The sequence below is a fragment of the Microchirus variegatus genome (genome assembly GCF_963457635.1).
Source record: "Microchirus variegatus genome assembly, chromosome: 17".
Lineage (NCBI taxonomy): Eukaryota > Metazoa > Chordata > Actinopteri > Pleuronectiformes > Soleidae > Microchirus > Microchirus variegatus.
In genome coordinates, this window is record NC_139818.1 from 16,626,777 (window position 1) to 16,698,865 (window position 72,089).

At 41.5% G+C, this 72,089-nt stretch overlaps 1 protein-coding gene across 1 annotated transcript; it reads right to left on the minus strand.

The window, feature by feature from the left end:
• Positions 1-8,494: 8,494 nt before the first annotated feature.
• On the minus strand, positions 8,495-36,029 carry LOC310938743 (thyroid hormone receptor alpha-B; the record flags this gene model as incomplete). Its single annotated transcript, XM_083903325.1, has 8 exons — positions 35,901-36,029; positions 26,799-26,860; positions 21,741-21,841; positions 20,004-20,151; positions 19,197-19,402; positions 12,100-12,246; positions 9,799-10,057; positions 8,495-8,745 (listed from the first exon to the last, which is right to left on the minus strand). The coding sequence occupies exons 1-8, from the start codon at positions 35,954-35,956 to the stop codon at positions 8,495-8,497; spliced, it is 1,230 nt and encodes a 409-aa protein (XP_083759451.1). The 5' UTR covers positions 35,957-36,029.
• Between the last annotated feature and the right edge of the window lie 36,060 nt (positions 36,030-72,089).

The window sequence follows — 72,089 nt, forward strand, 5'->3', positions numbered from 1 at the left end:
TTTCACTGAGAAGAGGAAAAAAAAGATGAGCTAACAAAGGTGTTTCATCTAAGGTTCATCATCATTTATTAGAAAATGTTCTTTTACCTGAGAGAATCCTTCAATAGCTTCCTTTACCCAGTCACAAAAAGTGGTCTGTGTGTGTGTGTGTGTGTGTGCGCGCAGTGAGTGTCGCTGGTGCTCTCACGTCGGGGGCGTGTTCTAAAAAGCAATCATGAGATTATTATTATTATTTTCACACAACGTATAAAAAGGTTCAAATGAGACGAGACGTTACATCACCCTCTCACTTATTGCACTTCATTAAAAAAATCATTGTAAACTTTATAATTAGTCGTTAAGCGTCGACGCTAAAAGGCGGCGACTCTTAATTCCCGGCTTTTAAGCTAATTTATTTAAAAACAAAAACATCTAATGGCGTAACAAGGCATCTGGCTTGGGCTTTTCTTTTTTTTTTTAAATCTCGTCAGAATTATTATAATCACAGATTTTTTTTTTTTCACTTATAGTGATTGGGTCTTTCAAAGTGCTTTTTGTTTAAGTGCTCAAGTAACAAGCAGTGGTTTTAGATGTTCATCTCCAGTTTATAATTTCAGATTAGGTCAAATTCTGTCCTCATGTCTCCAAAACAGAGAGGTAACGGGGATCATGTGCTACGAAACTGTACATCCCAAAAGATGAACATCGACCACCACTTTTAGCATTACATTACATTAACTCGGTCGTCGGGTAGAAAAAATTTAAAGCTTTACACATTTATTGCGGAGGGATTGGAATTAGGGGCTTGACTAAATCTTGGAATCCGTGGCCTAAACATTCAACCCACCGAACGGTGAGAGCACAGCAGCGTCGACTCACATGTGAATATTACCCCCAACTTGTCAACACACATATCTACATCCACAGACACACACACATACACACACACACACCACTTTCTGAGCAGTTTACAAAAAACAGCACATCTCATATAATCCTTATTCTCCACAACATCCCGATAGAGCCCCTCCTACGTATCCTCCGGGAGCCGGGACAACCGCAAAGAGATACTGACCGTGAGCACCAGTCAGCCAATCGGCTGCGGGCTCAGGGCCGGCTCGCCCGGGCCGTCCGGACCCCCGCCAACACAAAGTAGCAAAGGTCTTTAGGTCAAGCAAAGAACCTCTGGAATTCCAAGCTGGGCCAAATTCAAATTCACCGGCAAAATGTGGCTCAACTGTTGTTCCACTGAGCTTGTAATTTTTGATTTTTTTTTTTTTTTGGAGGGAGTTGGAGGGAAATTGCATAGACATCTTGCTACTTGCATGTTTTTTTACAAACTACATTTGGCATGGGGGGTGGGTGGGTGGGGTGGGGGACCAAACACAACCATAAAAACCAAAAAAAATAAAAACATCACAGACAATCTCCGACCTTTTTCCCCCCCCCTCAACGTGTCAACATGCGAGAGAAACGAGGATCATAATAACATCTACGGATGGAGGGACGGGAGCTCGACGGCCCCCACGAAGCCAGCCTGGATGACACATCTGTCGCTTTTATTTTGAAGGCAAAACAATGATGTTCTTAGATTAGCACTTTAGTTATTAGGGTTATTTTAGTGTTAGCCTGATCCCTGGTTAGATTTGACAGCACTGAGTCATGTGTATATGTGTTTTAATGAAGCTATTTAGTAGTGCTGGGCGCGTTAACGTGATAGCGGAGGGTTAACGCATGACGACTGAACTGAAAATGACATCATATTTACGTGACTTTGGATTGTTAAAATAAGTCTCTAAAGCAACGCTAAACTTTAAAAACAGAGGCACACAGACGCAGTACACAGGTACACTGGTTATTTGTAGCGATGCTCTTTTCGTTTAAAGCTCCCATAGAGTGGTCCTATCGCACATATATGTAAGTTATGGAGGTCTACTTGCATACATTGACTTGTTTTTAAGGTCAAAAAACCTCCTAATTACTGGAAAATGAGCCGATAAAAATCTCTCCTCACTGAAGCTCTCGTCAGCCGTGCTCTCAATCTCATCCCTAGAAGAAGTGTTGTGATTGGCCAGCCAACGACAGCTTTCCCAACTGTCTTGTGATTGGCCAATACCCGAAAGTGACGTAATCAGCACACAAGCTCTCAGAAGCGCAGCTCCCCCTCTGGAACGGTGGATGCACTGCTACTCATTAGCAAAACATTGTTTTAACGGTGTTTAAAAATGGTTCTGTCACGACTCCCCACCGCAGTACCTTTTACGACTTTAACCCGGAGTCAGAAGACACTTTCGAAAGAAAAACACTTCTTCTTCTGCGGAAAAACGTACGCAACTGGATGTGCCCGGACTAGTGCCCGGACCAGGAGGATCCACTGTTCAGGAGAAATGCCGTTTACATAACCGGACCGGGTTTTTTCAGCGATCTCACTGAGCCCCGAGATTACAATACAAGACAGCGTTCTCAGCAGTGGCTGAACTGTTTGTTTCGAACCTTCAGGGCTTCATAAACGAGGTAATGGCGCAGATACACACCAAAAAAAAAACAGCTTTAATTGGAACTTCCGTTCTAAATCCGCTTTTAATAAACAGACCGCTCCAGTTTGACTGTAGGCGCAGTAACAGTGCTAGTGCAGCTAACGGGTAAGCGGAGCTAAGTGGTAAACGGTGCCTGGACTCCGGTGTCGTGGCACGTAAACATGACGTCACATGCGTCTTTTTCCGGTCAGTCGTCATGGAAACGCGATGTTCGCCAACATGCGTTAAGCTAGTGCCCAGCACTAATATTTAGGCTTTTTGTCTCGTTGTTAGTTATGGACAGGCTTCTAATTTTAGGACCCTTTAACGTCCAAAGTGACATTTAAGGCTGGCTTCAAGGAGACTATGAGCATATGGACATATGGGTGGGTGTGGTGGTGGGTGGGGGAATCCAGATCCAACTATTATGTGTGTGTGTGTGTGTAGCAGCCACGTTAGCTCACATTCACAGCATTGATCTATTTATATCTTAGATATCTTCCACCTACAAAAAAAAACAAAAAAAACCACATTTGCTGTCCTCGTGCTGCCCTTTAGCCACTGTGGCTGCTACTAACACACACACACATAGTTTGGAAAATCTGATCCTATAATGCACACACACACACACGGCTATAGCGTGTCATGTGATGAGAACATGAGGGATACAAATATCTCTTTGCAAACAAGAGGAGGCACAGGGTTTTATGATTAATATCACGGAGCACTTCTGAATATGGATCTGCATGCACGAGAGAGAGAGAGCGCACATACAAATGTAAAATAGTTACACATAATTTTTTTTTCCTTATCTCTTACATGACAATGGGATGGGGGGGGGGGGGGTGTGGTTAAATTCACTTTGCAATAGATTCCCCTGTGTGTTTTTTTTTTGTTGTATTTACACCCTGGTTATGGCCAAAAATTAAACACAAAAAAAACCCAACAAAAAACAGAAAACATACAAAAATACATAACATAGTATTGCACCTTGCAGACGGGCAATATATATTCTCAGTTTCGTTGGTCATTTGTAACCTCGGTGTGACACCACTATCCTTGCTGCTGGTGTGTGGAAGTTAGGTTGTGGGTGCCAGGCTCAGGTCCAGCCCCCTCCTGTCAGCTACATTCAATACCAGAAAACACTCGGCCATTACAAAAGTCTTTGTCCCTCAGTCTCTGGGCTCATTCACATTTTTTTTTTTTTTAAGTTAACCGTCTGTCGACTGCGGAGAAGTGATATTTTTCTTTTTTTTTTGCATCTCCACTCGTTGAACCCGAGCAAACCAATCATTAAGATAGAGAGAGAAAGAGAGAGAGAGAGCGCCAAAGCTCGAGGGACAAGTCCTTTTGTAACTTCTACTGACGCGTACACACAAGCACATTATTATCTTATAACATATACATATTTTTTTTTTTCCTTTTTTTTAAAATCTCTATATATATGCGTCACTGAACTTTCACATGTGCCTGCAGAATATGACTCCTCCCAAGTTCCTTTGAGTTTTTGTGTTGAGTGAGGTATGACGAGATTGTTGACATATTTTTTTTTTTGTATTTTTCTTCCTGTTTGTGGATTTTTTTTTCCTCCAAAGTTGTATTTCATTAAAAAACAAACATGTCAAATAGAAAAAAAAAAAAAAAAAAAAAAAAAAAAAGAAGAAATTCCTGTTTTGTTGTTGGTTGAAAATTCCTCCTGATAAGAGGGGACGGACAACTGGACAGACACACACAGACAAACAGATCAGTTGGCTTATCAACACAAACTATAGATGTGGGGGAAAAAAAAGAAGTGAAATATTCTCTATTACTACACTGCACGCATGGTCAAAAAGTGACGACGGCTCTTTTTTCCCTCTTTTTACACAGAGCAGTTTAAGCGTCCCAAAAAAACCAACAGAGAAAAAAAAAAAACAATAAGAAAATGATAAAAAGAAAAATCTCCAGTAATTTTTATTCAGGAGTCTCTTTTTTAAAAAAGTCATCTCTTTTCATTTTGTTTTATGGATTTATAATCATTTCATATACCTTTTTTTTTTCTTGACTCTAAATCAGACTCATTGTAAAGCAGCATTATAACCCCTACTGTCACACACATACCCAGTCAGCTCACAAGAAGAAAGGATGTCAATGTTTTTTTTTGTCCCGCTATTCAGTTCTTTAACAAAGCTCGGCTTGGAATTCCAAACCTTGAATCTCTGGAATGGATTTCTTCCTGATCCTCACCATATGAACGTTGGAGGTTATCCTTTTTTTTTTTTAGGGGAGCTGCAGGGGGACATTTGGCGTTCCCAGCTGACATAGGAGCGGAGGGAGGGGTTCATGTGGTTATTGGAAGTGAAGGTGGAGACGTGTACGGCCTTCTCCTTCTTCCCAGTGTTTGTTAAAATTGTGTCTACAACCGTCCACATCGCCCTCGCTCACCCCCATGTCAGTGATGGCAGTGAGGGTAGAGACCCTCAGATTTCTTTTTGTGTGTCTCCCTTCCTGTGTTTCCTTCTTCTTCTTCTCTTACATCCTCGCGCTCAAGTCTCTTGTTGAGGTTCGCTGCTGCTTTCTGCCTTTCACATTCATTCGGTGGCGCCACTCTTAAGGGCAATTATGGCCAGCCTTGTCTCACAAGGGAGAGGCCATGGATCCCAATTTGGTTTCAATGATTTCGGGTTCAAACTAGGGACAACCCACCGAGAGGTGAGTGGGGAAGATGGGACAGAAAGAGGGAGGGGAGGGGGAGAGAGTGTTGACATTGAAAAGGGATCTGTCTGAAAGGAGGGCTCCAAATTTGACAAATCACTGGACTGACTCTACCTGAAGGATGATGATAAGAAGATGAGCTCTACAGAGAGAATTAGTAACAGCTAAACAGCTTTCCCCATCTCCTTCCCTGGTCGGGTTAGAGGTGATGGTTGTGTGCTGTTGGTCTAATACTGACAACAAGACAGGTTTGGGACTGAGCCCACTGCAACTGCCGGTCTCTGTTACACAGAGCAGGTCAGCATGCCCGTTTAGGGCGAGGGGGGACATTTAATTAAATCGCGTAATCCAACATTGGTTTAATTTGGATGGGTTAAGAAGGGAGGACGCAGTAGTGCAAATATCCCACCAGCCAGGCTAAGTGGGGGGCTTTCATAATGGTGGGGGTGCAATTCCGTCATGGGCTACAGAGTGAGGAAGGGTAAGGTGATGGATCTCTGGAAGTGGTGAAGTGCTTTTAGGAGGTGGATTCTTCCTAGAGTCAGACCCGACTCTGCCATCTGTGCCCCCCGAGGTGGTCGCTCCGTTTTCTTCTCTCTCTCTCTCTTACCGCTGTTGCTTGAAGCCGTCACGCTTTGCCATCTGTGACAGTTACCCATGATTCCACTGTGTAGGTTCTTCTGACCCGTCCTGTACAAGAGCCCAGTATGAACTACTGCTCGACATTGGATATAAAACAGATTTTCTTAAGTCTCTCTTCTCGTATGAGTGGTAATCCCAGTTAGATTTGGCTTGGCCCTAGAATTGGAATGTACAGATTGGGCTTTTTTTATTTCGTTTCTCTTTAAATCAAATCCATATTGTTGTATGGTTGTGTTTGGCTAATACACTACGATAATCGCCATTGGTTTTTTCCCTCACAAAGATTTAATTGTGAGCATTGGTAAAGTGCATGGAACTACGGTGCTACATTCCATCTTTTTTTTTTTTTTTAACTTGAATTCCTAGTGCACTGTCCATGCATGGAGAAAAAAATTGATATCAAGACCCAATGGCAGACATCATAGGTGAAGTGTGGACGATCACCATGTCGCAGACACAAACTGCCCCGTCTATACATGCTAATTCAACGGACGTAGCCACCACTGGTTTTCATTTACTCTTCATCATCTCTCATCGATCCCTGTTCCTACTCGCATTGATGGGTGTCAGCAGGGCCGGACATCCACGCTGTCCTTCGTTGCTTCGTTTTTTTCTCCCTCGACAGAAATAAGTAAATCCAAATTTCAAAAAGATGACACTTGGTCCCATATAACAAAAAAAATAAAAAAAAAAATAGAAGAAATAACCCGAATGTAATGGGAACCATTCCCTGGAGTTGGTAAAAGCTTCCAGGGCGATGGCAGGCCCTCCTGTCTTCAGTGGTATTTCATTTCTTTTTTTAACCAAGTGATAGCACTGAGGGTGTGTGTGTACGTATGCTTTGAGTGTTTTGTCTTTTTTTCCGTGACTGCAAGTGTGCATCTACACAAGAAAAAAAAAAAAAAAAAAAAAATTCTGCACATTTCTGTGTTCATCATCAACACATGCGTCAACTCGAATGGACTATGTCTGTGTGTAGGCTGTGGGCAGCTGCCCTGTGCCCACAGAGGTGAGGTAGTGCCTGAAACCACAGGGGCAGTATTGCTGCCCCAGCCTAGGGGTGTGTCCACATTGAGGTAAATGGTAGCCTTCTTGGCATTTGCCTGCTCTCAGTGATGCCCATGGTAAAAAAAAAAAAAACAAAGGCAAATGTGTATGGAAGCCTGGAGGGGCCACACTGAGCTGAGTCCATGAGGAGAGGACTCTGTACAAACCCTGCAGGTTAGGGCTGTATATCAACACTGCCGCGCAGTGAATACAGTAAAATGAGGCATTCACGTTACTCTGAGGTGATGTTGTCTTTTTTATGTATATGTGTTAAAGTGTGTGTGTGTGTGTGTGTAAGAGAGAGGGAGAGCAAAAGAGACAGAGAAAATGTGTGTGTGTGTAAGATGAGCTTTGCTGTCCTGCTGGTGGTTGCTGCTATTCAAAACCTTTTTGGAGGCCGGGTTTTTTTGCGAGATTTACTCTCGACCCCTCGGCTCTGAATATACACTCCAGCTATTTAATCTAGTTTCCTCCCTCCTCTCCGCCTCAAAGTGTCTCTCCTCGTCCCTTCTCTTTCTTTTTTTCCTTCTATCGTCGCAGTAACTCCTTGGAGCGAGAGACAGAGAAGGGCTTAATTGTTATTCATAAGATGCCGGGGCTGCTGGCATGAGCAGCATGAGCAGTGACTATGCAAGTCTGCTTATATATGTGTCAGTATGTGTGTGTGTGCGTGTGTGCATAATGTGTAACTACATGTCACAGGAGCCGGTCCAATGACATAAAACGAAGGTAGATACGGAGCCACGGTCTGCACGGTTTTTCAAAGGTTGACAACACAAGTTTTCATTAAAACTGGAGTTAGCCTGATATAAATATAGCACCGGTTTCACAGAGATATCTAAGAAGAAAGTAGCTCCAAAAAACAGCTGTAACGGCTCAGATTGAGTTGGAAAAATTGATAACAAATAGGTCTGGTAGCTTTACTAAAGCCGTGTGAAACACTAGAAGAATTAACATCGACTGAAATTTCAACGTGCAGTGTTTGCTGATTGTATATATATATGTGTGTGTGTGTGTGTGTGCCTGCGGAGTGTTGTTGACCTTACTTTCTCATCTCCTTTACTCATGAATAATACTGAGAGGTCAGCACTGACGCTGAAGAGAATTCATGATGGTGTGACGTTTTGACCGCCACAAAAAACAGAGAGGGAACAGACCCGTGCAAAGAGCTCTGCTCTGAAGAACTGAGGTGGAACAGGCTGTGTGTGTGTTTGTGTGTGTTGTGTGTGTGTTGTGTGTGTGTGTGTCTTGGCAAATGGCTACAACTCTTGCTAGATAAGACATCATGCTCAGACAGAAGGGCCCCCCACACGGATTTAAAACTGGGGTAAGTAAAAGGAGGGGAGAGAGGTGGAGGAGAGGGTGTTCAAAAGACAAACTCCGTTTGTTTGCTCGACTCTCCTGTTGCTGGTGTGTTGTTTTTGCTATTATTGTTTCCAGTTTTTTTTTTTTTTCTTAAATCACATGCGGTAAATGTGACGGTGGAGAAAAGCAGATTCCTGCAGAGAGGGCTCTCTCCCTCCATCCTTCCCCTACCAAAAAAAAACGATGGCCCTTCCCCATCTACCGGTTTTTGCCCCAGCTTCCTCTTCCACGCGCATGGTCGCGGATGCGTTTCACACCTCCTGGTCCTCGAAGACCTCCAGGAAGAGCGGAGGGAAGAGTTCGTTGGGACACTCCACCTTCATGTGAAGGAAGCGGCTGGCATGGCACGCCCCGATCATGCGCAGGTCTGTCACCTTCATCAGGAGCTTGGGCCAGAAGTGGGGAATGTTGTGCTTGCGGTAGTTGATGTAGTGCTCAAACGCCAGCAGGTAGAGCTCCTGGCAATTCTCGATCTTGTCCACACAGGTCAGGCCAGAGCGGTCTGTGGAGAGGGAGAGGATTGGGTGAGTGGAGCTCAGGAACAGGAACAGGAAGTGCAAAAGGTATGAAAACTAGTGCTGGGCACATTAACGATGCTAACAGGGTCAACGTTAAAGCATGGCGCGTTTCAATGACGACTGACCGGAAAAAGACGCGCGTGAAGTCATGTCATTGTTTAAATGAGTCTATAAAGTAACGCTAAACTTTAAAAACAGAGGCACACATATGCAGTACACAGGTATGCTGGTTGTTGTTGATTAATGAGCATTCTCCCTATCAAATAAATACGCAAATAAAATAAATACAATAATGCCGTTTTCAATTAAAACATTAGAAAAATGAAAGTATTGAGTATTGGCTCCAAAACAGCATTTTATCTGGATCTTTACGGTTATTTTCATAAAAGAAGCAATCTCCATCCATGCTTACATGACAAATATTTTATCACGTCCATTGAAATATACTGGTTCAGCGTGGCTTAGAATTAGAGGAATTTCACAGCTCATTTGCACTCCGCTCTGTCCCCTCAAAGTTCAGCAGTCTGCGTGTTTTCGCTCAGAATTATTATTATTATTATTATTATTGTTATTATTATTATTATTATTATTACACTGCTTCTACTGTGAGGACCGGGATTAAACACATCCTCTATTTGCATGGAATTATTCAAAACCACGGGCACACTTTGTAACATGCTGTTATCCTCGATTCTCTGTCTGCTGTGTGAGAATTTTAAGCAAACCTTCTATGAGTTAGGGCTTTTTAATCATGCACAGATTTTTCCTACTGCTGAATACGTATTTGCACTTGTATCCTTGGGCCGTTACTACAGTTTGGCTCACAATAGATTCCACAGTTAATGTGATGTGTATAGCAGTGGAAAATGAGTAGAAATAACGACTGTCAGGGAGCCGCGTCTCCAAGGGCACAGAGAGTGAAATTTACATTTACATTTACATTTACATGAAGCTCACTCTGCTGCACAACCAGTGTCAGAAACAGTCAATGCGGGAGAGTCAACTTTTAGAAAAGAAGCCCGACGGAGTCACCAAACCTGAGCTCATCAGCAGCACGGCCTGCAACAGCGCCACCTCCGTGTCATCTAGGTTGAACTGCGCCAGGCTCTTTCCCAAATCGAAGATGGCGTCCGACACCACGCCCAAGCCGCCGTTCTTCAGCTGCTCGCGCTTCACGGCCATCTCGCCGCTCAGCGTGAGCGTCTCGCTCTCGGGGTCGTAGCGGATGGCAGCTCGCAGTGACATGATCTCCATGCAGCAGCCCTTCAACAGGATGATCTGGTCTTCACAAGGCAGCTGGTGAACAGAGACAGTTTGGGGAAAAGTTATTCAACAACACCGAGAATGATTAATTACGCTGAAATACAAACCTTTAATACAGGAAATAACACTGTAATTACACATTTCTTTGCCTTTTCAAAGCTATGCAAAGAGCTTAGCATAATTAGCAATACTTTTATTGTACCATCAGTTTAAAAAAAAGAGAATTAGCTTTTGCTTTTTGGGAGATGCCTTGATCATCTTAATAACAACAATAATAATACACTTTATTTTTATAGCACACTCCATACAAGGATTGCAGCTCAAAATGCTTCACAATAAAAGGAAAATAACATTTAAAAAGAAAAGAGATGCAAATACAACAATAAACGACAACACAGGGTGGAAAAGGCTAAAGACAAAAGGTAGGAAAGTAAAAACCCTGTTTTAACTTGGAAATAAAACAAAAGATGCAAATAAAACAGTAAAATACAAGCGTCAAGAGGTTACAACTCTGTTTAAACTTTAAATGAGTAGAAAACAAATATTGGACCTATTCTGGCCTGCCATCGTTAAAACTTTACAAATACTCTGTGTTTATTACAGCCTCATGCTTTCACAGCAAAAATTATTTTGCCAAGCAGACAAAACAAGATTAAACCCTTAATTATGAAGAGACAAACTACAAACGCCGTTGTGCTTAGCTATGGACAAAAAAAAAAAAACAAGATAGAAAAGAGAATTCATCTGCGCGTTGAACTTTTGCCACTGTTTCACTTGACTTTACTTGAGGATTTAGTTGATGGATGTCTCACATTAAACACTGAAACATTGCGAGTCCATCTGGGAACATAAAAGTGGTGCATTCAATTCTACAGAAAGTAGTTTTAGATCTTGTCTTGCTTGTTTTGGAGTCCACCAAACAGCACAGTAAACATTTCCAGGAAACTGAAAATGCATCAAACGGAAAAGTGTAAAAACAATTTCCAGCCATTACGGACGAGGATTCATCAGCCTCAGCGGACGCTTGACATCTGACCTCCGGTGATGATTCCAGTTTATTAAAACGCATGTGACTGATGGCCTGACAGTGCACGTCCTATCTTCATTTCCATATCCCCCCAAATCTAAGCCATCTTTTTGGTGAGCGCCCAAGTGGTAATCAAACAGAATTATTGTTTAAAGATGGACTAAGTAAAGAAAAGTGGGATCAGAAAAGGACAGTGCAGATGCAGTAAAGCAGGAGAAGACATGAAAATGGGTTCCTTTTCCACCGACAAAGATTTGAACAAGTGCACCCTGGTGTTAACAAATCTGCTTTGACTTGATTGACTCGGAGTTTAATCTCACTTCAATATGAGCATGTTTCCTTTTTATTCTCGTCGCTATTTACCGCTAATAATTAATTGGCATTCACTGGCTTTATTCAACTTGTAAATGTGTAGCTAGCGGGCATGCTTAAATGCTTTTTAATGCAATTACTGCTACACCAATTTGGAGGAAATAATAGATTCAGTTTTAGTGGCTTTGTGAGTGCTTGCTTTGTTTCTGTGCATTCTTATCAGTAATTCTCCGCGGTGGCATAAACAGAAAGAGAATGCAAGTCGGTTAAGTAAGGATTCTGTCATAATGTAATTTATTAGATTGTGAATAAAAGATAACACATTAGGCGCGAAAGGCTAATTGTCCGTTTGAGCATGCAGAATATTAACTCCAATATCCAGCAGCAGAAGAAGGAATTAATTACATAGTAGTTTACACACTGATTTGAACTGTAGTTGAACTGTTTTTGCAAGAATCTTTTAATTTCACTTTCAAATAAGCATCTGTCGTTCATATTCTCAAACACAACAGTGGATTAGAGCTACAACTTTTTCCTCTCTGTAAATGTATCACACAGCAGACCTCCTCCACACGCCCACAAGCACTGAAAAACACGGCAACTCGGGAACACGGATAATTGTCCAATCAGACAAGGTGTCATTAGAAACAGCAGGGAGGCGAATAACAGAATTACATAGTGACGATAAAGGCAAGGCAAAGGGCCGGCAGGAGTTCCTCGAGCCACCACCACTCACCTCAGAGAACATGGGCAGTTTTTTGGCAAAGTCGACGACACGAGTGATGGCAGGAGTGATGATCTTGGTGAACTCGCTGAAGGCCTCCAGGTCCACCTTGTCTCCATCCGATGTGGGGGTAACCGGGGACTGGCCAATTTTGTCCGGCTGCATAGACACACATGGGTTGGCTGATTAAAGCATAGCTGAAAAAATTACATAGTGATACAGCAAATCCTGGCCCGTTAGCATTTTCAAAATCCTCTTTCCTACAGGAAACAACATCTTTTACTGTTTTGTGTGGCATTTCAAGGACAATTGTCACCAATCCAAGTGCAAACATTCCACCAAAATTCACACTATTTTTGCTGAGGCACCTTTGCTGCATCCAACAACTTTAACTTAAAGTAAAACAAGCCAGCCAGAGCAGAATGATAATGGATGCAGACCATTCTGCACCAGCACTGATGCAACTACATCGCAAACCAGACAGAATTAGTGCAATGTTGTCAGTTTAAGACTGTGCTGCTCTTCCATTATGTGAAACCACTGCTTTGTTCTCGTCTATATCCGTTTACTACTTGCCTCTTTAATGTCGATACACTTCTGCAGTATTGACCCAATAACCCAAAGTTGGTTACATCACTGCTCTCGCGAAAGGCTGCGTTTAAGCGGGTGTGAATAAAGGAAAGATCAAACTTGAGCACTTTAGCACACAAGTAAATATAGCAGGGAATGGGTACGTCCTTAGAAGACAAGAGAGTTTAAAAGAATAAAATAAGATTAGAGAAGAATCGATAAGAGTTGTGTGTGGGGCTCAGAGTAAAATAAAGTAGAGGAAACAGTGTAGATTTTAAACGAGTTTATTTCCTTTCTGCTGCCTTTTGCAGAACGCTCACTTGCCTTGGGAGACAAATTAAAACCAATTTATCCGATAACGCCGGAAGATTGTGTTAGCAGAGGGACATGTCACCAGACAGATAATGCTTACTTAGTGCAGAACTGCATTAGGGAACTAAAAATCAATACATTTATATAAATATATATGTTTGTGTGTTTTGGTTTAAAACTTTCCACATTCATCCAAATAAAGCGCGTGTCAGGGCTGAGACATCTCTTCAGGGTGAGCTTCGACAATCAATGGGATGAGTAAAGGAATAATCAAGTCCACAAGGAATCATAATCTGGGAGGAAAAGAGCTCGCTTTTTTTGCTGCGCAGCCAAGAACTGAGTAATTACGGAAAATGTTAATAATTGTAATAATAACTCCGACGGATTGCAACTCTTGTCATACGAGAGCCAAAACAAAGCATTGGTTTCACTGGTGGAGGTCAGTGGCACGAGACAGAAAGATGCTGAATTCCTCGAATACTCTGAGACAAAGGCCACAAGTTCAGCTCTGCCTCATCGGCCGATACCGACACAGACGACAGCAGCAAACGTGGAGTTGTGAACACATTATTCTCACTTCTCACCTCCAGTGGCCACGCAGCCAAGAAGACCGCTAAACTAGCCAAGATCTCAAGAACCCAAAGCAACAGAGGTACTGACAGAGCTGAAAACGGCTTTAGTTTTAGAGAAACCAGCCTCTCTTTCCAGTAATCCATCGACCTTATTGTCAGCACGTGTTTTCATAAGGACCCGTTTCTTCGGCACTAAGTAGTTTGAAAGAAAACTGTCTGGTGATGTGTCTACATTAGCGGAAACACCGGAGCTGGAAACAGATGTTGCTCTTTGAATTTTTCTTTAAACACAATTTTTGAAATTGCATCACTTCATTGTAGCTGTGGCGGGGCGGCGGTGGCCGGACCGAATCTCAATAACAGACACTGCTGCACCTGGTGAAACAAAAACCATGTGTGTAGCAACATACCACGCACGTTACACATTGTTTAAGAAAATTTTTATATGCGAGACAAAAAAAAACAGTTGGGGCTGCAGCTTTTTCCTTTAACCATGCTTTACCTATATATTTTTTTACAATCAGGAGCTTTGACACCTTCACAGATGACGCACACGTTTATATCATATATAATCTTTTGTATATCATCAGCGTAGAGCTTCATTTTCTCTTTCTAATGGACAAACGTGTCATTGGAAGGGCTCACGTTTATTCACAACACGGTCGAAATCTTGGGAAACATTGGGCTAAATCAGAAGAGCTGGAGAGTTGATGATGTCTTTGTTGATGCACTTGGTGAATTAGGTATCAGCTACACCGAGAAGAGAAATGGAAAACAACATTTAACTGCTCAACAGTTCAAATTATGACTTTTTTCAGCTAGATTGGAGCTGAAGAAGACAAAGAAGGTCCATATATACGTTTCAGATGCACTGACCTGTAACTGGATATGTAGCCTATCATACATTTGAATTAATGAGCTTATTTTTTTTCTATTTTGATTTATGCTGTCCTGTCAGCAAGAAGCTGCTTCGCATTAGCCGTTTCTATGTCTTGTTATATTAAAATGTCATACTTTAGCAATAATTGATGGTCAAAATAAATGCCGATACTCTCCATGCAAGCTGAAGACTCTCATCTAGTACATACGGGAAGACAAAATAAGGTTTACTACACTGTACATTGAAACACATGCTTCGTGAAAGTGGATCTTTTGGTATGTAGGTCACAAATGTTGTTTTGTATACGTGCGACTGATTGCCCGAGTTCTTGTTGTGTTCTCATGATCGCGGTCTGTTTCTAATTGTCGGGATTGAGAATAATTCAATATCTGAAGAGCAGACCTTTGGTCTTTTCAGGTTAGTTTTCAAATGGCTGTAGATTAAGTTTATGACCTGCTGAATATCAGAGACTTGTGTGATTTGAAAAGCTGCCAGTTAGGGGTTTATGCTTCACTTGGCCTGGAAAACTCAATAAAAGACTTGGAGCGCAAAAGCACAGATTGACCTTTACTAAAGAGATAGTGAGGGTGATAAGAAAATGTATTCTTTATAGCATCGGCGAGCCTCTAATTCATCGTCTAAGGCATTTTTTGTTTTTGCCGTGGCTACACAGACCTTCTTGTTTCAAGAACACAAGCCCTTAGCTCTTAATGTCCTCTTCAATTTGTTCACACACATGCAGACACAAGAGCACAATGTTGTTTATGTCATGTTTATGTCCCTTGTTCTGCTTTAATACAAGCGACATCAGCAAACCTGTGTAACATGGTTATAATCCAGACTCTTCTGTCCATTGTGGGTTCTTAGATCAATTAATTGAGCCTTTACTGTATAATCTATGTTTATTATTTTCTGGCAATAGCATGAATTTGAACCAAATCCCCCACAATCTGACCACATTCCCTTCATTGGCTCCCCAATCTATGTTAGATCAAAACTTTAATGTCCTTTAAATGATAAAATATCAGATGAGCTTGCCCCCTCATACCTGTCTGATCTCCTTAAAGCCCCATATCCCATCATGTGCTCTGCGCTCTCCGAAAGCAGGGCTCCAGTCTGTCTCAAAATTAAAAAAAATATTATACAACTATTGACCTCACTTTCTCTTGTTAGAAACTATATCTACTGACATTAGACTGCTGAGGCCTTTGATGCCTTCAAATCTTTAGGTCTTGACTTTTATCAAGCACCTTCTTGGGTTATTATTTCAGACTTTGCAGCTGCTACTACAGTCCGACACGTCTGTACGAAACCAGTTACACCCAAATAATAAATGTTTTTCCATATTATTCTAAACTTTCTTCTGTTTTTGCTCCCGTCTCCTGGTTCTTTCTGCAGGTATTTCTGCTTTCTGAGCCGTGGAGACTGGAAATATGACTGTGAACCTGCTTTACATCTACACTGCTGTGCAATAAGTCTTGTGGCACCCATGTCAGTCAACTCCTGTGATCATTGGCATTTGGATTGGAATTACGTGACTGAGAGTTGGTCTTATATATTAAGAAGCTGTCAATGAGTTTAACTCATAAAACATGTGTGTGTCAAGCACTAAATACCTGACACTTTAATCTGTAGAAGCTTTAAAAAAAATAATATATATATATATTTTTATGTCAGTTGGGATTAGCTCCACCAGCCATCCTCGATCCTCACGGGAGGAAAAAGCGGTAGATAATGAATGAACGAACTGCAAAAACAAGTTTTCCATATGTTTTGTTCAGTTCCAATAAAGTGATTGAGTGTGGTATAGCATTGCTAAAACAACAAATCGAATGTTGGACCAATACTTTTGCATAGTACTGTATATGTAGACCAAATTGGGAACGCTTCAGGCTTCATCCTACATGTTCCTGATGAAGCTCCTGATTAATACACATATGGGGATTTGACAAAATATACTTGCATTATAAAGAAAGAAGAGATTCTACCTCTCCATACACCTCTTTTATAACTCTACCCCCATCCACCCACCCTCCCCTGCCAGGTTAAGGAACCTCTGCTATAATAGGATATGTGTACTATATTATGTTGCTTTTGTAAAGCAACACAATGAAGGATTTCAACCTTCAAATAAAGTCTCCCAAGTTATTTGGATGGCACCGCTGTCAAAGCCTGAGCAGGTCTGCATCACCTGTACTCCTATGATATGGAACTTCATGCATCACATGATCATTTAAAGAGATACACTGTTATCAAAGAGATAATAAAACAGTGTAATCGTATTTGAATAAAATGCTATAACAAAGAAGTATCGTTGCTTGTCATGAATTAATATCGTTCACCAACTGTAGGGGGACCCAGAGAGCAAATCCTACGTTGTGTCACTTCAGGGACTTCTTCCCCGTTATAAAGCTTTACACCTCCTCATCTCCATAATTCCCACATGGCCCACTTCCCCATCACATTGCCACATCCTCCTTGTTGCCTAGCAACTCTCTCTTCAATACTTGCCATCACTACAAACTACAAATGCTTTCAACACCCCCTCCTCTTCACATGAACACCCCTTATTTCTCATAGTTCTTGAATTTGGCCGTGGTCCTCTGGTTCCACTGCTGCTGCGAAAACCCCTTCATATGTGGACCCACATTTTTTTTAAAGTCACAAAATAAATCACGACGAGCAAATGTGTGCACTGACATTTCTGTGACACCTCGTATTGTTTTGAGTAGGTCAGCCTTTTCCAAGAGGTAACTCTAAGAAGAATAAGAACAGCCTTTGTTGTCATTGTATTGCATACAACGAAGTTAGATTGCAACTCCTTAGGGGCATAAAAAACAGTTTAAATAAAAAAAAATTCAATCAAATTAAATTAAAAAAAACTATTTAAAGACAATTAAAAGTACAAGAATAAATAAGCTGTATGCATACAAAAAGATGAGAATGAAGAGGTGTGGATGCATTTCTGTGGTATTAATAATTATGATAAATATAAATATTAATTACTCTATATTGCACATGATAAACGGAAGATATTGCACATAGTAATGCAACAGATTAATGGCATAATGGTGAAGTATCAGGTAATGCGTGGGTCTTATTTTGCGTGTGTAAATGTGGTGATAGCTCTAGGAAAGAAGCTTTCCCTGAGTCTGTTTGTCCGAGTTTTCTTCGACCTGTAATAGATAAATAAATATTCATGTTGATTACAACAGATACACTTCTGCATTTTAGGTATCACTGTATACTGTAAAAGTTAGATTTAAATGAGCTCAGATCTCTCTAACTAAAGTGGTGTTTATATCCCGCGTTGCCCAGCGTCATAACACAGTATGTTAAAAGAAATTAGTCCTAGTATAGTGTGGTGCACACATCCTATTATAGCAGAGGTTCCTTAGCCTGGCAGGGGAGGATGGCGGTAGAGTTATAAAAGAGGTGTGTGTGTGTGTGTGTGTGTGGAGAGGCAGACATAAACACTTGATGCATGCTGCTACTGTTAACAAAGCATGGACAAACTTGTCAAAATGTGTGTCAGCGTTTGTGTGTGTGAGAAAAGAGACTATGCCTGCCAACATCCCTGCCAACTTGCAGATGACGGGAGGATTTGCCTTGGCAGAGATAAAGCAGGAAGCTCAAAGAAAACAGAGGGAGGGGGGGGGGAGTAAAGTAAGGTTAGCCACTGAGGAATAGTGAGAAAGGAAACACAGGAGTATGGACGGGGGAAAGAGATTAAAGGGAAAAAGGAAAAGACTTGGGGTGTGAATGAAAACTATGAAGGGAATTAGGTCTGGTTAAGAGCCCAGAAGGATTAGGATGACTAAAACTCCAAAATGCTTGAGAACACTGCGGGAAAAACAGCAAGGAATTATAGAGTTGTAAAAAAAAAAAAAAAACTACTTTGACAGTGAGTCATGTGAGGAATAAGACTCATAAAACAAAACCCCCATCATGCTTGTGTGAGAGAACACAGTACTTGAGTTTGTAATGAAGTTGTGATATGGAACAAACTGTGCAGCAGCAGTTTGAGGTGTGAAATTACAAATTGGGCAGATCATAGTTGAGTGTTTTATCTAAAAAATGATCATGTCCAAATACAAAAAGTCTTGTTCATAGAGGGTTCATATGTAATGAAGTGAAAATAATGGTTCAAAAAGTCAGTATCTGTATGAAAAACCTGAATGTAATGAAAACATATTAATAATATAATTCACTGCTGTTCTTATGAGACACCTCATGTCACAACATCATGTTGTGTAAGGCAAACAAAATGTTTCCATAGTCGTGGCCATAGTTTGATCACATACTTATTATTGTTCACACTTTCCTTGTAGGAGAGATTAAACGTGACACTCGAGATGCGCTCGCTTTCATGTTGACTTCCATTAAAAGGTTGCTTCAGATACAGAAACAATGGGATAAACCGTTGGCTCGTCTGCTCATCTCTTGTTCTGCCAGACTTCTGTTGTGCCGATGTTTCCAGATCTTACAATTACTCTACTGGGAGCAGTGTTATCATATCCAATAGAAAAATAAAACCTGAGAAGTGATAAATTTAAATTGCCTGTTTATTGAATATTAAATATGTGCTTGTGGAAACAAAAAGAAGTACTTTTTCTCTCTGGACATGGTGCATTTTGGGTGCTCTTTTTCCCACAGAGAAAGAATAGAAAATAACGTGCAATATCAAAAGCAGATGTGCCTTCCATATCTCTGGCTTTAATAGTAACACAGTGCTGTAATTGTTTTTTTTTTTTGTTTTTTTTGCCATGTCTTACCAGGAATTTTCGCTTCTGTTTCCACTGTGCACCCTGAGCGTTGGTGTGTCGATGGGCCTCCGTGACATGACGGATCAGCTCCCACTCGGCCCCCGTGGGCTCTGGACGGTTCTGGAGGGTTTTCACCATTTCCTCCTTTTTGCGTTTCTCCCTGTTCTGCTCAATCAGGCGCCGTTTAGCGACCCGCTTCGATTCGTCGAGCACCACTGGGAGAGGGAAGAGGGGGGGGAAAAAAGGGGGTATGCAATTAGCTTTTCTGTTACCTTAAACCACAGCTTGTATATATGTTTCTGTACAAATGCTCTATATGAAGACTGCACCATCTTTTCCGTCTACTTTCCATTCTAATTTATTCTCCTCACAATTTGCCTAATGCTGGACTCACATGCACGTGTCACGCCAAAGCCTGAAGGTAGCCAGGTCTGATGCTCGGTACTTAAAGCAGCTATTACAGAGCTGTATCTGTCATGACACTATGCATCTGGTATTGTTGGGGTGCACTTTGACGACAACGTCCAAGGTTTGAACTTTTTATTTGATTTCCAAGCGTTCCAAACATATCTCAAATCTTCCGCACATGCAAAGCAGAGCAACAGACCCACGATGCAGTTCAGCAACGCTATATTGCTCCAGTCAGAGAGAATGAAAAGTGTTTCAGTTGACGTACATGTGAGTCCAGGGTAACAAAAACAATATAAGCTGTGTAATTCTTAACATGAACAACAACTTTTCCGAAAACATTAATCTCCAAGGTGTATTATTGTATATTCCCATTGTGAGTAGAGTGATTAAAAGTGTAACACTCACAGTCCATCGCCATGCCCACTGCAATACACTTCTTGAAGCGGCATAGCTGGCACTGGTTGCGGGTGATCTTGTCGATGATGCAGCAGCAGTCATACTTACAGGAGTAGGCGGGGTGGAGGTTCTTTTGTATGGTCCTGCGGAAAAAACCCTGCAGGCAGACAGAGGAAGGGAGACATGGTTGATTGGACGCTACAGGCTGCGAAAGACAGTAAAGGACATTATGCAAAGAATATTTTGCACTTTTAAGGGGTGGAAGGGCACGACGGGGTAAAGCAAGAGAGGGATTATCTCTGTGACTTCTGGAATTGTGGGCGAGTGAAAAACAAGAACATTCGAAATTCATCTGTAGCCATGAAATAAAGCCTGGATATTGTATTTATACAGTTATTTAGTGATAAACGAAGACGTCCGTGTGTCTGCTCAACTGTAATACCGACAAAAATAAACTCCTCAATCAATCACACATGCACACACATACCCTTTGCTCGCTGCGTTTAATCCCAGTCCCATAAGTGGTGCTTTAGATATCGTGTCATTGATGAACAAACAGAGGGAACAGAGGCGGATTGATCCCACACCTGACTGACATGTGATGTACGGTTTAGAGCTGATGGGGACAGACTAACAGGTTCCACAGATCATCTTTCTTCAGCTGTACATACCGTGCCTGTGATATAGGTATGTATATGTGTGTGTGTGTGTTCACTTTGAAGTAGCTGTTTGTGTGCCAGACATGTGACTGTGTGGAAGCAGCTGACCTCAGAGGGTTCATAACAAGTTTTCTCACACACACACACGCACATATATATATATACGCTTGTGTCTGCACTCACCAGCCACTTTATTAGGGTTAATCCGTTCGACCGCATGTTAATCAGCCAATCACGTGGCAGCAACTTAAGAAAAGCGAGCATCAGAATGTGGAAGAAAGGCGATTTAAGTGACTTTGAATGTGACACAGTTACTGCTCTGATTATGTCAGTAACTGCTGATCTACTTGTGCAGCCCTCTCTCAGGTTTACTGAGAATGGTCCAAAAAAAAGGTGAAAATATGGTAGAATGGTTCTAAATGATAAAGATGTAACAGTAACTCAACAAACCTTAAAGCAGATACTTAATTAAGTACACATAAAATAGTAAGAGAAAAAGAAAAATAGCCTTTATTGGCATTGTAATTAGAGTGCAACTCCTTTTGTGCATAAGAAACAGTTTAAATTAACACAATAAATAACTAGAAAAGCACTCGGAGAGCGCAGACCTCCGCCAAGGCAGCTCAGTGCCTTCTAAATACACCCTGTCAATACACCATGTAATCAATTGTTCCAGGTCCCATTGCGGTCATTTCCTGAAAATTTCATCCAAATCCATGACCTTTCGAATTATGTAGCTAACTAATTAGCTAATTAACTAACTAATTAACTAGCTAATTAAAACAATGTTGTAGCACAATAATAAATAAGCTATATGCATTATTTATGCATATAAATAGTACCTGAAGAAGTGACCAGTAAATGTACACACAGAGAGATTCTTATGTGGGTTATTTATACTAAGGCTGCAACTATCGGTTATTTTCATAATCGAATAATCTGTCTATGGTTTTCTCGATTAATCAAATACTTGTTTGGTCTGTAAAAGGTCTTTGTGCTGGAGAGGACACTTTAAAAATAAAGATGTAAAAGTGTATATATTTTGAAATAATTAGGAGAAAAATAAAGGAAAAGGTTGGTTTCATACCTTGCAGCCCTCGCATGTAATGCAGCGGTAGTGGTAACCTGTGGCCTTGTCGCCACACACCACACATGGCTCATCCTTTTCGAGGTAGCTGGGTATATACCCTAAATTAGAGACAACAACACATAAAGACATTTCAATTTATTGCGTTGCTCAAAATAGTGAAGCATCCGTAGCATCATTCACAATCGTGATACTATATCAGTTTCCACTCGCATTTCCTTTACCACAGAGGACCGCTGGGTCTCGCCAGTGTTCTCCAACATTACACCCCGACATGTGATTCCAACTAGCACACGATTGGACCCAGAGCCCCCTCTGCTTATTTACCCAAACTATGGAAAAAACCTCACAACACAGTTCCACCTCTGTTTGATGAAAAACACATTAACATCTTGAATCATGACTTAACTTGATTCAAGTTAACTTTTCTTTCTAGGTTTCCAAGTGATGAATAAAAAACACTCTCTGGTCAGTCTCAGATGTCCGACATGATTACATTTATTTTCGTGGGCCAAGAAACAAAAAAAAGCTTCCACATGACTAACAATAATGCGAGAGCTCTGACGTAAGAATCTTGCGTTCTGAATGGACAAACAACACAACAGGAGACGTTTGCCTTCAAGGAAGAAAGCTTTCCTGGCACAGAGCGTACAGGAAGTCGGGTGAGGTAGTATGAAGAGCAGCAAAGTCTGACTGAGGAGCAATTTGTGGTGGATACACTTACACTGGGAGAGTGAGATTTAAATCCTTTCCCTTTTCTTTTGTCGACTCATCATTGTCACTGTCTTAACTTCTATTATTAGTTTCCAGCAGCAACTTTGGTTGGGTTTAGTCAACAAAACTAGCTTCTGTTCTGTTGACGTTCTGACAGGAAAAGCTGAGCGTGGCCACAAGCGTAGTAGTGAAAATGCTTCACGAGGTGGAAATAGCATTCAGCAGCGGGCCCTCAAGGATAATTTGTTTCTGGTGAAAATGTAAACATAGCTTTAGTTTGTTTACAATTAAATTCCACAGGGCACCCTATAAAAAGGCAAATGGCTTCTTCAACACAACAAATCCTGTAAATTCTTCCACATCCACACAGCGGCTCTGGGGCCATGCAGGACCAGTATGTCGACAGCAGCGGCTCTGCTCTCCTTGATGGTGTTGAAAAGCAGAGGGCTACCAAAATGGTAGAAATATCATATAGTATAGTATTAAGAAGTATCAGTCTCTCCGTTTTTTATATTTCTCGCGTTACAGCACCACATGCAGTCATGGCATATACATACTACAGTGTTTAGAGTCATTTTGGGGAGATTCGTGTGCATGAATGCAGACACTGTTGCATCACATTGCCATGGTTACACACTTTAAAGCAGTGTTAAACTCCCTGAACTCTCTCATCGCTGAAATGTAATACACATAACCTCAGTGCAATAAAGTATATATACGTACATATGTACATATATACCTATATGAATATAGGTATGTATATATGTACACGTGTGTATATACACACGTATAGATAGGTATATATACACGTATATATACATATATATGTATACATATATATACACGTATATATATTTATATACACGTATATATATATACACACACACACATGTATACATGTATACATATATATATACACACATATATATATATACATGTATACATATATATACACATGTATACACCTATATACACATGTATACACCTATATATATACATGTATACATATATATATACATATACATATACATATACATGTATATATACATATATTAAATCTTGATTGCACCTTATCCTAAGTGTTACTGTGTAGACGAAGGCAGTGAATGATCATAACATGCCTTTTGAGGTGTAACAGGCAATGTTCCCACATGTTAAATGTCACGCTCTTCTATCCACATGGAAAAAGCCGGTTCTGCTTCAGCGACATGACGCACCTGAGGTCGTGCTCATAATTCACGCAAAGGTATCATAAGGTGGATAGAAGCAGATGAGGAAATTTGCATATTCCCTAAAGCTCGTGTTCCCTCTCATGCCAATCAAAGCCGAGTCTGGGATATAACAAGTTTATTGGCCACTGGAAATGGGACATTAGTGTCAAACAGAAATGCGTGTCTTTTTATAGACTCCAGCCATAATTAAGCCAAATGTATTTACATTGTTTTCCCTCTGGAATATTCTTCTTCTTCTCCCTGTAATCTTCCCTCCATTATAACTAAGGGGAAAAGGACATTATGTTCTTTTTCCATACGGCCTGCAAGACCAGTGAGACCGACAGCGTGAGCAGAGATACACAGGAAATAGCAGATTTCCAGTCACCTCGTACAATATACAGCGATGAAAGAGGGGGAGGAAGGAGATGGTACAGTGGTGGGAAAGAGAGGGAGAGGAGCCTTAAATGGGCATAAATGACTTTTCACCACACTAATTATTAACTATGACAATAGAGCTGGGTTTTAGAATCACTTCAATAATAATTATTATAATTTTAAAAGCTGTTAAACTTCACTATAACATGGAGAAGAATATAAGAAGAGATTCAGACTCACTCCTCCTGAGTGGGGAAGAAAAACAACCGTGGCCAGAAAATGAAAATAAACTACAGGAGACTAAAAGTGAGTAGAAGAGGAAAAAAATGCCAAATGAAAGATAATAGGGGGCAACAAAGAAAGAGCTTATAGGGAAAAAATGTCATCTCCAGTGTGTTGGCAAAGCATGCAGTAGCAGCAACCGGATCCTCACGCCAGTCTGCTGCGGCTGTGTGTGGAAGCCAAGCCCAAAAATCAATACTGCTGCAGCTTTTTGGCTCTGCCCCGGCCCGTCCCTCCCATGACAAGCCCTGCAGTACCTCCACCAACAAACCCACAGAAGGAAAGTGGATTTCAGTAGTGTGGCTTATAGGCAAGATAAATATTTTCTCTCCACAAACTGTTCCAGTGTAAGATCAGCCGCTTCTTTTACATCGAAGTGTGCAGATTAAAGGAAACGTGAAACTAATCTCTAACCGGATTGTTTCTCCCGAGTTCCGAAGATGACATCAGCTGTGGTGACATGACACGTGAGGTTGTAAACACTGAGGATATAAGTTGAAGTTAAAACTCAGTAAAGTTAAAAACCAAAATAGATTCACTGAACTATGATATAAGACAAAGAAAAAGCAGCAAATACATATTGGATGAAGTGAAAAATAATGTTTTTGCATGCAGTATTTTATGAGTTGTTGGATAAATTAACCTTTGACCTCCACAAGAAATGGCTGCATGACATCCATTAACACTGATGCAGCCTTTGTGTCTCAGTTGCTATGTGCCGACTGCGTCGTGAGTAAAGCTGAAAGGATACGGTGATAAGTGACGAGCCTTTTACATTATAAACGTTTGATCTGTTGCCAATAAAAACTGTATCGATTCCAGGTTTGAAAACATTTTCAAATAACGTTCCTGTTGACTAATAAATCCGCCCGTTAATTTCACACTACAATTGAATCATTCACCACTGACTGAGTTTGTTGCTTTGATTCCACTACATCTGCTTCCTGGCTCCACATCCAGCTTTGTTCTACAGAACAGAGCAGGCTGAAGGTCGGGGAAGGCGCAATATCAGATTTTCACGAGGCCCAGAGAATTCATCTCTAGACTCTAGACTGTGACCAATTTTATGCCACATGTGACCAAAAATCGTTCGAGTCAAGTCTGGAGCCCTATTCATACAGTAATATTGTTTTTTCTTTGCTCAATATCTAAAGAAAAAAACAGCCAATTTGAATGTATTCGTTGTGTTTATGTCATTTTTGGCAACCCTCTTTATAGTTTCACCAGCACAGTTTTGAGTCTGATGACCAGTGATGGTCAGAGTGATCAGGTCAAGGCTTTTCCTCCCCTTATCATTATTTAATAATATTATTTAGCAGTAACAGTATTAGTGGTGATTTAATTTGGCACTCTAGAGTTTCATTGGTGCGTCTCCTCAACACTAGCGACAGCGCTGAGGCCTCAAAGGCACATGATTCGAATTACAGTGTTTTTGTACATAGGTTCTCCGCTGACAGAGACTGGAGGAGACCAGAGACAGAAAACTTCAGTTTCTTTGTCCGCTCGCTCGTTGTGGTTGTAAATAAAACTTTGAGGCATAATTCAAAGCAAATGGACAGTCTGTGAGAGAGAGAGAGAGAGAGAGAGAGAGAGAGAGAGAGAGAGAGAGAGAGAGAGAGAGAGAGAGAGAGAGAGAGAGAGAGAGAGAGAGAGAGAGAGAGCACTGAGAGCCATAAACAGCTGTTTCTCGCTGCTCCCAGAAAGAGCACGTTTCTTTCCTCTCCTTGCCACATGATTTAATAGGAACTGTATTATTTGCACAGCATTATCATATGTCTATTGTTAACATTATATCAATATAAAACATTATATTCTTCATATAGGCATAGTTGTTGTGATAGGCCGAGCTGAACCAGCAAATCATCTTTAAACAACTCATCTGGTGTGTCTGGTCGAGGGTCCGCTCTCCCACAGGGAAAATGCTGACATCATTACAGTGGATGAAATTCAATCTGAGACAACCATGCCCCTCAGGCAGACACATTTCATACATCCCACATTTCAAATGGACTGTGGCAGGCAAAAGAAGGTACAAGACTCGAGTAGTGATGCAGAGAGGCAGGCAACATTGCCTGCTGAGGGGGAAAACATGAGGGAAGGACAAGCCTTTGGAGATGTGTTTTATAAATGCCAAATCAAGCAACACCGGTGCTTGACGCTGGCGAACCTCCCACTCCATCTCTGTCAACGCTACTCTCTTTCCTTCCTTTACTTGCCGGGGGAATTCAGAGCCGTCACTCCAGGCGCTTCCGTTTTTGATAACAGATGCCAAGATGCTTAACTTTCTCTCTTTGAAGGTGACATAATCAAAACATGAGGCAGCAGATTTAGGAAAAGTGATATCCGAAAATGCACGCCTCGCCACATTTAGATCATTTACATCGCGTAGTGGAAGCCGTGTTTCCTGGCTGGCACAATTCACTGCACCTATTGATAGCGTCTCCATTAAAACCATCATCCATCATTTACTTACCAGTCATACTCTTCACTGAACATTGGCTGTTCTTCCTCTTCCTTTTCGGGCCATTGAGCCACCTGACAGAGAATGAAATAGACAAGAGAGAAGAGAAGAGACACAGTTAATCTATTTGAATATACCTCACAGCAGTATATAGATAAGTTACCTGGATAAAGCAAAACACATTGACTACTGCCGTGTTCTACCAGCCAGACATCTGGCATTCAATTTTGATTAGGGAGGTTTTTTCCCCCCTGTATGGTTCCTTAATTGTAACAGAGGGGTAAAGGAGACTATTTAGACTAAAGGCTTTCATCATAAACACTATGTGAAAGTAGAAGGGAGCTTTCCTTACAACAATGCCAAATGCATTTTGGCAGGAAAACGTCTGTTCCTTAAGGCGTTCACAAATTGAATCCAAGCAGCAGTATAACACAAAAAAAAAAAAAAAGTTTTGTGGAGAATACAAATAAACCTCCAAAACAAGTGTAATTGTTAGGGAGTTGGCTCCACGATAACAGGAAACACAAAGTCTGCCACTTTAATGTAATCAAAAAATGATAACAAGTAAAGATAACACACACAAGAGCACATGTGGAAGGTGTGTAAAGCACAGATGGAAACAGGAAAAGAGAACAGAGGAAGGAGAGAGTTAAGTACAGGCGAGAGAGTCTGTGAGTGTTCCATATCAGTGTTGGATGGATGCGTTTGGAATCCCTAGAGTCCAGCTCTGTGCTCTCAGATGCTCCCAACAGCCTCCAGCTCTCCTCCCACACCAGAGCTCTTTAATACTAAAACTCGAGAAGGAACAGACTACATTTGCATCATCAATATAACACGGTCCCACTCTGTTAAGATGCAACACCCAAGTGTATAGTTCACATTTGCATGCGAGTCGTTCATTATATACGAAAAGTAAAGTGGGGTAGGCCTCGGAAAAGTTTTTTTTTTTTTTTTTTACTTCTGCCTGCTCCATTTCAGACCACAAGGATTTTGTTTTTCTCTCCTTCCTTTTTGCTCGTCTTCTTATCATGTTTGAAATGAACAACCAAACGGTTGACGTAGTGGTTAGCACTCCTGCTTTTGCAGCAAGAAGACCCGGGTTCAAGCCCCCGGTTGGAACAAGGGCCTTTCAGCATGGAGTTTGCATGTTCTCCCCATGTGTGCGCGTGGGTTTTCTCCGGGTTCTACGGCTTCCTCCCACAGTCCAAAAACATGCAATATGGGGATGAGGTAAATTGGACACTCTAAACTGACCATAGGTGTGAGAGTGAATGGATGTTTGTCTCTATATGTGGCCCTGTGATGGACTGGCTAACTGTCCAGAATGTCCAAGCCCCACCTTATATTTCCCCATCTCATTATATCTTAGTCCCCCGACTCGTTCTTCGAGGTCATCCAGACTCGTGATGACCCCCCGTACCCGTTTTAAGACACGCAGAGAGTGTTCTTTTCAGGCAGACAGGCTTTTACTTAGCGTTGACTTTCATTTGTGTATGACAACTGTGAGTAGTACGTGTTCTTATTTTTCCTTGCTTATGATGGTACAGCACCGCCTATTGCCCAATGCTAGCTGAAATTGGTACAGCAGCCTGTGGTGGATTAAAACGGTAGAAAATGGATGGATGGATGTTTGAAATAATGTTATGTTTGTTTTTGTATCTGTTGCTGAAACTAGAATATTGTTTCTCCAAGGAAATGTTAGAGCGTCCAAACATGGAGGGAGCACATTTCTGTTAATTAATCCCCAGAATGTCAATGTTTGGTCACTGTACGTACAGTGAAGTATACAATAAACTTATACTGCATTCACTCAGTTTTCTTTCTTTCTTTTTTACATCTAATAAAAGAAATCCACTGACAATCGTATCTGAAGTCTCTGAACATGAACAGACAACCCCAACAAATATTAACAGCAGCCACAGCAGCACACAGATAAGGTGTTTTTTCACTGCCACTCAAAGTTGACATCACCATCACGGCGCACAGCTACTTGAGGCGACAGCCATCAAATTGTCAGCGATATGTGACAGCAGCAGGTAGTGGTACATAGGCAAACGGGATAAAAACAGATGCTCTTTATTTAGGTCTCCATCACTCCTGTGACAGCTACAGCTCCCCTGCTTCTCTCTTTCTCTCTCTCTACTGAACATCAGCATCTCAACAGGGCCAGCATAGTGTGTCACACAGCGACAACCTGTCACATATTATAAAGCTCTGTTTTCTTTCAGCTGAGCTGTGTTCAGCGCTCTGTTTTCATGTACGCTGCTGCAGCTCCAACCCTTTGAGGTCAGATCGATCGCAAAACAAAACAAATTTCAGCACATTCAGTTCTGCATTTACAGTGCTTTTCCTCACTCAGTGTGAACACATAGAGAGAGGTGGTGTCAAGTGGCTCTTGAAAACAAAACACAAAAGCACACATACACAACTCAGACACGAAGTCTCTATGTTTGGTTAGATTTTCATAAGGAGGCTGCACTTTAAACATTCATTATTTTCCACCATGAGGGGTTTTAAAATCACCATGTAAACAAACTTGGATGATAAAAGGCAAACAGCCTGACAAGATGTCAGACTGAATCACACAGCCAGTGAACATGTGGCTATTTGGTGAAAATATTAGTACTCCTGCCTGTAGATGAAAACATCATGCATAATTGAGCATTTTTTGATGGAATGAAGGTTTTTGCAGGTTGGGGCATGACACCGTGTGCTGCGCCAGCATACCACAGGGCTTTTAAAGCTCCGGCTCTGATGGAATACAGATTGGAACGCATCTCGAAAACGTACACGTGCTTTTAAGAAACTCGATCCAACTCCAGCACAAGCAAGAACGTATGAAGTACTTTTCCTTACTTTCGCTCACACACAAAAAAAAAACACAATTTACAACTTGAGTGGAAATGTGAGAGAGCGACTTTGTTTGATTACAATGATCCAATAGCTGCAGAAAAAAAACATGTGCACATGCTGTACGACGAAGCACGTGTTGCGCGCGGCCCAAAACAAATTTGGACCAGAAGAATCGACGACACGAGCCAAAAAGATGTCATGACGGAGAGTTAGAGCGCTGACCTAAAGATGCACTGGTGGGACTGTAAAATTTACAGAGCAGAGAGGCAGCTCATGTTGTAGCTGCTACACAGCCCTTTAACATGGATTCCGTTTTTGGATTCTCACTCTCCTCAAACCCCTGCGGATCCACTCAGGTGTAGTCTAGAGTACATGTATTGATCCAATACTGCTCAAAAATCACTGGATCAGGCATCACAAAAAAACAAAAATGCTAAAACGGATATGATCCAAAAGCCTTGAATGAGCACAGACTGCAAAAATTCTAATAAAAGCAGTGACGGCACTTCAACTAAATCGTGTTATGGGGCTGTTTATTTCTTCTTTATAGGAACAGAATATTTGTTCTGCATCAGCAAAATGTGTTGTAAGTGTGTGTTTAGTAGTTTAAAACAAAGTATAACAACTGTATCGGGCTGATATATTGGTATAGGGCTGTGATACCGGCATCAGTGTTGGACACAACAAAGTGCTATTGAGCCATCCCTATGCTCTCGTGCTGCTGCGAGTGTCGCCAGGTTTATCGTGGACTGGAACAAAGCCAGTTTCTCCACCTGTGACACTGACAGTGACTGTGGAGGTGCGACCTACTGTACAGGTAATTGCTGAGCTGTCAGGGCAAATATAACATACTATATGACAGCATTTAATGCCAAGTGAGAACAGCATGTCCTTAAACTCACTTCACTGTCAACAGCAACTTGGAGGGGAACTCCACCCACTCGTGGGTATAGATGTTTTTGGCATGTGCATATGCTGTAGGACTTTTATCCTCTAGAATAACCTAAAGCTGACATGAGTGTGGTGGAGGTCCTAAGTGGTCCTAAAGGTGTACACAATTCTATTGGCCACGGGTAGGATCTCCCAAATCAAGCATGGTGTCTCATGAAATCCGCAAAATGCAAATGTAAAGAAGGAGCCACACTCCTACTGTACTGCAATCTCGAGGAAAAAAGCAGGTGATGTCTTGTGGAGCTGCTACACCCATGACCCGATCTCAGATAAGTGACTGTTGATGGATGGATGCAAGTCATTCTCAACCCATAAAATAAACAGTTTGATAACTTTAATAGCAAATACCATATCAGCGTCCGAAACTACAACTTACATTACTGCTTTAAAACCTTCAAATTTGCTCATTTAAACAGAATTACACCCAAAATAGCCCTTCGGTAGACTGAAGATAGCGTTACAGCCTTTTGTTATCATTCATCTTGATGACACATTGTCTTATGCCAAACTAATACCACCTAACTAACATTTTGTGTTAATCAAATAAAGGCAGAGTCTTCTGATTTGATTATTACATGTGGTCGAATTGTGATCACTATTGTTTTGCACATAAATTGTGCGGTCCTAGTAGACCTAATAGTCTACTGAAAGAAACTGTCCAAGAAAACCAACAGCAAGTTCTGCAGATCATCCAATGTGACAGGGACACTGTGTCCGCAATGTTACATTTTCTAAATGTCACTTTTCATTATTCCGAGCACCCAGATAAAATGTCCAGTCCCCTACATTAAATTAGAGCAGAGGTCAGAATCTCTTAGATGGTTATTTCAAAACTTGGACAAATAAAACTCCGAAACCAGACACAAGTGAGATAATATATTTTTTTGGGGTGAACTGACTCTGACTCACAGGACTGGGCTGAGAAACACCTGCTTTGAAGCTGACACAGACACAACAATAAAGAAAAGACACTCAGAATAGTCCAGACAATTACATCTATGACGGTGTCTGAATGATGCCCAGTGCTGAGAGTGTCAAAAGAGCCTTTTGCCCAGTATATACGCCCGTCTCATACTGTACATTCACTGATAGACACGCTGTTTACCCATGTGTTTGGCCACAGTGTAAATTACAGACAGACTTAGATGAGGATATAGCATGCCTCCATGTGAACGCAAGACAACTCCCACTGTCCAAATACACACATGCACGCTGTAAACCAAATATAACCGTTATTAAATCCTCAAATATGTACAGCTCGATACTTTCTGTACAAAAGGCCAAAGGGTCATATTTTCTCTGCATTTAGCTGGACGTAATTCACATGTGAAATCCATAAATGCTTATTTTTAACCCCGAAACCAACATTTTTCTGAGACGTTGGCTCCAAAATGTCACAGCTGTTAAAAGTGCTAATGAGATGACTGCAGGGAGACGGCTCTTGTACAAATGCAGAAACAATAATTAACTGAGGCAACTGACCGCAGTCCTTACTCACTGACTTACAAACACAAGCATGCACGCACACTCATGATTTCATTCTTCTTGTTTTAAGCCAAACCTTCAACGCTCCCACTCGCTGTTTCCCTCTAACTAATGATGAAGGCTATACATTTTACATTTATTTTAATCTTCTCTAACCATTATTCTGTAAAAGGGGAGTCATTTTTAACCCTAACTTGTTTTTTATAGTGAGGACATCCCCATTCCCTAGCCCCTTAGCGTAGCCTTTACCATCACAGCTAAGTGCTCACCCTAAAACAAGGCCTTAACCCTGAAAAAGCCCTTTAAAGTTGTGGGGCTGAGACAAAATATCCCCAATAAGGTCAAAATGTTCTCACATACATAGGTTTGTAAAAAAAATTGTACCTCACAAAGACATAACTACAAGTTCACACAGAAACAGGACGACCTCCACCGCCGTTAGCTAGTGGTGCCGTTTGTTGCTAGCTAAGGTAGAACTACAAGCTAAAGTTGAATCTGTGGCATAGAACTAGAAACACTTCAACACCCTGCTTTGTATATGCTTTAGTTTTATGTTTTTTGTCGACTTCAAAAATACGAGATTAAAGACGACGTCAACATGTCGACATTAAACTTGAAATGTCGAGAATAAAGTTGAAATTAAGGTCGAGATTAAAGTTGACATGATATTTCAACTTTATTCTCGACATTTCAAGTTTAATCTCGACGTGTTGACTTTAAAGTTGTTAATCTCATTAAGGCAAAAAAAAAAATGTTTTCTTCATGTGTGGCCCTAATACTCCGTCGTAGTATCACAGAAAACTTAACGTAACTCCATTTTTGTCTTCTTTGGTGAGCAAAGAGGGCATTAATGCAGGCCGAGCTGTGCTCACAGCTCCCACCGCTGGACAACTTGGTAATTACTTTGCAATATTATTATGATAATACTTATTATTATTATTATTAAACATTTTATACATAGCAGTTTTAACAGATGCTCCAATACACTTCAACGAAATAAAACTAGCAGAAAGTACTGAAAGTTACACATTTAAATGCAACATGCGTTTGTTGTGTTTTGAATGCTACTTCAGTACAGTCATGGATGTGTTTGGGGAGGGGGTTCCGTTTTAAACAGCTATCCAAACTTTAAGATAAAAAAAAACGACCACACCACAAGCAATAGATATGTATAGACAGAGTTTGTATTATCCAATTAGCTGACAATTGTTTCAGTAATAGATCTACCAAAATAGTCTTTAGTTGTAGTCCTAATCCCCGGACAAGCAAGTGCCAAGTCATAAAAACCTAAAGATAAACTAACAATGCCTTTATCCTGGACATGACAGGACATCCTCGTCTGGGGGGGGCGAGGAAAAGCTGTTTTTTGTGTTAGTCGAGTTCAGTGGCAACACAGACATTCTGTACTGCCAAATGATTCAGGGGTGAAAATCTGATTAACGCACAACAGTAGCAGCAGCAGCGAGGTAAAGGAAGACACCACATGGAGCCTGACCTTTACGTCACAAGACGTTAAGGAGACAAAATGATGGTGAAGGTCACGTATAGTATATGGTACTTAGCTGTGGAAATGATCAATAATGCAATTGTTTCATGTTTATGTTAAATAGGCTTTCTTCTCTACATGTGTGAATGTCTCTTGGGTAAGACTGCGCTTCCTTCCTCTGGATGCAGATAAATGTTAATGCTGTTCCCGTCATAAACACTGCAGTGTTATTATCATCCATCTCCTGATGTTTACTGCAGAACAAAACAGCTAATACATGTGGTAAATATCAAATTCAGCTGAGCATTGCCTTGAGCAATTAAAAGAGATATCATTTATATGCAAATGTCTTTATAATCTTTTATAGCACCAAGAGGACTGCTGCCTGAGAAATCTGATCACAGCGATCTGCGCTCACACATTTGACTGGAGGCTCTCAGATGACCGCAGAGCAGAAAGCACATTAGCAACAAAGGTCCCAGCATACAATCCGACCACAATCAACACTATGGTGCAAGCATTTCTTGATGCATCTGCGTGCCTACATTTTAACCAAATCCAGCACAACAAAATATGACCGGTTCTATGAAGAAAAGTGGTATTAAGTAGCATCAAACTTAGGAGGGAACTCCTCCAGGCTCCACACAAACCTAAAAAGCAGGTTGATTTGTTGCTATCATCTGGATCTTTGTTGAATGTGAAAACAAACTGCAAAAACGGCACTCAGTCATGAGCCAAACAGCCTCAGATCATTGTGTTCTAGTGTGATTATTTAGTGTGCAGGTGTCCGGTATTAAGTGATACTGTAATTTAGTGCAAGTGAAGCAAATCCCCCTTTCACACCTTGGCTTTTTTATGTCGGTGGAAAGTTTTGTTTTGAGTTGACTGCCCTAAGACTAACTTGGAGGAGTTTGTGTGATCTTCACCCACGGACAAGGACATGGAGATTAGAGAATCTAAATTGTTCTAGGTGTGAATGGTTCTTTATCTCTGCATGTTAGCCCTGAAATAGACTGGTGCACCCCGTCTCTCCCACAGTAAAACCAAAAGTTTATAGTATACAGAACCGTTCAAGTGCTCTGTGTGTGTGTGTGTGTGTTCAGAGACAGAAACTGTGTGTCCTGTATTCTATCTGCATACTGGTAACACAAGCAGTGCTTCAAACGGTTCAAAACAACAGGTTGTCAACATGCAGATGTAAGAAAATCCACTGTCATGCCAAACACACCACTTATATCCACACGGTGTGAAGCCCCAAAACATGCTCATGTGCTGTGCCTTTTATTATCCCTGAGGTGCAAAACACTGGAGCCAACGCTGTGTACAGGTGTTGGGGTCAGAACAGAGGATACACGGGACACTTAAACCCGAATATGTCAAGTGAAAGAGAAAGGCCCCAGTGCATTCAATCCTACATCCATGACTGAACCGACTGTCCCCGTCCCGTAGCAACAGAGCTGTTAATCTCACTGACAGGTGTCCATGTTAGCCCAGGAATCTATCGAGGCTCCGGGTGGACTTCCTTTACACAAGCTTGTAATTCACGTGGAGACACAGTGGAGGGGGGGAATCTGATGCTGCATTCCAGGCAGCCACAATAATACAACAATACTATGAACATAATGACTAAAATGTGGGTTTAATTGTGGAGACAGAATATATTGGAACACTGAGAAGTCATTTCTGTGCTAAAAATGGTGATTACAACATACTCTTGATGTTATATTCCATATTTATACTTTCAAATGCATTTTAAGTCATCTGCAGCATTTGCAGACACATTTATTTTTAATTAAAAGCGCGTAATGTCCCCTAAATGATCACAGCATTTTGTAAATGAGCTGAAGTTGGTTCTCAAAGCCAGAGCAGACTGATACTGACTGATAACTCGTACTCCAGAGGCCCCTTCCTCTCGCAGCGGCACCACGTGAGGCCCCATTTCACTAATATTATGTTTTCATTAATGAGAAGGGGCTTAAAGCGTGCTGTGTTTGTTTGCGTTATGGCCAGCCTGGCTGCCTCGACTTCTGATGAAATTAAAGGGTAAAGGGGAGGAGTGCTACCAATGTTGGCGTATTAAGCCTTACGTTTTCTGGAAAATAATTTTGACAAGAGGAAGGAACAGAGTTGTTTAAGTTGTCTGGAAAAACAAAACAAAAAAAAACCTAGTCTAGAGTTGTAAAAACAGAGAGCACCATATGAAATATGTAGATAATAAAGGGGAGACTTTGTGTGTCCTCAGAAAACCTGATTACATAATATAAGTTTACATCAGGTAAGACAATGTAAAGTAATCTTTAGAATGCTACAAAAAATATGAAGATGAATTTTCAACTCACCCTTTCTCCTCGCCCTCTGATGGGTTAGAGTCCTGCTCCTTGGGCATGTGTTCCATTCACCTTAATTCCATCCAGCAGCCAATTATGAGAGACTGAGGCAAGCCCCACCCTCGGATGCACACTTGTCATTCGCTGGTCGGGACGGGTCGATCAGTGAAACATGTCAGGGTCCCGTCCCTAACGGGGAGGGGGAAGAGGGTTCTCCAAAAAGGAGTGGACCCCCTTCGAAGGCTGGTGTTTTGTAGCTCGGTGTGAAGCCGCAAAGTATGCAAAGACGCTGGAGGGAACGTCTGGGGGTAAAAATCGGCAGGCCGGAGGGGGCTGGAGAGGTGGATGTTGATCTCAGGAATATGGAGGGTGGAGTGACAACCAGTCTGGAGGAGAACAAACAACAAAGACTGCAGTCAGATTACGGAGCTTACAGAGCTGAAATAACTAATCAGTCAGGCAGGAATTGTAGGAATTGCACACCTTACAAAAAAAAGGTAAGTTCATGCTAAAGGGGCTATATGTGTGTTGTCCCCCTCCCTCTCCTTTCCACCAGACTCAAAGTTTCCAGGTCATTTGAGGGAACAGTCCTGAACAAACTGAAAGACAAATCGAGGAGCTACACTCTTAGAAATAAGGGTTCTAAAGGTGTTCTTCGACAAGGACTGTGGTTCAACCTAGAACCATTTGTTTTTCAAGGGTTCCTGGCAACACTAATGGTTATACTAAGAACCAGTTTGATCTAGAAAACCCTTTAAAACCCCTTTCCTGAATAAAGGGTTTTTGGTAATACTCAGGGTTCCAGGTGGAACCTTTATAAAAAGGTTCTACCTGGAACCAAAAAGGGTTCTGCTATGAGGCCGAAGAACCTTATATGGTTATACTTAGCACTTTTATTTCTAAGAGTGTACTGTACACTTTTGTCAACAAAATTGCTTCAATGATTCAATGTAAAAGCAAATTGTAATCTATAGATGGTCTTTGAAATTCACAGAAACGTAAAAACAACAACAAAATCTTTCATTTTTACAAAACTCGTGTTCGTGCAACTCTTTCATCCAAGTCTTTGCAAGGTGCTTATGACAAAAATCCTCAATTAAAGTCAGATACTCCTGCTTTGGCACTGCAACATGTTCCAACTTTAACTTGATTTTTCGGATTTTGACAGATTTCCCGTTGAGCTTTGATGGTTTCTCTCAAAGGGTCTTTGAATTGCCAAGCAATGAATCACAGAGATCAAAAGCTCTGCTCCCTGTACTTCTTGCCATTTATATTACCTCACCACCCCCTGAATCTGACTGGTGACTCTGAATTTGAGACTCGGATTGTTTCATTATATTCAGCCTGTTGTTGCCAATTAGTCTACAAAGCATACTGTCGGGTATACTGGGGTCTCTTTCATTCTTCCGAGAAGACATCATACAAATCATGACATGCGTAGATGCAGATGATTGGCAAAGTAAAGAGACATTTCCAAAGCAAAGAAACTAAACCCCCAAATTCTCATCAACGAAAGTGCCAACTGCCAAGTATCACTATATCTTCAATATATTGCCACCAAATGAAAGCTTCCCTAAATGCTCAACCACATGTTGTGTCTCGTCAGTGTTATGCTGTCAACTCCACTAACTCTCCCATGCGAGTGAGTCTAAAAATTCCATCTATCATTATGTGACTCCTTGTCATGTGAAACAGAGGCTTTTCCTAATACTGCTGGCAATGGGGGAAACGAGGGACACACTGGACTGGATACGGCGGCCTGGTGGCCTCCAACTGCTGCTGTGACATCTGGAAAGTACCTGGAAAACCTGCGTACCGAATGTCACCTCTTGACCATGGGTTAAGTAGCTTTAGGATGAGCAGCTGAAACTGTGTGAAAGAGCATGTGTGTGTGCATGTGTAAGAGCTCAGGAGGTCTTGATCCATTAGCCCCTGCCTCCCTCCTCCCTGTTGTCCAAGGAGGGCTTTATTCTTTCCCCCCCCACTAATCCGCGGTTCAATGACTCCGTAATCCGGAACAGTGGGATACAGAGAATGACAATAGCCTTATGCGAGACTGATATTATCATTGCTTTTGCTCCTAATAGAGAGATTATAAGTGATATTCAAAACAAGTAGTTCTCTGCAGTCAAAGGAATATTACATATTCTATCCATCTAACAACACAGCTGCATATTTGTACTTTAAACCAATTAATACATTGTATTAAAAAGAGATTATATTCGCTTGTTAGGTACCACTTAAAATCATGTTTAATTGGGTGTTTCGATTTAGATCAATGCTTTATATATTTGTTGTTATTTCTGACATTTTACAGAACTAATTAAAAAAAAAAAAGAGAGATAATTAAAAAAGCCTTTTGTCAGCGTAGTCCTCTGGATTGATGAGTTAACTAACATTGTAAACATGGTAGAAATAGCTGGTAATAAACCTTATTTTCTTCTGTCAGTGCAGTATACTTGAAGAAAAACAGTTTTTTTTCATTAGTGCTTACACCTTTTACATTACTTTAATAGATAATTATCAGCAGTCACATAATGAGACAGCTCAAACTTAATTAAAATCATAAAAATCATATGAAGACAATGTGTAAAACATAAACAATCTGCTGCCTGTAAAACCACTGTGAGGTAAGACGTGCAGCACTCTGAGCACAACAGGATCGACATGGTGAACCGGACTCACGGTCAGCCCCAGAGGCTTCTATTACTTTGACTGCTGAAGTGGCACTCTTCTCACTGTTTGTTAGTTGCGTTTGCGGCGTAAACAATTAGCTGCTTATTCCACTGTGAGGACACAGGACAACACAGAAACAAGGCCAGCTGTGCGATAAGCCAAGTACCAGCAAATGCATGAGCAAATAGCCCACATTTGGAAAAACATGGAAGATGGACAAGTGTATTCATGACTGTAACAAAAGGATACAACACTTAACTTCTCCAATGACCTAATTTGTGCTGCATATACTGTATTGTTTTATGTGCCATGTTTTATTTATTGTACTGTTAAGCACTTTGTACCAGCTATAGCTGCCTAAAGCGCTCTATAAATAAAGTTGAGTTGAGTTGAGTATTACCACAAGGTGGCAGCAGTACGTATTTGGTTTCTGCACTGCATGTGTCTTTGCAGAAGGGAGGCAATTTACACGGTTTCTTGAATGCATCTTGAAGCTGCTCACCATAGTGTGGACCCCACTAAGTCAGGACATTTACCAAGTTCATTGAATGCATCTCGTTTCTTTTCACAGCTCACAAATCAACACACTGTAAACTCCATATACTCTCTCTCTAGCTAACTCCACAGGCACAGGAGTGTGTTGTTGCTTGATATCTTGGAATAAATAAATGCCCTGTGATGAAATTTTGCCTGGAGTAGAAATTTAATTTAAAGTCTATTGTGTACGGTGATGGTTTTTTCCTCCCTCTTAAAGCCTGCAGTAAAGTGAAGAACGCTGCTGTGGGGCAAGGTGTGTGTTTGTATGTGCAGGGTGATGCAAATATTCTTTAGATAATCCCCAGTGACTGTTGAATAGCATATTTTTTTTGCTTGCAATGCCCATCCCTGGTAATAAGTAATTTAAGACATCCCTGTATAATGGGTGTTGTGGGACGTCCAGGCTGATCCAGCCTGTCAGGTTTACAGTCAGGGTGAATGCAACAGGCACAAAGCCCTCAAAAACACTGCGAAATGAACTGAATAAACTTGAATGTCTATGTATGTCTTCTTTTACCCATGCACGCACCGGGAAAATATTTGCTTATATCAATATACCCTACATGCAGGGTCAATTTATCAACGGGTGTGAAGCCAGGAAAGATTACATACTGTAGCGTGTTTGAAGAAAGGGTAAAATAGAGAAAGACAAACAGGAGATAAAAAACAAAGAGTGAAAGAAAGAATGTGAGATAAAGTGGGAGAACACAGAAATTATGTTGAGGTTGAAGAAACAACCAGTGTTGAATGATAACAAAAGAAACCCACATATCCGGCACGGGAAGGAAAATAAGTGTTAAAACTCAAGTTTCAGGAAGTTAATATACAAATATTTTGATATAAGTCTGCTTGTGAACATGTTATGGAGTAGTTACCTTTATTTTACATTATATTTGTTTACATTTAGTTCTGTATGACAGTTGCGTTTGGCCCTTTGAGGGTAACCATTATGCTGATGTGGTCCTCAGTGAAAATGAGTTTGACACCCCTGTCCTAAGACTTTGGATATGGGTTGAGCATGGCTCAATGGTGTGCACCCATCGATTTTCAAAAAATTTTGGAGGAATTTTAATTTTCGCTGGATTTATCACGCTACACCAGGCAGGCAGCGGCTCATCAGCAGCAGCTGCGCTGTTTGGAGCATGGGGAGGTGGAAGTTAATTTATTTTGCATTAGCATGCTACTACTTTGCGGCTAACTTGGCAAACCTGTTTCCAAAGGTAGCGTGAGGCTCGATTAGCATTAGCGTAGGGCTAAAGTAATACAAACACTGTGCTATATTTATGTTACTTATCATGCATTACCATAACTGAGTTTTTGTGATTAATTGAGCCGGTATTGTCAGCTGTAATTCGATCACTGAAACTACATGATGGTACGGCTAAAACCTACGTCTTTATTTACACTTGTATAATCATCAATCGAGAAGCTGTACCCTGCGAGCACAAACCAAATTGGTGTTTGCGACCAAAGTGTGACACTTCTCGTGAAAATGAATTCTCAGATGTTTTTGTCAATAACACTGCTTTTATAGAGTGTGCGCACACCCACACACGTACGTACGTACGTACGTACCACAGCTCACTCACGCTGCTCAGTCACACACGCACCTTGATTCACTTCTCTTCCACTGCAGCCTGCAAAATTTTAATTGGGCCCCACAAAAAAAAAAATGCCATTCTCCCTCAAGCTGGGTTCACCTTTAATTGCACGCTCCGAAATACAGACTTTAAAATACATCAAAAGAATAACTAGTGAGTGCATGTTGATGCCTGGAGAAGCTCAGTATTAATTAAACATGACCTAGTCTCTTTCTCCTCTGTTCCAGGCCAGAGAGATCGATGTCCCTCTGTTCACGAGAAAGAGAGCAGAAAGAAAAAGAGGGGCTGGATGATTTCTTCCAGCAATAAGCAGGGCTGTGTGAAATGCAGAAATCATTAAGTTCAAGGATGTTTAGGTTGAGGTTTGATGGAGAATTTAATTGGATTTGTTATTAAAGGAACAGAGGGCTGGAACTATATTTAGGAACTTTGTTTCTCAGAGAAAATAAAGAGTATAGAGGATAAAGAACACTGATAAAGGCCAGATCTAAGTTACTTATGACTGCTCAAGTGGAACAGCTCAAAGCTGCCTTACCTCATTATTACTCATATTAGACTTTGAATGACAAGTAATGACGATTCCAGATCTTTTGCTGTGATACGGGACAACAGTCATACAAGGCACAGAGCTGCGCTCTCATTTCATAGTTTCCATGTTCCATTTAAACCATTATTGCATTAAATGAGGCCAAAACTAGGTACAGATTTTCACCATCTCACAGCTTCATGTGTGTGTTGTCGTCATTCAAATTTGTTTTCAATGAACAAGAGCTCCATTGTCAGTGCAGCGGAGTATTTTTAAAACCCTCCACATGACCATCAAACAAACATCCCCATGTTTTTTGTGCGAGCATGTGACCCCCTCTGCTCTATATGATAGCAATGCATGCGTGTTGAGATAGAGAGCTGGGCGTGTTCCAGAAGAAGAGATTTGCTGCTAATAAAAACAGGGGTTAAAAGCCACCCCTTTTCACTGATTATACTGTACATTCATTATCTTTCTACCTGCAGTTTATTCAATCAGTTCATTAAGATATAAACGGTTTAAGCCATGTAAACCAAAGTGCCTGAAAAAAGAAGACAAAAGGCATCTGGACTTTTTTGCAACACCTCCTTTATAGTCAATTATTTGGATTTACAGACTGTCTGCATTAAAGTCTTGCAGATGATGGGCTGTTCTGACGAGGCTTTACTCAAAATATTAACTTTTTTTTTTTAATTGAGATTTAGAAATAACCTAAAATAGCCACATAACAAAATCTGTTAGAGTTTCCTTCTCCCCTCCACACTACAGAGTATAAACCTCGGGTGTTGCTCAACTGCCGCGAGCCAATCTCTGCCATCACACCGTTAAGGAAAAACCTTGTTAACATTCACACCATGAACACTACGGGCAGAAAAAAAAAAAGAGTGAGGGTCACTGATCCTGTTTCCCAAAGGTGGCGTGTGCAATTAGTGGTTAAGTAATGGAGCGGGGATAGGGCCAAGTTGTTGATGTGTCCATGTGCAGACTGGTCAAGGAGGAAATGAAGGTGGAAAGTGAGGAGGTAGGTGTAAGTAAGTAAGTATCCCCCCCACTCCTCAGACTCGCAAGCTGCGAAAGACAAAAAGATCACGTTTCATGCGACATCTCTGTTTGCTTTCTCGCCCAGGCTAGTTACTGTCAAGGGATTATTAATGGATCACAGCAAAGTGACTGAATGCCATCATCCTCAAATGTGACCTGAGGGCCTCACGTTGGCACAAACGCAGATATTCACACTCCGAATCCTACGTGCAGCAGTGAGCAAGTGAGTTTGGCAACACTTTAGATTAGGGAACACATAATCACCATTAACTAGGTGCTAACTAGCATACACTCTTAGAAATAAAAGTGGTAAGTAAAACCATATAAGGTTCTTCGGCTTGTCCTCAAATAACCCTTTTTGGCTTCAAGTAGAACTTTTTTATAAAGGTTCCACCTGGAACCCTTTCGGAGGGTTCCACCAAGAACACTTTTAAAACCCTTTACTCTGGAAAGGGGTTTTAAAGGGTTCTCTGGATCAAAATGGTTCTTACTGGAACCATTAGTGTTACCAAGAACCCTTTCTCCGGGAAAGCACGTTAACACCTTATTCTACCTAACCTCTATTATGACATGAATCAAGATTTTTCCTATGTAAGGTGTTAATACGTGCTTAATATTTACTAATAAAGGGCTAGTATGCGACTTATATGCATGTTAGAAAACACCTAGTTTATGGTGAATGTGTGTTCCCTAAGCTATGGTGTTACCGTGAGTTTTTATGTAAAGAACTTTTGAAGCTTAATTGCAAAACCTGGCATATAAATTAATCTGCCGACTAAATAATACACTGATGTTGTTTTGCCTCTTTCTTCTTATTGTGTTAGTGTTTAGACCTCGACTGTGGCAAATAACCTCAGGTGAAGGTAATACAAATGCTGAATTTGTTCAAGCTCGACAAAAACAAAACAATAATATATATATATATATATATGTCATTGTTCACAGTGGTAGCAATGACACCTGACTACTTATGCATGTCATGCTTTGACGCAGGAGGCCAATCAAGGGAAATGTGTCTGTTTCAAACTCGGTGAACTTTGACCTACTTAGCCACAGAGCGTTTGAGGCCATAATCGGCAGAACTCTCTCCTTGTTGAGAGTTAAACCGTGATGTTTAGACAAAACAATGGTTGCTTCAGATTTTAACAGGTTTCTTTTGATTCAAATATTAAGTTCAGCGTGTGTGTTTTTTTTAGCACATTTCCTCAGGAGGGCCCCATCTCAGTGTGTACAAGAGTAAGCCTTCCTATAGTACACACTGTAAATCCCTGTGCTGACTTGCTGAAAAACAGGAACACAGTGTCCTACTCTGACTCTCCTGGTAACAATATGTTTCTTTTTCTGTTTGCATGTGCTGTATGCCCGCTGGGGCGTACCATATAGATATGTCTGCACTCACCAAGGACACACACACACGACACCCTGGGCACGGGGCCACATGGCACAACATTGCAATGTATGTACAGTGCTTTTTTTAAAAAAGTCTGACAACACTTTGGCACAGTGTGTACAGTCACAGTGTATATATATATTTTTTTTCTCATGTGAAAACGATCTCAGACTTTTGGACCCGGCTGTATATTTTTGGAGCTGTTGCCGTTTCTCTTATCATCTTTTTCAATTACTGGGCCTTATCTGGCCCTTTCATCAGATTTCTTTCCTCGTCTCGTTTATCTTTCAGACCTATTTTTCTCTCGCTCTCTTTCTTCAGACTTTTCACCACATCTCCAACTGTCTTCACCTCGCTCTCTGGTTGTCTGCATGTCACTTTGAAAACTAATAATAATAATAATAAGTAGGATAAGGCTACTAAAACAGAATTCCGTGGGATAGCTGGTCCTCTGGGGGGATCATGGCAGTTACGTTTGATATTATGCACTACAATTTCAAGATTACACACACAAACATGGCCACGCTAATTTCTCATACCTTTTCTAAGGTCAAATTCAAGCAATTTTCATCCATTTTTCAAGCTTCACAGCTGTGATAAATGACATATCCAGACAAAAATACACGGCGTACATACCAACACTGATTATTATCATATATTATTATATTATCAGATGTGCTGTGAAGCGACAAGCAACAAAACTTGTGATTAATAATAGCAGAATATGTAGGAAATTAAAAATAAATCTCATACGTTATTGCAAATTTTACAACTTCATGGTAACACTTTAGATTAGGGAACACATATTCACCATTAACTAGGTGATTACTAGTGCTGGGCACTAGGTTTACGCACAATGCGTTTCCATGACAATTGACTGGAAAAAGACGCGCGTGACGTCATGTTTACGTGCCGTGACACTGGAGTCCAGGCACCGTTTACCAGTTAGCTCCATAAGCTCTTTTAGCGCCGTTAGCGCGCCTAAAGTCGAAACTGGAGCGATTTGTTTATTAAACAAAAAGAGCGTATGCGTATGTAGGCCTCTATTTTAAAAGTGTAGCATTACTTTAGAGACTCATTTTCATTAATTAATTAATTAATTAATTAATTAATGAAAGCATGTATTAACACCTTATGTAGGAAAAATCTTAATTAATGTCGCAATAGATAGGTTATGTAGGTATTAATATGGGCCTAATGAATAGTAATAAAGGGCTAGTATGCTACTTATGAATGTTAGTAAGCACCTAGTTAATGGTGAATATGTCTTCCCTAATCTAAAGTGTTACCGACTTCATTTATCTAATAAGATCAGTCAGATAGTGAAAGAAGGTGTGAAAACAAACTCTGGATTAAACCATTTTTCAAGTATATCAAGCACCTGTATAAATGAAGCCTGCATTTCAATTCTTTTAGTCTCCTTTGTCACAGGGACCTTTCACATGTCGCCGTCCGCCGTCTCAGCCAGTTGACCTATGTAAAGATGTTTGTTCACATGCAAACAGGCAGACGGGGAGCTCACTTTCTAAATTTGTTTACACAGAAGTGGCGAGCGCACGCATTTATATATAAAAGCTGCACCCTGGGCCTGCAAGTACCTCCATTCGCCACTGGGAGTGCAGCAGCTCTGCAGTCGTCACCAGCAGCTGTCAGTGGACGTGTGAAGGGAAGACCAGTGGCAGTGGCACAGCGAGGGCAGAGCTGGCCGGTGCCTGGCACTTGGACTGACGAGCAATCAAAGACATAAATTTAGACAAGACATCTGGGCGCTCGGACTGACGACTCATCCGTCAGCGCCTCTTTTTCCTTCTTCTCTTCCCTCTCGAGCATTACAATGTCGCTCATTCTTATCGCTTTAATGTCCCCACTGCAGCAAACAACATGCAAATGTTGACGCTATGGCGGTATTTCTCTTCTTTTTGTTACATCAGCTTCACAAGTACGTCTTGTGTTAATGGACAATACTTGGAACTGTTTAGGTTCAATAGTATGCATGCATGCATGCAACAATTCAAGAAAAATAAAATTACGCTGATTTCATTTCTGTCCAGACAGACAAACGAGGCTAAGTGCAGTGGGAATACCCACGGACACTCTGTTATTGGTTTTTATAACGACTTAAAAACAAACACTCAATTGTACATTTTATGAGTAGAGGCTAAGCCAGAAAATGCATACTTTCACAAGACGTGTGTGTGTGTGTGTGTGTGTGGAAAAAGATAAAAAACATGTCTGCTTCGGTGGTGACGTAAGCCAAAGATTAAAGCACATCCATAGATACATTTTACATATTAACTTTTAATGAACTGGGCAATGAGCCATAAGAAAGCAAAGAGAAAATTCTCTCTCTCGCTCTCTCTTTCCCTCACTCTCATCCCTCCTCTTCCCACCCTCTTTTGGCCAGGACATGTTAAGGTGCTGCCAAGAATGTGACTGCATGTGGAAAACAAATCCAGCTCACTTCTCTTTTTTTTTCTTGAAGGTGGGCCCATGAGTGATGCAGAGCCTGTGGCACTTCCTAAGGCTGCGTTCCACTTTTTTTTTTCTTTTCCTTTCTTTTTTGTTGGGTGGTGGTGGTGGTGTTCCTAACTATTTGCAGAATTTGTTCAGCTAATTTGTGTAATTTCCTGTCGCGCTTTCGACCAAAAACCTTTCGACCAATTTAGCCGTTTCCCTTGCGTTTGCTTTTCCCCACATCTGACCACCTTAAGAAAGGAAAGGAAAACTAAACTGTGAAGTCTGAATGTGTGTATGTTCCATGATTATTTTTCTGGAGGTGTCCACCTTTGCCTTTTCTCATAGCCAACAGAAATGACACTGTTTATTATGTATTTGCAAGAGCTAAAAAGAGAGTATTCTTGCATGCACCGCTAATTTTAGCCAAGGATTTGACGGCTTTGACAGCCATTCATGAGTTTTATTTTAATGTGCCAACTATGCAGAAACACACACACACGAACCACTATTCCAACAATCTGGGAAACACTCTTCCTTCATCTCTGTGATGCACCTGTACAGGTGTTGTTGCCATGCCAACAGCCCAGGAGAGCTCTCCTTTGCTAAGATTAACGATGGAGCAAAAGGGAAAAATTCCCAAAAGGCCACGGGGTGAAAACAAGTTCAGCAATAAAACAGAATAATTATACATATTTATTTATTTTTTAAATATCAGCTTGCGTTTACTACGGAATGTGTGCACTTAGTTTGTTGGAGTTTACACACACAGGGCTGGGAACCAGGCATCAGTTGCAATTCAAATAAAACAAAGCAGACTCGTGTCAGACATATAAACAAGGGCACAAATTAAATTATATCAATGTCAAGTAAAACAGCAAAAGCCTGAACAAACTGGGATGGGCTTATGTTTGAGAGGGAGCCAGTCGGAGCTCGATCAGGACAGAATCATGAAGATGCTGCCGGCTACTCATTCTTCACTGAAAACTGGTCTGTTTCTGTATCTGTATTAGATGTTAACTGCAGAATTAAGCCAAGAGAAACTGTGTGACATACAGCACACAGGTGGGTCTTATAAAGTGAAGTCACCTGATTAATAGGCCAGTGATGATTCTTGGTCGAGGTCCAACGATAACCGCGGGGGCAACAGGGAGAACCAGCGACTTCTTCTTTCTACTTTATGCTGACCTTTCTGTTTCGCGCTGTTTATTTTGCACTCAGTATGGGGCGACATCATCAGCTGTCTGGCCTACTTTCAGGTCTGCTGCTAAGCGATACATGCATCCAAAGAACATGAGCACGTAACATAGCATGGCGTTGACTGGCCTCCCCCTATGGCGCCTGGTATAAGATGACACCCAGGGACACCATCCTGACCATATATAAGTCAGGATAAGTCAGGTGTTGGTATGCCAGCGTCTTCTCCAACAATCTTTTTTTTTTATTTCATCAACACATGCATCAAGGAAGAAACCTATGGAATTATTTCAAACAATCAATTCATAATTAGAAAAATTAAAAACGTGAGTCCCACAGACTCATTAAAAGAGTGCCATGTTGGACTGGGACACACTGTTCCTTCAAAAGTGCCTGTACCACACAGCATTTACAGTAAGGAATGTATAATACATGTGTTTTTTAAAGGCACAGGTGTACACAAACCACGACACTCCGACATAATCACACCTTTTTCCTCCCTGTGTTTTTCCATTCATGTCACACCTCTGTAATGAGCAATAAAACACACACACACACACTGTAGAGAGACCAGTCACAAAGAATGAAATGAAGCCTATAAGGAACAGTGAGGGGCCCCCCCGGCCCCCGGAGCCATAACGACATGTCCCTCACACTATTATATCCATCTTTGCTGAATGGAATACAGCGGAATATGTGAAAGAGGAGAAGGTGGTGGAGCAGGAGGAGGAGGAGGAGAATGCAGCAGGGGCCAAAAGGTGGGGCTAACAGCCTGGAAGGTGATTTTCTTGGCAGAGACTCTGGTTTTTGGGCACTTAGGGCCAGGGGCCCCTGATTCCCATTGGCCCCCCCCCCCCTCTTCAGAACTTGTGTGGTCCCAGATCTGGTCATCAACAAACCCTCTACACACACACAAGGCACACACGTGTGTTTTCACATGCAAGCAAATGCAACCAATCTGGCCCCTGTGCTCATATGGAGCTTTTATTATAAAGTGGAAACACTAGGTACCCTTTTGGAGCTTCACGTCTCCCCAACATCGTCAAATTAGATCCATAAGACGAGGAGTTTACATCTTTTTAATTCACAAAACAAGACTACGATGAGCACCGGAGCAAAACGGTACAGCAAAACGATGGAGCAGTTTAAAAGAGTGGCGAGAGCCAAGGCTGTTTTCTGAGTTTTCATTGCAAACATCCCCGAGAGATAAATTAAAACAGTTACTCAATCATTTAACCTTTTCCATTTTCTTTTCATGGACGTCACACACACACACAGATGGAGCATGTATAGATCGAGTCCTCAGCCAAATGCAGCACTGTATACACTTGAAATATGTTTTTCTTTAGGCTTGCGAAGGTTCAGCCAGAGTTTGCCTGCGTGCATTTGCCTGAGGACTCTTCAACCATAAGCACAAGTCTCTGTCAGTATCGCAATGTGCAGGAATAAAACCCGATTACCTCTCTCCCACTCACAGACCTCTTCCCGTGGCAGAAACAGGAACCTTTCCAACTTTGTCGTAACCATGGTTACTCTCAAATACAACAGCTCCTGCTTACATACGACCAACAACTCTGTTTACTCGAGCAGAGATTGCTAGTTTTGAATCCAAACACTATACAACCTTTAGGTCTCACCAGATCTTCTTTAAATATAAACAAATGTCAACTGAGTTCACACAGTAGTGATTCAGGCTGTTTTAGACCTTTTAGTCAACAGGTGACATTCCTGCACTGGACACACAAGATATCCGTTTCTGGAGACGGCTGGAAACAGGTGGAGTATGACTGAAAACACTGTAAAGAATGCAACACAAAAGGTTTCTGAGGTGAATTCCGCTGCTCATCCAGCCTGTTTTTTTGTCCCTGCGTGCCCCCTGCGCTGCTGCTGTATACACACAAGTGCTCTATCAGGTCAGGTCTGATAGAATTGTTTGACAGAGCCCCTCTTTCAGGAAAGGGACACAGCAGGTAAATATTGTCACATGATTTCTGTTCACAAAGACCAAACTAAAGCAGAATAACACAACACATAGCTTCTGTGTGATTCTTCGTATGGGTCCATTTTTGACAAAAACATGTACAGCGAGACTTTCCGTTTGGCATTTTCGGTCAGTAGTCGGCTAGTTTTTACGCAGCAGGGAGGAAAACAAAATTGAAAGATAACACGGCTTCGAGAATAACAGGTATAATGTGTGGCCAGGGGTTGCTATAACAGTCGGTTTAAGCAAAGGGCAGGAGTGTAAACGCCTGCCGTACAAACTTTTTCCTCCTCCGAGGCACGAGGACGTGCGCTGCGGCTGAAAGCCTTCAATTTGAAGAAGCCACGAGGCTTCGAGAGTCTGTTCGTTTCACTGTGTTGACAACAGACACAGAGAGAAGTGGGCTCGGCTACGAAACACCGGTAAAACTGTCAGCAGCTCTCGGTAAAACCACGGCTATTAATGACGTGTTGTTAGCGGTCAGTGCTGCCAGCTCCTCGGGAAGGAAGGAAAGCAGTGATGTCATCACCTAATTTGCTTAGATTACCATGTGTATGTATGTGTAATGGACCCTGGAGAATCAAAGAGGAGGACTAGGCAAAATGTGAGTCTTTTTATGTCACAATTTTCAAACCTCTTCCTTATTTATCCAGGCTTGAGAGCGGCAAATGTGACCCAAAAGAGAGACTCTGGCAAAGTATTCTTCATGTTATTATTCTTATTTATTTCACTGGGCCACCTGTGAGTGCTTTGGGACAGAGGAGGGGCCCCACGACAGCATCCGCTGTTGTTGAGAAGTAAAACTATACGAGCATTAACGTCAGTGTGTCCAAAAGTCTCTAATGACACCAGTAAAAGCGACTAGATTTGTCTCAGTACTTGCTAAATATAGCGACAAAGTCACCAAGTTAGTGGTCTGAGTAAGTGTCCCAATTAGCAGTTGGTACTGTTATGCAATTAAATACTGTATATTGGCTACTTTCCTTCAATTCATTATTTCATTACATTCAACTGTCCACAACGCCACAAAATAAAAAAATAAAAAATATCCTCATGCATCATACGATGTGGAAGTGACTCTGTCAAGAGGGCAAACTCGCTCTGTTCTAATACATAAAGGAAGGAAGGAAATACCGGAAGTGCAGCAACAACAAAAAAATAGGAAGTCTGAGCCCTAGTTAATTCCTCATTCGAAAATGAAGCCTATATAATGCCCTTATACACGATTCCATCTGCTTCTAGCCCTGGGGTTAACGTACTGATTTAAAAAGTGTCAGACAGTATCCAGGCCTCGCTCTCACTTGTTTAAATACAGTACTACAGGAACACCTTAACACTATTCATTCGTGCACCAATTAAGGGGTTGCAGCCATATGCTTCTGATGATGAAATGAAATAAACTACATGTGGCAACAGTTGAAGAAACCCAGCCGCACTCTCCCGTCCCGAGATGGAAGGAGGAGGGAACACAGAGGGGCGGGCAGAACTGTCAGCAGTCCATCAGCGTCACCTCCGCTTTGTGTTTCTGCTTTGGTGGACTGGAATCTGCGTAATGATCGGGTAGACTGTATAAAACGATGTGTCGGAGCTCCCGTTTATGGCAAGGTATCTGGAGTTGTGTAGCCGCGCTTGTGTTTGCGTGATGTTCACATTACAACTTATGTGGACGTTAACATCGTGTGTGTGTGGATTTAGATGATGTACTAAAGTAAATTAAAGTTTCCTTCCAGGCTTGTTTAAAGATGGTAAAATGTTCCCGCAACGATTTTCTTGGGGAAAATTGCAAATAATTGCATAGTTAAAGAATATCGTGACATTTGCCATAACATCTTAAAATTGCAGATGTACATCAAGTGTAAAATGCATTTAAATGAGTAAACAAGCTTTTGTGAACACAAGAAAAAGGATACCACACTGAATTATACACATGCACTTTATATGCAGATGAATGTGGTGATGGCTTATTCATGGAAACATCCAGGTCAAAGAGAAGAAACAAATAGAAAGAAAATTTTTTTTTCTCTCTTTTAACAAAAAAAGGTAATGTGTGGTTGGCAGTCGTCCATGTTTGTTCTGGTCTCTCGAAAGCCCTTGGACTCACGTGTGCAGGTGTGATTCCAGCATTGTGTGCAAAACATCTGCATTCAATGGTTCAGCAAAGCCCTTTTTTGTCTTTTAATTTGCTTTTCCTTATTATATTATTATTATTATTGTGAAATAGTAAAGTCATAAAACATAATAGTCAAACTCATGTTCAAGGCAATTGAACTATATACATTATTGTGCGACTGAGTGTGACAAGCATGTGGTAATTTTGATTATAACAAGCTCCAGGTAGAACCTTTTTTTTTAATAAAAGTTCCACCTGGAACCCTTTTAAAACCCTTTATTCAGGAAAGTGGTTTTAAAGGGTTCTCTGGATCAAAATGGTTCTTACTGGAACCATTAGTGTTACCAAGAATCCCTTGATCTTAGGTTTTTCAGAAGCAAATGGTTCCAGGTAGAACCCTTTTGGAACCCTTATTTCTAAGAGTGTATAAATGAAAACGCCAATTTCATAAACCATGAAACACAGCCTTGTATAATCCGAGTACTGACATAAGATTATTTATTTCGCAAGGAAAAGGTACGTAAATGCAAATGAACGTAAAATGTAGTGTGGCGTTAGCGTTAACGCGTTTACGTGGCAACTGACCAGAAAAAGACGTGCGTGAGGTCATGTTTACGTGCCTCGGCACCGGAGCCCAGGCACCGTTTACCAGTTAGCTACGTTAGCTCCTTTAGCGCCGTTAGTGCTCTTACAGTCGAACTGGAGCGGTCTTTAGAGACTCATTTTAACAATCGGGAGTCACGTAAACATGACGTCACGTGCGTCTTTTTCCGGTCAGTCGTCATGGAAACGCATTCTGCGTTGACGACGTTAACGTGCCCAGCGCTGGTAAAAAGCAAAGGTGCGGTAATGCAAAAGTTTGAACACTGTCTGGAGATATATGAAGCATAATCGTATAACAAAACTTCCAATAAGGCAGTCCTTGTTTGTCCACCTGTACAGTGCGTGAAAAGCTTCCTTGAAAAGTGCATTTGGTTCTTGTTTTGAGCAGTTATAGCCCACAAGACACAGTGGCGCTACATACAGTATGTCCTCCTTAGTGACGAAAACAATGAGAAAGAACTACAGCAGGACTGTCCTGTTTGACCAGATCCAGAGCAGCCGTTGGACGGGGAGGCTTCATCACACTTCTGCAACGACTGTGATCAAAATAGCACAACGCACACAAGCATACTTTCGAGCATTCTTGTCATGCATAAGAACATGCAGGCGCTGGGATACACACACGCACATACACGCACGCACACTGAATGAATGCATGAACGCAAAAAAAAAGGTCAGAGGGTTTCAGTGCACATTAGTTCACCATTGTGCTGTAGGCTGTTTAAGGCTGCCAAACAAGTGCATCTGCCGCACAGTCTTCATGTATTGTTTTTTCCCCCGCCTCATAGAAAACTGCTATTCGGCACTCTTTCTATTTGGCCCATTGACCCCTGCGTGTTCTCACCCTCAAGCTCCTGGAATCCAAAGAGAAAGTATAGAAAACAAAGGAGACAGCGATGTAAGGAAGGGTGAAGGGAGGACGACAGAGACGGGAGCGCCTGAACGCTCGACTCCACAGTTTACACCGTGATCTGGATTTCGTCTGATTTACAGTTATGCTGTTATCAGTCTCAATTAACAGGTGTAAATAATTGTTCATGTGCACGGTTGAGGGTTCCAGGGGTTATTAGTAGTTCAATATCGCAAGTTCATACGCAGATCTTTCCTCCATATAAGATACACGTGTATACATCGAGTTTATGAGGCAAAAATGTTCCTTTAGAGAAATCAACTTTTTGGAGATTTTCAAAGTTTACTGCCATCATGTAAAAGAGTACTCTGCTCATGTAGAGTAGGCCCGTCACTTTGCTCCAAAAGAGTTAATTCCTTCATTTATCAACTGGATCCAATTACTGTACCTGGTTATTCTAGGCCACACAGAGTGAAACAGCACAAAGGGGGCTCTCTCTTACTGCTGTTACTTAGACCAAATAGCTGGCTCAGCATCCAATTGAGACGCAGAGATAAGACAGGAGATAAAGGAGGGGGGAGGGGTTTAAAGCTGAAGCACAGAGATTGTGAGTGGAGGAGGAGGAGGAGACCTGAGAGAACTCGGTGTCATTTCACTTCTCGATAAACATCTTGAAGGAACAGTAAGATTCTCTGAGTCATCCAGTCGAAAGCACAGTCACCCCATGTGTGTTGTGAATGTGTACAGGATGTGTGACACAACAGCATTTGTCTTACTAATACTAAATTGTGTTTATACAAAAAAAAAAAAAACACACTTGAATCAAAAGTTAAGCGTGTTAAATGTGTGTCGTTTTTATTTTATATCATACAAAATAAGCATCCCTTGCCTTTGTTTTTTTCTGCGATCACTGCACACACTGTAGCAGTAGTCTGACGCCTGTTGTTCAAGACACCACTGTCCCTGCAACTGTGAGACGAAGACGCTAAAAGAGAGAGCATTGTTCTGCAACCACAGGCCTCCCCTCTGACAACTGCACACAAACACAAGCTGCTTCAGCAGCCTTATCACAACTAGCAGGCCTGTGCCAGCTGCCTGGAGCTAATGCGACCTATCATTAGACTAATGGGAGGTCGATTAATGTTAACATGCCAGCAGAGCTCATATCGGTGAGATCTACTGGTCGGTGCAGAGCCATTCATAATGTAATTGACTGGCAGTCTTTTTCCTGCTGGTGGCTTTCTATCTTCTTTTTTTTTTTTCTTTTTGTGCGATGATTACACTACACGAATAAAACTCAGGTAAATCCAGGGTGGATACAAGCATTTTTCCGCCTACTTTTCTTTTACAGCGCATCTTAAATTTCTTTTTTTTTGTTTCATGTTACCGTGCCTCCTCCCTGACGGTGAGAAATTGAAACGAGATACACAGAAACAGTTGCCCGAGGGCAAATTGCACCGAAATATGATCCATAACACACCCTCTATTTAGTGATCCGATGCTTATCGGATTTCTTCGAATGACAAGGGGAAACCATGTCGAACAAATCAGCCCTAAATATGTCCCTGTTGTGCCCTGAATGAGCAGAAATCATTTAATTTACCACACTGCAGTCTTGTGACGGTGCACGTCACAAGTGCCCCGTCGTCCTTATCTATAACAACTTTCTCCAGCTCTTCCAGGCAAATCCTCAAGTATTCCCTGGCCAGATGGGAAAGAAGAAGAACACTCAAGTATCCTCTGGCTCTGTCTCAATTCAGTAGGAAGTGTCTTTCAGCACCAAAAGCGCTGTGGCTTTACTCTGAATCACTCATCCTCCTCAAAAGCCGATCCATTCCACCCTGTGCAGGAGACTCATTTTGACCATTAGTATCTGAGATCTGTTTCTTCTTATCAATCTTATTTTTGAGAGATGGAAGATATTGTAAGCACTAAACTGAAAATGTTACCTTCAGGCCCACCTTGTGAACTACCAAGATACTTAAAGAACCCAACATCTCACTATCCTCTTAGTAAATCCCCAGAATAAATCCCTATAGGCGGCATGGCGGATTAGTGGTTAGCGCTGGTAGTGGTTGGCACAGTTGCCTCACAGCAAGAATGTGCTGGATCTGGGACCTTTCTGTGGTGAGTTGTGTTCTCCTCGTGGGCTCCCTTGAAGCGCTCTCTCGTGGGTTTCCTCCCACCATCGAAACATCAGTCACAGCGGCTCCGATCAAGCCCCTGTGTAAAGATGGCCTTCCTTTTCCATAAACCTCCAAACTATCCATCTTGCCTCCACAGTGGCAGGACACAATCTTCACAAGTCTAACGTAGTAACTGGAAGAGAAATGGGCCAATAATGTGCAGTGACGACTCCTATATTTCATGTTTAAGACTCATCTGAAGACAACAGTAGCTGATGTCCATCCATCCATGCAATGGTTGGAATCAAAATGACTCTTTTGGCAAGAAGCCTGGTTGTTTTCAAATCTATAGACAGTACAGTAGATACACACACGTCTATATATAAATGTCTATGTTCAGTATCCATAAAAAGCGAAGACGGTGGTTAGCTGATGTGCCCCCGCGATGTCAGCGACAAGCGAATTGGGAGAGCATTTTACCAGATGATAAAATATCCAGAGAGACAAAGGGGAGTGGATCACTGCCATAAAAAATGCTCAAAGCTAAGCAGAGAAGAATATGGAGCGAACACACAGACAATAATTCCACTTGTGTGGAGATCAAGCGTGGATTTCAAGCGCCCAGTGAACTCTTGACAGCTTGAAACTGTTCTTTTTTTTTTTTTTTTTTAAACAGAAGCTTTTTCCTGCCAACATGGCAAGCGGCAAACAAACCCGAGTCATGTGGCTCAGAGAAGCTTTTGCATGGATGCTGATGGGGAAGAGAGCAACCCACTGTGGCGATATACTCTCTTAAGTGGTTCGGGAATTCAAACCAGGCAGTTTCCGCTGAATAAAATATCACAGCTAGAAGGGAGCTGCTTGAATTCTCAGCTCTGCACAGAGGTGTGGTGGTGTTGGTGGGAGCTACTGTAGCTAAGCTGTTGGTGAGACAGTTGGAAATGTGATGGGATGAGCAGAAAGACGAAATGGCAACGGGTCATGAGTCCTGAGATTTAATCCTCGACAAGAATCACAACCGAAACGCCTCAGAAAATGTTTACTTTAACACATCAAGGTGCAAATCCACACAGGATGTGTTTTTTTTTTTTTATACACATATATTTGGCAATCTGTTTGGAGGACGACGAAGCGTGACTGTGTCTGATGCTGTAAGATATAACACATGAGGTATAACACCTTTCAGTTCCAAGCAGAGTCAGGTTTCTCTTTTCCGTTAAACGCACACGGCGAGCACCAAACGCATTCTCTCGCAGCCCAATCCTGGAACAGTGCGCAAAAACAGCAAAGACATGTCAGTCATTTTAAAGAAGTGCCAAGTCAATATTTAGTCTCCAAGAACCATGAGACAAAAGTTGTTTTATTAGCTATATTTAGATTCTGTTGTCTGTGCCAAGTGGAATAAGGTGGCTGTGTATAACCAAATGTCAATCAAAGACTTTTATTGGCAGCAAGAAGTGTTGAACATATTTGTCAGCCTTCCATCCTATTAGGAATTATCTGTCGTGTGGTTTGCGCTCAACAGCAGGGACGTTAATCAGCCAAATCCTTAGAGTTACACCTCCCATCACTTTTATTTACAGGATGCAAGATATTTATTTGGCTGCAATGTGTCATTTTTCGCACATGATTCTGCTGACATTTATTCCTGTGGGGATTTGGAAAATGTGTCTATAAAATCACTAAACAGAACTTTCTTTTGTGCATGGCTACAGTGATGTGAATGAATGAATCGCCAGGAGATACATGTCATATTTATCATGTCTCATTTTCAGATTCAAATCCAGCACTTCAACACAACTGCCAATAGTTGTGTTGCTAACTATATACATATTTGTAGGGCATGTGGAAAGTTTTTAAGAGTGAGTTTATCTTTTGGGAATAATTGGACTATAAACCAAACGTGTGGTCTTTGATCTCACTGAAGTTTCAGCCAGGTGCTTTGAATGCAGCACCCCTATGGGGATGTTATTTACCGAGCGTTTGAACGTGTGTGTATGCATTATTTGTGAAGCTGATATAATGATGCCAGTACCCTCACATGGGTGCCTCGACTGGGTGAGCATTGATTGAACCATAAGCAATAACTGGAATTAAAGTCAGTGAGCTGTGACTATACAACAATGATAAACCAAAACCACACCTGAATCTGTTCTACTGGAACACATCTATGAAAATGTTGGGGAAATGCAGAAAACATCCTCTAATCCGTTCAACAAAGAATATTTTGGTGGCACGCAGTCCATCAGGCTTAACCAAATTAAAAACTTTAACATCCCTGTGGAAAATAAAATCAGATAATTCAAGGTTGTATAGAGTTTAGGACATCAACACAAAAATTGATCACTTTTGCTACAAGTTATAACCAAACAGTTTTTTTTTTATTATCCATTCCATCACCATAAAGCCCAGAAAACAAGGGAAGGATTCACATGTAGTGACTCATAATCACAGCCCTCAAGGCCGCTATGTGCCTCGACACACGAGTCTGAATGGATAATCCAGATACCGCACACTGCATCCCCTCATCTGTCGCAAACAAACTCACCATACATGATGTCAGATGGGAAACATTAAAAAAAAAAACATGGGACAAGAGGGGATCACAGAGGAGGACTGGAGCCATCCTAAATTCTCTGCGTTAACTGTCCCTCGGCACCGGTGATGGGAACACGTGGTGTGTGCAAGCGTGCATGTGTCCCTTGACCGACCTCTGCACACTGGAGTTAATCACACTGTATGTGGCGACATGATTGCCTTCCTCATTATAGCCAAAAACCCCAGGGTTATCTTTTTATTAACTGTCAAACATGCTGTTTTGGAGAATGAGCACATACCCAAGTGTTGTGTTTTTGCATCATAAATGGCATAATAACGGGGGCCAACCAAGGAAAATTCATGTTTGCGTGAGCATCTGTCACCGAACAGGCGACACAGGGTCATTTATTTTTGTTTTGTATTATTGCTAACCAGCTGTTTATCACAGTGGAGACACGTTATAGCAGCACTTCCCATGTTTTTTGTTGTTTTGCGTGTTTGTGCGACATCCGACAGGATATCCGAAAATTAAACCAGAGTGAAAACAACTGCGGAAAATCGAGATTTTCAGCCCCCGTGAGTGGTTCATTTGCACATGTTTCTGAGTATATATGAACTTGTTTATACAGTATATGCATGCTAGCACAGTGAATTATTATCAACAAGCATGTGCAAAATGCAAACCACCTGCCCTGAACATGGAGAGAATTCTGTATATAGCCAAACATCAAAATGTAGTCGATTCCAATTTAATTTTAAGCCATTATGCTGAAAAATAAACATCTACCAATAAAGCAATCTTCATATGTGGGTTTGAAAAACAAAGAGCTGACGGCAATATATAATACTGTAAGCCGTAGCTGCATAAACAACTGCATTTGCTATGAATGCAGTGTTTTTTTTTTTACTCCTCTGTCCATAGTTATATTCTTCTCTTTTGTCCTTGTGACACCTTTGACTTTGTTAACAGACTGACCGTCGCCTGTCATGAATCTACTTGTGGAGCTTATCGCAGTGCTGAGAGAGGATCCCATAAAAGCTGAACGCTCCATATATACTGTCCTCACATGTTGCAGGTATGTAGTACAGTTCATCCTTCCTGTAGCCTCTGCAGTACATGTGCAACCAGTTAAACGCATGCGGGCCGAGTTAAGATAGGTGTTCTCTGCCAGATGATTGTTTATCTCTTCATTTTAAACATTGAAAACAGCACGATCCGCTGCCTCGACAAAACAACCTTTGTTCTTCGGATGCTGGGAAATGAAAAGAACAATACCATACCATAGGATGCACTGCTTTCCCCCAAAAAACTTTATTTACACGACGAGCGGAACAAAAAGCTGCATTCATGTACTGAATTAGTCTCAAATAGCACGTGGTTTGAATCTAGGAACTGCAAATGATTTTCCGACCTGTTTTTTTGAGGCTTTTGTTCAAAGACAGTGGGGTCACAAGTGAAGGTGACCCCACTGTCACTCATTCTTGTGCTACATGCTGCCACGCGAAATCAACTTTTTAATAATTTTAATACTTATATTTGGGACTCTGGAGGCCCTATGAGTAAGCGAAGTGTGAAAAAAGATGACTCACTCATGTTTTTGTGGTCCTCAGCCTAAGTAAAGGAGATAAAACATGCAATGTTGACTTCCGCGCTCATTGCTGTGTCTCAATGATACATTCCTAGAATTGTTGTCTCGCGGAGCTCCACTTTGTCCCTAAAAAACACGAGAGTGTAGGCGAGGGCAGGGTATACGCAAGAGCGGAATCCACAAAGTGTTCTATTCTTGACTGCACAGTGCAGCACAGAGTTCTACACAAACATCCAGCCTCAGAGGATTTACGTTGTCCAGTGGATACATTTTATATATGACGGTAATGTGCCGGATAGAGGCGGCAAATGATGGCTTTTCCAAATGCTAACTGCTGTTAGCTGCTGGAGCCTCAGTGACGTAGTTTCCTGTGTCTCATTTGCATTTAAAGAGACAGGCACTCAAAACCGAGCGTTCTGAACAGGGCTGTTTTGGCAGGGTGATTGAACTGCAGTGGTGCTTCGTCCTTAAGGTATTTTTGACCAAAGCATGTCACAGACATGTTTGTTAGGACACCAGGGAACTAGGTTAACTTGGAGAAATAAGGTATAATATGTCTCCTTTAAAGTTTGTACATCTGTATTGATGCAGTTAAGCAGCACTGATGGCGAACAAAGAAATATCCACCAGAACTTGTCTCTACCAGCTCCAGTTAATTAAATGCCCTGCTGGGCCCCGAGACTGAAGGTGTTGCTTTACCGCTGCTATCGATCCCAGTCCTGTCTCTGTATTAAACCAAAAAACAACTGCCTGCTACACTATCCCCAATAGCAACAATGCTCCAGCTGACACCCATTCCTGTGCACTCACTACCCTGCTGCAAGGCAAATTATTTTCTCCGTCTGCTCTCGGTAGAAAAAAACAGGAGCAGGTAAATAACAGAAAGTATGAAAGATCCAAGGTGGACATCGCGCTTCGAGCCATTAAACTAAAGCCATTAAATCAATTTCCTCTAATCTGGCCAGCGCCATCCCAGAGTAGGAAATGCCAGGCAGTATTTTTCTCGAGGGGAAAACCAGCCTTTGTGTCTGCACACAGAGCACAAAGTGAAGATCTGATTTAATAAAAAGCCTCTTTTTTCTCCACCACCCCCCCCCCCCCTCGCTGCTGGGGAAGGCGCTTGCTTTACCCTTTTCAGCATTTCCATCTCACTTTTTTCTTTAACCCGCACTTCTCAGTACATGACTCTGAAGCAAATTACACACCTCATTACAAGGATGTGTCTGATGATTAATGCCATACTAACAGAACTGGCAGGTAGGGGGGAACAACAAAATGTTGCTCCGCACTGGATAACCAAACATTTTATATAATTATCCTGCTCTTAAATGCACACACAATTTAAGACAGTAAAACATTACTCATGAAGAATGGAAGAGCAGGCATCACGTTTAGATTTAGAATATTCTCACTCAAGACATGGGAATAATGTATTGTTTTTTGGAATCAAAATCAAAGGGAAAAAGGGAAAAATACACTATACAACTACTGTATTAGGGAGTTTTTGTCATAATGATAGTTTATATCAATTAGTCCATGGATTTAGCATGGACTAATTGACCTTAAAATGAGGTCTTATTCTCAGAGGAGTTGCACCGCGGTGTTTGTTTCCCCCTGAAGGAAAAGGGCTTATGTCATTCATTCTTTTGCTGAGATTTCACAGAAATTCAATCCCGTGACCTATTAATCATATACACTCTGGACAATGTCTAACCTCCCTCGCTAATCCTGCTGTTTTGTAGTTCTCTATTCAAAGCTCTATTGTGAAAGGTCAGGACTGTGTTTTTTGTTTTTTTCATTCAGCGCAAACATGTGCTCGTCATTTCTTTCTCATTTATAGTCGTTTTTTTTGGGGGGGGGGGGGGGCATTCCGTGCACATCCAAAATATTCTAATTTATTCAAACGTGTGTAAAACTATCCGCCACATTCGACTGTATCTGCGAATAAAAGAAAAGCACCGCATGAACTGCAGAGGCTGCACTCTCCCTCCGCCACTTAACTGCTCCTTCTTTTCTCTGTTAGATATCCTTTCAGTTCCCTTGTTGCCACCGCACCACGTGTTCAAACCACAGTTTCCTGACAGAGCTGCGCGCCCATTGGCTGAAAGCAGTACACACCCCCGACACACCCACACTGAGATGCTTACCGAGGTTCCTGGCACAAGTTATTGGCCTTTTTTTGACTGAGCAATTAGAGGTTTGGCTTTTTTGGTTATGTGACTTACACACAGACTTTATGAACACTGAGAACACAAATGTCAGGCCTGGGCTGTTCGTAGAGGATAGTTGCCACTAGTGACTGGCTGTGTCAAAACACATTGCTCAAAAAACAAACGAAAGTGTTTTTATTCTAGTACTATTTCACTGATAGGCTCTCAGTAAAGCTGTTTGTATGTAGACAGGGAGTGTAGGGATACATACACTACCATTAAAAGTTTGGGGTCATTAGAAATGTCCTTATTTTTTGAAGGAAAATCACTTTTTGTTCAATAATATAACATTAAATGAATCAGAAATACACTCTATACATTGTTAATTAAAAAAATATGTACATAGGTGTATAGAGGCCTGTTTCCAGTGTTCTAATGCAATGATGTTAGCACAGCTGAAAACAGTTTTATTTGTTCTTTGACCAAAGGGCTAAATTATTATTTTGAATAAAAAAAATCATTATTTCTAAGCTTGTCAAAGTATTGACTATATTTTCTATTCATTTTGCAATTATATGGATGAATAAGTGTGACTTTTAATAGAAAACACAAAAGAATTGTAGAGGTAACCCCAAACTTTGGAACAGTAGTGTATATTATGGAAAGTTACCAATGATGTATAGCTCCTGCAAAACTAATGAGCAAGAAATAAAATGCCCGATTTCATTCCTATGGGTCGAAGCAGTTTTTCCAATCCTGTGGCTTTTTTTTTTTTCAAGAGCCCCGTCCTTTAAACCGCACACTTAGCCAGTTCTCAGACCACCTATGAGAGCTTTCCATTGACACTTGGCCACAGATGTATGAGTGTGGACGTAAGATTGAATGTCAGTCAAAAGCCAGAGAAAGAGAGTGAGCCACGGCGAAAGGAAATCGTCTCCAGTGTTCCGCTAACATTAGAAACCTAACAGTGTGGTCTGGGGACGTGCTCCAACTCAATCTGCTTAGCTGAAATTAAATTAAAGAAATCTGAGACTGCAGTCCGACATGATGAGCAAAATCAACTCCATAGCAGCGCAAGCTGGGCCTTTTCTGATCGACAACCCTACAGCTCTATAAAACCTCGGAGTGCAATCCAACAACAACGAAGCATATGTAAAATAAATGGACTTGCCTGAAGAAAATCAGGCATTAAGGATTAAAAAACGGTATTAAATGGATTTCTTGGCAGGGACAGGCTTGGCTGTAATAGTACGACTCCCTATGGAGTCTGAGAAGCTGCCCTTAGCTAAGGTTGTTTGTTATCTTTTTAGCACAACGTTATATAGGTTAAAGTTTGAGGCTATAATGCACTGCGCAGATCCCCTACTGCCAGGTAATGCCCCGAGTCTTTCCGAGCAGTAACTGCAGAGTAAGTGCATACAGAGATCATATATGAGGTAGCACTGCAGAAAGCAGAGAGACACACAGGGCCTTCATCGATTATCAATTAAGTGGAAGAGGAAACATGGTTCATTCCGTCTGCAACTCTGCAGAGGAGAGAGTAGTGCAGGGAAGAAGAGAGGGCAGATTAATGGGAAAACATTAAAAGTTAAAAGGAAAAACCAACATATAACCAAGAGAAAGCACTCAGCCAAGGCTGTCAATAAACTCCCTTATCACAAATCTAAATCCATTTCACCACCGGGGTCTAATCATTTTGTCCCCGGGTCATAACCTGCACCCCTTTATCGACAAGATCGACAAAAGCGGAGCCAAGTGAAGCTCCAGTCCACGTCATAAACCCTGTCCTCTTCATTATAGCAGGTGTGATTGCGGTCAAACCGATTCTTGCTCTTATCACAACAGTGAAAGTTCACGTGTTCATGTTTGTGATAAGTCAAGGTTCCACAATGTCCAAGTCTAAATACAGGATAAATAAAACATACATCAAAAACCTTAGGTTCTTGAACGAGAACCCTTTTTTTTTTTTTTATGCTCTGTCACATTATGTCACAAACCAATAAAGAAAAAAGTTTGTGTTATTCTTTTACTTCTATATCGCACAAGGCTGATCTGAGGCCAGGAATAAAGAAAAGAGGAGTAAGAGAAGCGTAGAGAAGAAAAAAGGGGTGGGGCAAAACCCCTACAGCTAAGTGCAGCTCACTGTACAACACAATCCTCTCGGGGTTGGGGGCGTGGTGTGTGTGTGTTTGTGCATAATGGTTGTAATTATCTAATCAAACAAAAGACAGTGGTGCAGGCTCATGCTGTGGGTGGGCTTCAATAATCCACATCATTAAGTAGTGGGATTATATGCGGTTTGTATACACGTGTCTGTGCATGCGCAGTATCCAGTCTCTAAAGTCTCTTGTTAAGCTTTAACAACACTGCGGGAGACCAAAGCCGTCGCACAACAACGATCTAAGAAAGACTTTAATGCAAATGATTCGAGTTTCAAAGTGAGAATGACAAAAAAAATCTGAGCGAAAGGAAAACGTAATCGAAACCGACATTTGCTGCTACTGCAAACCAAACTTGCGCTCAACCAGTAAGCCCCCGAAATGAAAAACACACAGAGCTGAGTCACAATATCCCCAGCTCGATTAAAGAGATTCAAGGTCACTCGTCTCGCCCCCATCTTTCACTTTTGTTACATAATACCCGATTACATATCTTTCTCCACACATTTATTTAATATTCTTCAAAAATTCAGTCACGTATTGAGGATGAATGAGACGGAAAAGTTATTTTTAGACCGATTATTGTTTGGCTACACAGCATGACAGTGCAACACCAGATCAATTTAGTTATTTGTTCTAGATGTTGTCCATTTCAAACTTCATATCCACTTGGATTTCACTTATTTGGAAAATCATCTTCCACTGGAGCAATATTAAACAACTTTTCAATAAACAGGGATGCCACCACACGATACCGTGTCAGATACCGATATCGCAAACTACAGTAGGACGATATCAGTCTGATGACAGTCACTTCAGACATTTAAACTATAAATGATTACATTTCGTTAGCTGCTCCTCTTGGCTCGACATGCATTTCTTTCATTAGCTCTCATGTGCTGCTGTTTTGCCGTGTCAGATACCGATATCACAAACTACAGTATAACGATATCAGTCCGATAACACTTTAGACCTTTAAACTATGACAACATTTTTTTACAGTGTGCACATAGTAAAGCATGCGATATATGGAACATGTTGGATTGGATTTTGGATCTGCTGTGATTTTGACCAGTATTGAACTGATACCGAGTATCGTATCAGCTTATCCCTAGTTATTAATTCAGGTTTTCTAAGCGAGGGATCCAAGTGTGCAAACATACAGTGTATGTGGAGACTGAGCAGTCACAGATCTGCCAATTAAACATGGCCCCAAACTGCTACTTAAAGAAACCAGACTCTAACTTGTATAAACTGGCCCAGGCCAGGAGCAAAGTTCTACTTCCCACTGTATCCCACTGTGCCAGATAAAAGTCCTCTCAACATGCTTTTGTCCTGGAGCTGCCACGTCCCACATCCTTCAAATGACATTTACAAGTTGATTGATGGGACAATGGCCAGGGTGCCATTTGTGCTCTTATAAGACTCGGCCCGTATAGGCTCCAACGTCGTCAGCAAATGCAGAGACCAGATGAAATACGAGGTGAGAGAAAAACAAATTGATGTTGACAAGTCTGGAAAAAAGAATCCACTCCCTGGTCTGATGGGAAGTGGACCAAATGCAACCAGATTTGGCAGCATAATAAAGATTTATTTACCTAAAATGCTTTTAAATGCAATATTTGTTCCTCAGTGTGTTCCCCATTTTGGGATAAAGTACAGTGTGTGAATATTTACATGGTGTCATACTGGGGAACTGTGAAATGTAGAGGAAGTGCACACACAATGCAGACGGACACTTTTTTGGTCCCTCTCCAAGTCTGGCGCCCCTTAAAAGCAGCCACTCTCGCTGAACTGCGTCACTTCTGTCTGTGGAGTGAGAGCGACGGCGGTGGGCAAGTGAGACGATAAGCAAGGGAGGGGATATGGACAAGTCATTACACTTGATACCCCGCGGCAGGAGTACGGGGTGAGAAAAGGGAAGAAAGCTTATTGGTTCTAGTCCATTATCTGTTGTGAATGACGTCTCTGATGACAACCTGAATTTCTGACCGCAATTTAAAACAAACAATAATTACAGCAGGATAAAAATTATCAGCAAGGAGTCTGGCAGGGTGTAAACGTATCCTGATGAGAAATGCAGCAGAGACTTGATTTATTGAATAAAGTATTATAGTATATAAAAGTGCATTTTACACCTTATACATCTGCACCACAGAGGCCAAAGGTATGAATAAATATACATCAATTTGGGCCTTCTGTTACACTGGAGGAAATATTTCTTCATTACAAAGAAAACAAACCGCATCCTGTTACTCACTAGATCACACAGCTAAAAAATAGTCCCCAACAAATGCACTGTTCACTCCTGTGTGAGTACTTTGGCTAAAGCTGCAGAAGAAAAGCAGCTAAATGGAAATTATGATTTGATATTTACATATTTACGACTCTGGCAAAACTGCATGTTGTAGGGGTTTCTGGACAGATTTGTCTGTCTACACCAGCAACTACCTAACATGTGGTGCATCTATTACCTCAAGGTAGCAGCAGCAAGCATTTAGTTATAGTTGTGTGTGCGGACATGATGAAATTTACAAGGTTTCTTGAATGCATCTCCTCAAAACTCAACATGCTGTGGACCGCGCAGAAATTATTACATTTACCAGAGTCTTTGAATGCATCTCGTTAGCTACTCCTTTTGGTGCAACATGCATTTCTTTCATTCGCGCTCATGTGCTGCAGTTCTGACAGAATTACATCTGATATAGAAACAGAATTTAAAGATAGTCTTTTAAAAGCCTGGCTTGAGCACTTTAACTAATTCAAGCACTGAAAAAATCCTGTCGTATATGCAAATAGCATTTTTGCTTGAAATGCCCATCCCTGTGGAACCTATAATCTCTATACGTGTATTTGTTTTATACTGTATATTGACATGATGGCAGGCACACCACTGCCAGTGGTTAACATAACAGCCCATTAATGCTAACAAAGTCTAGGAATAGAAGGCAGCACGATCCCAAAAAAAGCAACTTTATAGAAGTCATGGGGGTGGGAGAGCTGACATCTCTAAATGCGTATCAAAATGCCACATGCCACAGCCAAAATGAATGAGTCTGGTCTTCTACCACCACAAAATAGGGGCTCACTTGTGTATGACAGCTGCAAATAACCACAGTCACTCACAAAACAGCAGCAGCAGCAGCGGCAGCGAAGTGCGGTGGTCAGCGCCGTGTGTTTTTTTTTGCGCTAATATATTCGATCTCTCGTTAAGCTTAAAACGTTGCTCGCGTCAGTCGAGGGGGGGGGGGGGGCTCAGAGCAGCCACACAGAACACAGTCTATCACTGGCCAGACTCGCTCTTATTTGCCAGGAAACCATTCCCCCTCTGAGCAGCTCAAAAAAACAGGACCTGAGCGGTGGGGGGAGCGAGGCAGTGATCAATGAGCTATGGGGCAGGTTAGTCCAGCTGATAATGCTCTGACATTGGAAAGGAAGGAGGATGTTGAAGTCAAGATCCTCTGTGTTACGCCTGAATCTCTCTCTCCGTCTATGTTACAGTCTGGAGGAGAGGCAGTTTAAACCCCCCCATCCCCCACTGCATGCCTGTGTTCATGTAGGTTTCTCGGGTGTGTGTGCGCCCACTAACCAACGCGAGTACGAGTTCGAGTCTTTGTGCCATTGCTAAATTTAGCGTCATTTTACGACATATTTTAAGCCGTGTATATACAGTGTGTAGGTGTGTGTGTGTCTTCAGCGTTAGCCCTGATATTCTACTTATAAATATCACATGTATATATTCATTAAGTTTCTTTGGCACATGTACTTCGGTTTGCACAACATCAGCACAGCTATAATTATCATTCAATGTATAGAATAGATGTCTGTTTATATTGCATTTCCAGTTACACTGCTCCTTATTGTGAGTTATTTTATTACTTAAACTACTACTTAAAATCTTGAACATCGGATATAATAGCACACATGCATGACAGTGTGAGATTGGTAATGAGTTTATCCAAATTATTTTTTTTATGTGTATGTGCCAATGACTTGGTGGCTTTTGCTCGCCGTTGCTGTGCAAACCTTCACAGCCATGTGTGTGTTCTGCACAGGTCTGTGAAAATGAAGGGGGGAAAAAAATGGCTGCAACAAGAGTGGCAGTAACACATTGTGCCGTCCGCTAAACATTTCTGTGGTGAGTGAGCATGACAAGGGAGGGAAGTGAGCGCTAATTCTGAACCCTGAAATGATGGGGGGTCGCCTCAAGAAAACAGAGCAGACGACCACACGAGACACCTGCAGAAACATACGTAGGTGACATATGGGAAGGCAAGTCAAGTCCACTTTGGTTAATGAACATCGTCTCTGTTAGAGGCTGCATTAACTTGGACGAATGCCTGACTGTAACCGTGATGTCTCACACGGGGTAGATTTTTTATCTTGAGTGGATTTAACTGTCATGCTTTTCCAAAAACAAATTCCACTGAACCACGCTCTGTACAAATTAAAGTCTGCGAGTAGTAGCAGAGCAGGCACATCAGTCAGCACTATGATTATTTTATTTAAGTGCTCTGTGTGATGTGTTTCAGAGAAAAAAAATAAACAAGCAAATGTAAGAAAATTATCTGATATAACGGGATTGCTTTAAAGTGTTTACAGTACACCTGAAATGTTAACTGCTTCTTCAGTCAAAGTACACCAACAGTTTGTCAACAAAAAAAGAGACATGTTGAGACACAAAAGCCACATCAGGTCATGAGAGTCCACAGGGTGTATACATACATACATGTACACGTGCGTGAAAGCCACCTGCATAACAACACTAAAGCACATAAGGTGAGAGAATATATAATGGGCACTGGCTATACTGTGATCCTTTGTACCCAGCAGTTCACCGAGTGCACGTCCTACACAACAGCACAGATAACAAAAGCAAGTGTCCCATGCACATGATTGCCGTTTCCTGACTGCAGTGATACCAGTAACGCATGTTATTTGAAGAGGTCATTTTCTTTCATTGTCAACATTGACAACACATCCCAGATTTTTAGAGAAGGGGAAAGAGGGGTTATCGCATTTCCCAGAAGCAAAATGGAAGATTTTTCTCAACTCATGAGTAGAAAAACAAGACGTAACTGATTAGCTTACTCAGCAGCATTATTTAAAAATGTTATGCTTAGAAAAGAAAGCCACTTTTGGCAAATTGATAAATGGGGATTATGAATTATTTATATGCAGACGTGATGACATTTACAAGGTTTCTTGAATGCATCTCCTCAAAACTCTGTGGACGGCGCAAAGATGATTACATTTCGTTAGCTGCTCCTCTTGGCTCAACATGCATTTCTTTGATATGTCTTTCTCATTTCTGGAGAATTATGACAAAAGATATTCCCGGGAGGGAATAGACTAAACTATTATTTAAATAGTTGCTCTTTGTGCATGCACATAGCTTCTGTATGTCAAAGGCGTCTGTGTAATGCTGTGAAAAACATGTTGGGGGAAAAAAAAAACGCACTGTATTTCTGTTTGTTCACGTAGAAATTATATTCAATAAGAGGCCTTTTGTAGCAACAGGAAGTGTTGACGGACGGATTATACATCACCTTATTTTTTCCACTTCACTCCTGCCATTGACACCACAGCCTCACAGTGTGTTTGCAATTAAATACACTATAGACACATGGCGACATATAGCATGCACCCACTAAAAATGTGCGTGCTACACAATTTTTACATGTGTGTATGTGTATGTGTGTGTGTGTGCACGCGCGCTGCCGCAGCAGCTGTGTCAGCAGTGGTCCTGTAGCACCAGGTGAGATTTATGAGGTGTTAGGAATGCTTGCCTGTAGCCCACTGAAGAGAGACTGATCACACCTCCTCACCTAACACCTTACCTGGCTCCTACTAAACAGACACACATCCACATACGCTCATAACTGTACATTTACACACACACACAGTATCCTCTGTGCACGCACACAAATACGTGCATATAAACCCCATCACCTTACAGTTTAGCCTAATGCCTGCACCGGCCAGCCATTCCTGCGTTGAAAGACTCACTTCCTATCGCGATAAACACACCTTCTAGAATATCCTCAATTCAGCTGCCTCCAACAATTTTCCTTCCCTCAGTCTCTGGAGACGCCGCACGCATTCTGGTCATCTTCTAACCTGTGAATATGGCGATAATGTCCAAGTGGGGACCTTAAAAGTGGCTGGAATGGTCCCCAACACGAGCCAGCAACACGGGGTGCGTGTTTCACAGCTTTTACAAGCGCCATGAATCATCGCGCTTCTCGCTTTTCTGCATGACATTGAAGATGCTCTCATCCCCTGACAGAAAGCATCGAGTTGCATTCTCTCTTGCAGCTGCTAAAGATTCTGTAGGTTAAGTGAGCACTGGTTTTACCTTTCATTATTACAGTATTTAGCAGCTCCTGAATCTAATTTCTATCCCCACTCTGGAAATAGAGGAATAGGTTGTCTTGCATTTCAGGGCTAGAGTATTACATCCATGAAAATATATACTGGGAAAGCGAGCCAGTGTAAATATGGCATTTTAAAATGTATCTTAGATGTCTTAATGCTGCAGAGCAAGTGAGTGAATCTATATTAAGACTTTCATGGTTAGACAGCCTTCAATGTGTTTGGTTAGTCAAGTTTAGTTTGTAAAGGGTCTGTGAGGGCTCAGCAATGAAATTTAATTCATGGTGTCCTTGATTCAGCGAGCCCTCCTTCACCAAATGGCACACAAAAGCACACACAGTAAGAACTGGGAAAGACACAGACAGAAACTGAACATTTTCAACAGTCCACCAGCCCACTCATGCATGCATGTATGGGCCCACTGGGATTTGTTCCTATGGCCCTGATTTCCAGTCTGACTACGAACGCAATGGAAAAATCTGTCAAACAGCCAAGAATTACAGCTGTCAAACTAAGAGAAAAATAATATGTGCTCGAAGAACGAGGGAAAAATCACTACAATAACTCAGCTCAGCTGTGGCCACTGGGACGGCGAAATGTGCACAACAGCCATTAAACCACAGTGAATTTCAGAGAGCCGGTGAACGCTGTTGCGCCATCAGATGCGTATGGGATCATGGAAAAAGTGCAGTTCAAAACCATCCAATCCAAGTATTGTTCTGCATGGTGTATACTGTGAAAATGTGATGTAAACATGACACCTCATTTTTCAAAGGAGGAACAGGGACAGGGACATGTGGATTGATGGACAGAAACACCAATTCTCTATTATACTGTGTCCAATTCTCGGACTGACACCAGTTCCATTCCGTCAACAACGAGCTCGGCGACCATTAAAGCCTTTCTGGCAAACATCTGTCCAAATAACTCATCGCCGTTACTCCATTTCGCTCCGTCCGCGCTGCTGTGCATTATCTACCTCCGCTGTGTCCCTAATGCCGCAGGGACTTAAAGCGGGATTAAAGCTCAATTATGTACTTCCCCAGTCTCTCCAGCTGTGCATGGTGAGAGGAGAAGGAGAGGAGACGATGGGAAACAAAATCTTGATTGAGAATCTTCTTTGAGGTCAAGTTTGACATATGGCTTCTCCATTCCTACAGTCACGTGGCCATTTCAATTTCCTGTGTTTCCAGCTATAAGGTTGACTTGGTATGCGGCTACATCTGCACTAGAATAAGCACCGACACTACAAATGTGTTGTCATAGCTCTACTCTACAGGGCGTACACCTGCTTCTTACCTTCAGTGAGTTCGTAGTGGAACATAGTGTAAATGTACACTGTCCCTAAGGAATTCCAACCACGTCAAGCAGTGTTTTTAATCACGGAAACTTGCTACGCACTGAATGCACTCTGCTATTCAGCTCTGATGTGCTGAGCCCCATCGTCACCTCTCCAATAAGGGACGCTGATAAAATCAAAAAAATACAATCGTTATTATTACAAGCGTCTGAACTCTGCTTCACAGTCCCGCTGCTTTTTCCTGCTGACCTCGTTTACATGCGGCTCCAATGAGCCTTAAGAAAAAAACCCACATAAAAACATCAGCGTCACGTTCGACAGGCGACTAATTAAGGTCACAGACGCACGCGCACTTCACACCAAGCTTAAATTTGCTGTTAACACAAACATGTGTCACATGATATAAGGTCCTCTAATTAAGACGGTGACCAGCTGGACTGAAATCAACACTGTCGACAGTTATTTTAGCAAAGACATAGACCTAAGTAAGGCATGTTGCCACCCATTTCCATTTACTAATGAATATTAGTAGCCTGGGCAGCAATAAACCATGTGTGACCACATGAGCGTGCTGCTGCACACACGTGACGGACCATGCGGCACAATAAGGGAATGAAGACACCAGCAGAGACAAAGATAATGAATCATTATACAAACAGCAACAACTCACTGAGGCTGTACGCACACATAATAAACATAATGTACTCAGCACATGGGCAGACGGGGTAGAACATAACCTACCAGTCACATTGAACGTGCTTGTTTGAGGTTAATGATTTCCCCAGGCCTCCTGTGTTGTGCGGTAGGCCTCGTCTCCACCCTGGTAAGAAATAAAAAGAGGATTGTTAGGGTGGGTGAGCAGCTGAGACGGAGGGGTGGGAGGCGGGGCGGTAGAGAAGGAAAAGGGAGGGAAATAGCATATAGAAAACAAACAAGGCCGTACAGTACAAAGGGCAGCAAGGACACCCACCCATCCTCCCACTGTAAATCCCCTCTGC